General features: G+C 47.3%; 1 protein-coding gene across 3 annotated transcripts; it reads left to right on the top strand.

The window, feature by feature from the left end:
• The first annotated feature begins 12,073 nt into the window (after window positions 1-12,073).
• On the top strand, window positions 12,074-43,658 carry Abhd5 (abhydrolase domain containing 5, lysophosphatidic acid acyltransferase). 3 transcript variants are annotated; one of them, XM_075964069.1, is made up of 7 exons: window positions 12,123-12,274; window positions 23,889-23,974; window positions 26,747-27,119; window positions 33,087-33,241; window positions 36,153-36,264; window positions 40,953-41,139; window positions 41,614-43,658. In XM_075964069.1, the coding sequence occupies exons 1-7, from the start codon at window positions 12,231-12,233 to the stop codon at window positions 41,701-41,703; spliced, it is 1,047 nt and encodes a 348-aa protein (XP_075820184.1). In that variant the 5' UTR covers window positions 12,123-12,230; the 3' UTR covers window positions 41,704-43,658. The 3 variants fall into 3 exon arrangements, with proteins under 3 accessions (XP_075820186.1, XP_075820184.1, XP_075820185.1); XM_075964070.1 differs by lacking the exon at window positions 12,123-12,274 and adding an exon at window positions 23,497-23,515; XM_075964071.1 differs by lacking the exon at window positions 23,889-23,974 and having other exon boundaries at window positions 12,074-12,274.
• The last annotated feature ends 27,341 nt before the right edge of the window (window positions 43,659-70,999 follow it).

The raw sequence follows: 70,999 nt of genomic DNA, 5'->3' as shown, positions 1-70,999 counted from the left end.
CAGATCCTCAGGCGTGTGCAACAAGCTCCTTTATGAGCCGGACCATCTCATGCACCCCAGCTCCAGCTTTGGAGGATTAGGACAAAGGCTCCTCCGATACTGTGCTTCCCTTTCCTTCTTCCTTCCTTCCTCTTCCATTTTCTAACTATACTTTTAGTGGTATTTTGACCATATCTTATTCTTTGAAGTTTTCATGGTTTTATTATTTATCCCCACTCGCACATTTACCTAAGGCTGTGTATTTCATCATTATTGGGGAACTGTTTTTTTTTCTTTTTGGGTAATGTCTTTATCACTTGATTGTCCCTTTTCTTTTTATTATACTTTAAATGGTATTTTTTTTACTTCATCTTATTTTTTTTAAAGCTCCTGTGTTTTAGATTTTTTTTCCTCTTGTTATATTTACCTAACTTTGTCTAAGCACCTTTTTGTTCCCCCATTCCTTCCTTTGCATTCTTCTCTATGCCCCTTCTTCCCTTCCCTTTTATTTATTTAACTTTGCTCTTGCTACTTCCCTACCCTTTCAGCGTATGGATCAGATGTAAGCTCTCAGTTATTACTCTAACTCCATATTCACCAGCCTATTCCCATGTTTCCAGCCATGATGGTCCTGACTCACTCTCTGGATCCATAAGCCCAAAGAAACGCTTTCTTTTGTAAGTGACCACTGTCTTTGCTACAGTAGCAGAGAAGTAACTAAGACACAGAGTATACTTCTACATGGTATTTGGCTCAGTGTTGCTACTGTTACTCTCTCTCCTGTCTGAGCATTCTTAGGGGCTGAGCCCTGAAGAGCTGATTGCTATCTGAGAAAAATTCCCAAATAAACACAGAATGGATATCCAAGACAACATATGCACAGACACATAAAAAAAATGAAAAATCACTGAGTGTGGTGGTATGCGCCTCTAATGCCAGCACTTCGGAGGAGGAGCAGACAGATACCAGTGAGTTCAAGCTCAGCATGGTCCACAGAGCAAGCTCCAGGACAGTCAGGACTACACAGAGAGATCCTATCTCTAAAAACCAACAAGAAAAAAAGGAAGGAAGGAAGGGAGGGAGGGAGGGGGGGAGGGAGAAAGAAATGAAATATCAAGGAATTTTAGCTATACTGCTAACATCTAAATTTCTAAGTTCAAAGATACTGAAATGGGTGAGATATCAGATGAGGAATTTAAATTTTTACTTGTAAACTATCAATGTCGTCAAAGAGAATACAAATAAGAACACAAATGAGGTAAGTAAATCAATTCAGGACATGAAGAAAGCCTGCAACGTGAATAAGGAAGTCAGTAAGGAAATTAAAATTTTGAAGGTGAAAAAAGTACTGTTTGGGATAAAAAAATCAGTGAAACTTTCTAAGAAATGGGGGACTCATCATTAGATAAACAGAAAAAAGAATATCAGGAATGAAGAACGAGGTCAAGGGAAAAGCAAGCAGCAACAGCAAACACCAGCATGATCACAATTCCAGGAACTCTGGGACATGATCACAAATCTAAACCTAAGAATCCATGTCAAATACGTAACTGAATGATAAAGAACACAAGAACCAGTCAAACCTCCAAACAACAGACAGGAAGAAATAATAAAGATATTAGCAAACTAGAGTCAAGAATAAAATACAAATAAAATAAAAATAAAATCCTGCTTTAGGGGAAAAAAAGACCGAAAAATTCTTAGCAAAAAGAGACCCCAAGAATGAGAAAAAAAAAAAAGGACTCAATTGAAAAAAATAAACATGAATAAAAAAGCATCAATAAATTCAAATGAAATCAAAAAGTCATTTGGGAATATTTTGAAAACTTACATTTAAAAAAAATCTGGAAAATCTAGAAAAACAGAAAAAGCCTTAGATAATCCGTCCTACTAAAATGAAGGCAAAATGATATAAAAGCTTCAACAGATGTATTCCAAGCAGCAAAACCAGGACCGAATGATTCTGCCACACTCTACCGAATCTTTAAAGAAGACCCAAACGCCACTCTCAGCCTGTGCCACAAAGCATAAAGTGCCACAGATGTCCATCCACGTGGTGCAGTCCAGCACGCAGACGAGAACATGGAAAGCTGGTTTCAGGACGAGGAAGGACCGAATGCAGGTGACAGGCGGGACTTATGGAAGAGGACACAAAGCTAATTGTTTTCCTACTTCTAACCCTGTCACGGATTTTCTAGCTTTGGTGGTGGATAAGTGCACAAACACAGATCAGATAGTGAAAGCGCAAAACCCAACAAGAAGCTCTACAGCGTCAGAACGGCTGTTCTAACTACACAAGGTTATCAAGTTATATAGGCTTCGGGTCTGGTTATTTTCAGTGTGCGATATTTTATGTTTGCAAGTTCTTTAAAATAAACTTTATTAAAAATAAGTACTTGAGCTGGGTAGTAGTAGCACACATCTTAGGTCCCAGCACTCGGGAGGCAGAGGCAGGTGGATCTCTGTGAGTCTGAGGCCAGCCTGGTCTACAAGAGCTAGTTCCAGGACAGGCTCCAGAGCTACAGAGAAACCCTGTCTCAAAAAACCCCCAAATAATAATAATAATAATAATAATAATAATAATAAAATACTTGAAAAATTCTGACACCAGGAAATGCTTATTAAAATTACATGGAGAGTCTATCTCACCAGCCAAGACAATAAAAACCAATTTCTGGCCAGGATTGGGTGTGGTAGCGGAGGAAATCCTTATTGAAAACTCGACTACCACGTGACCAAGCTGTCCACTCCTGAGGAGTCTAAGTCAGTCCGTATAGCACAGAGACCCTTGCAATTCGGTCTTGTAATTGTTTGCCATCTGGAGATCTTTTCTAGTAAGACACCTTTTGCCCATTTTCAGTTGGATTGTTCATTTTCTTATTGTTATAGCTTAAAAGATTTTTTTAAAAAATTGAATACACATAGTTTCTCTCAAATTTTTAACATTTATTAAATCGATGTATGTGTGTGTGTGTCTTAACATGTTTATGCTATGGGGCACATGGGGAGGACAGAGGTTAACATCAAGGAGTTGGTTTTCTTTTCCGACCTAATTGATTTGGGTATTGAATCTAGGTCCTCCAGTGTGGCAGCAATAGCCTTTGCCATCTTGCCGCCTCTTAGGAGATGCTTTTGTATCTTGGATAATAGTCCATTTTTCAGAAGTGTCTTTTTAAACATTCAGTCTGTGGTCTGCCTTCTTCTCTTGATACTATCTTTTAAAAATCAGAAAATTCTGTTTTTATGGTAGAATTTACTTTTAACATAAAAACAATTACTTTGGTTTCCTATTCCAAAGAACCCTGTAAATATTTGTATGCTTATTCTCATAACCCCTAAACCTGTCTCAGCATAAGTCAAACACCTCTTCATCCTATTGCCATGCTCATGATCTTAAACAAGGTGGGAATGAGAGACCTGACTCCAAGCTCCACTGTTCAGAGACCTGGGGTGACTTTTAGGCCTCCTGACCTTCCTTTTCTAAACAGAGATCACGCAGTCCTCAGTCCATCTCTCCAGGCTGCTGGGACACGTGACAGTAGAGCCTGGGGCAGTGCAGAGATCAGAGAGAACTTCAGGAGCGTTGGCTTGGGGTGGTGATGTGTGTTTTTCATTTTAAAATAGCTAACTGGCAATTATCTTCATATTCCAGGTACAAGGTGTGACTTGATGCATATATGCCGTGTCATGGTTTATTTACCGCACCCATCGCCGTCCACACTCTCCATTCAGAGGGCATCAGAGCTGACTCAAGTTCAGCTTATGGATTGGTTCATGGATTGTGATTGTTACCGTATCTAAAAGTCAGTGTCATATACAAGGTGATCCAGATTTTTTTGTTATCTTTCAAGAGTTTTAAGGTTTTGCATATCCATATCTAGGTCTATAATCCACTCTTGTGAGTGTGAAGGGTTAATACTATGTGTCACATGCACACACACGCGCGCACACAGCGTGCACACATGCACGCACACGTATGCACACACACACACGCATGCTGTTATTCCCGTACGGTCTTTGCTCGCTGTCATTGTCTGTGACTGAGTTTGTTTCTGAGCCTTCTTCTCTGTCCCTTTGGCCTGCTGTCTATCCCTTTGCCAACACCAACCGCAGCGTAACTGACGAGATGATCGCAATTGAGGTAAAGCAGCGGACGACAGCTACAACTGGCTCAAAATTAGGCTTCCAGCTGGAGCTCAGTGCTTATCTCGCCATGGGGTCAGGGTAAGGGCAGGGACGGCCCTTTCCAGCCACCACCGTCCTCACGTGGGAGACCCACCATCATCACGCTAGGGCACATGATATGCTAAACCAAAGGGACGTACGAGCCGCTCTGCTCTCGCTATCACTTCTCTGTAACGGCTGGAAAGTCACAGAAGCTTCTAGTCACTGATTTCCTTCTTATTTGATGAAAATATTAACTACCACGAATGAGACAAAAATTAATTCCTAGAGCTGGAAAAATGTATTTAGTCCCTAAGGTGTGTGGATCACAATTTTTTCCCCAAGCACTTACAGGAATATTATAAAAGAAAGTAGAAATAATTATTTTTCACACTAGAGGATTAATCCCAGTGACAGCCGGTGAGAGCACTAACAAGTACACCAACAGCAGCGGCCACCAAGGACGTTCATGTCCCCCTAACGGTGGGTCCTCCATGCCCAGATCTAGATGTTGTGAGGTCGATGCTCTGAGGGATTCAAGGAAGACAAATTGTGCTTTAGGGTGGTGTCCTAGCTTCATTTCTGTTGCTGTGATAAAATAACCCAGGAGCTAAAGACATGGCTCAGCAGCCGAGGACACACTGCTCTTGCATAGGCCAAGAGCTCAGTTTCCATGTTGGGCAGCTCACAATCAGCTCTAACTAAAGCTTCCGGGGAACCAGTGTTCTCTTCTGGCATCTGCAGACACCTGCAGTCAAATGTGCATACCTACACAGATATATATGTGTACATAATTAAAAGATAAAAACTTTAAAATACCTTGACAAAAAGCAACTTATAAGGGAAGTGACTTGCTTTGGTTCACGATTCAAGTTTATAGTCCATCCATCATAGCGGACAAGTCAAGGAGCTGGAACTCAAAACACCACCCATAGTCAAGAGCAAGAGAAAAGGATGCAGGCACACTTAGTACTCAGCTAGCTTTCTCCACAGCCTAGGACTGCCCAGGGGAGGTACCACCCACTTTCAGGCTGGGTCTTTCCATAGGCCATCCTGAGCCTGACGATGCCTCTTTGAGACTCTGTCATTATGTCAAGTAAGGAGTTAAAAACTAACTATCACAGATGGGTTCACTACGGAGAGCTTAATTATTTTGGAAAGCTGCTTTGAAATAATTTCATGCTACTGTGCAAAATTGGTTTATGCTAAAAATGAACTTTTATTGCATGTGTTAATTATCACCATAATTGTCATGTTTATTCAACATACGTCCCTCCAGGCAAAGCATGCACATATAAAGAAACAATGTGTAGGCTTAGGAGAGTAAGGAGTTAATATCACAAAAGCAACAGCAAGACATATCCTGTTTATACTTCTGAATATAAAGTTCCTGACAACAGCCGGCTCCTAGCACCTGCAGCAGCAGAAATTACATGAGATCATAGACTACACTAAGAAAAGGGGAAGGTAGCTAAGCAACACCTTCCAGTTTCAATGAAGAAAATGTTTAAAATAAAAGTCCTAAATATAGCTACCAAATGTATATTCATCAGCACAGTTAAAGATGTCTTCATGACTGATTTGCAGCATCTAATAAAGCTGAAAAAAAAAATCTGGTTCTGGGCACATCACACACCTCAATGCCAGAAGGTCGGAGATCTGTTCTTCCACTAGGAGCCATCCTCCTGTTTGCACATCCTCCTGTTTTTGCCTTCGAAACCAGCTCCATATTCTGGATGGTGGGCACGTGGGCATGCTCCCTGGGTGGTGGCCATTATGGTTTGTACTTCATGCTCCAATTAAAAAGGAAACAAGGTTTTATTTGAGTGTGCGGTAATCAAGTCTCAATGTCTTTCAAGTCTGGAAAGATGCTTATCCTCATCTTCATAGAGGGGTGCTCTGCTCGGTCCTCCTCCCTCCCACACCCCACCTCTGTTTGGGGTGCTGAGGATGTAACCCGGGGCCTCGGGCACGCTGAGCCAATGTTCCACAGCTGAGCTGTACTTCCAGCTCCCGCCATTCAGTTTCCCCATAAAATTTTACGTTCTTTGCCAGCCAGGGTCTTGGTAATTTTACATCCATACTGAGCAGACAATGGTATTCAGAAATCAGGCCACAAAGGAAAATCTTAAAGGCAATCCTGGTTTGAAATGATTGACAATTCCTGTGACATACATAACTTCTGATTTGCAAGTTCCAAGGCTCAATAAATAGTTGGTGCTATCACTATTTAACAACCGGTTCTCCCAAAGAGACAATGAAACAGAAAAAACTAACAAAACAACTCTAGCCACACAAACAGTGTGAGTGGTAGACTAAAACCAGCTTAGGACTGCATCTCCAGGACTGCACGTCCACTAACGCTCCTTCTCACTAGCACAAAGCACCTCCAGCGGTGGTAGCAGACAATACTTCAATTGTCTGTTCGATGAATCGATGGCTGGTGACAAGCGCTCCGCGTGCATCCCTGTGGAGCTGAAGCCAAATAAGCCAATTGACAGAATTACTTAGAACCAGGCATTTACGGCACTGACAACAGATTATTTTCCACGTCTCAGGAAATGTAATGGAGTCAAGACAACAGCCTTCACTTGTTTCCCACCAAAGTGAAGACTGAACGCAACGGCTTTTCAATAACCCACATTACACTCTGGGCTTCCGAGATGGTGAGGGGGCAGGTGAGCTGGCAGCACTGACGTCAGGGGGAATGGCAGGTACGAACGTTTTCTTTCTGCTAAAAACTGTCCTGTGGCATACATAACGTCTACATAGATGAGCTTTGCTCTTAAAAGCACAAATACAGGAAAGCAATCGACGTTTTTAATGCTACCGTGTGGAGGGCACTGCTTTTTTTTTTCTGATTTATTAGGATATTCATTATTTCAGCATGGACTTACCAGAAATTAAAAAGTCAGAACAAAAATGAAAGATAACAGATCTAAAATATGGTAGGGAAAAAAATGTAAAAGCATTAATTTTACCGAAAATAAAAATCCAGGCTCTTCTACAGATTCAAACAGGATATAAGGCAGAGGAAAGGAAGACTCAAAGCATTCTGTTAATCAACAGGACTTCAAAATTTCTGGGGCCAGAGGACACTGAAAGCAAGTTAAAGGTTAGGCTCTTATGGGCGTCCACGTGTGACTCAGTTTCCATCTGGAGTCATTTCCGACTTAAGTCATTTGAGTTCAAGCTTGCCTGCTCTGCTTCTTGGAGTAACTCTGAGGGCTGTGAGTAACATCTGTGTTAGCCCATAGAAAAGCATTTTTGCCCAGTTGAAAGAGCACAGTTTTCTATTAAGATTTGGGCTGGTGTGTGCCAACCAGAGGCACGTGTCATTAGAGATTAGAAGCTGCTTAGCTGAATAAGATAACGCACCTGCTTGACCTTTCTCCCGAGGTCAGTGGAGGGAGTTGGTTAGCTGACTGGATGGCTCCTTGTTCTGCCTTTTGCCTGAGAAATAAACTCGGGGCTTTTTAGTGTTGACCTTCAGTCCTCTCGGTCTATCGTGTGTTTTTGTCTTCATTTCTCTTAATCTAACTTTTCCTCAGCCTCGGTGCCCCCCCTTCGCCCCTGGAATCCCAGCTGATTTCTGCCCTCGTGACAGGCCCTCTGGTCTCTTCCTCCTTCTCCCGGCCACACCATCACTACCACAGCCATTGTAGCTTGAAATCAGACAATTTCGTGGCTTCCTTCTCAGGAAAATTAAACCGTGAGACATCAGGATTCGAGCTGAATAAACTTGGGTACTGGGGATTGCATTTTAAACGCTCCCATCAAAGGGCCATGAGCTAAAAAAAAAAGGGGGGGGGCTTGATCATTAGTCTGCTGAAGAATGGTGCAATTGGGAGGTGGAGCCTTAAGGTAGAGCTTTAGAGAAGTGGATACTTGGGGAGGTGGAGCCTTGGGGAGGCGTAGCCTTAAGGAAGTGGACCCTTGGGGAGGTGGACCCTTAGGGAGGTGGAGCCTTAGGGAGGTGAAAATCTGGGAGGCAGACCCTTGAGGAGGTAGACCCTTGGAGAGATGGGGGACCCTTGGGAGGTTAAGCCTAGCAGAGGAGGTGTGGCTTTGTCAGAGTGGGAATGGCCTTGTTGGAGGAAGTGCTTCATTGTGGGGGTGGGCTTTGAGGCGTACTCAAGCTATGCCCAGTGTGGCAGGGGTCACCTCCTGCTGCCTGTGGATCAAGACTAGACCTCTCAGCCCCTTCCCCAGCACCATGTCTGCCTGCCTGCTTCCAGGCTTCTTTCCCACCACTGATAATAACGGACAAAACCTCTGAACCGTAAGCCAGCCCCAATTAAATGTTTTCTGAGTTGCTGTGGTCATGGTATCTCCTCACAGCGATAAGAAACCCTAAGACACGTCCAAGGACTCCCAGATGGCACTCTGTTCACAATGGAGCTTTCACAACGGAGCCCACGGGTTTTGTAGCCCTGCTTGGGCTCAGGGCTTTGTAGCCAATCAAGTACAGTTTCTTTATCAGTAACAAGTAAAGTCAAACTAGGTGTCCCCACAGTTAGGGAAGGTCATCATCGCCCTGGGCACGGCTCCACCAGTTTCTACACAAGGCCCAGCATTAGACAATGAAGTGGCTTTTGTTTCCCGGTGTAGCAACCACACTTAATGAGAAAGTCTTGAGGTCCACAAAGACTTCCAAGGGTGTATGCTTGCAGGCCCAACTTCCTGGTAGTGGCCTGGGAATTGGAGCCTCACTTTGGAGTTTTGTTACTGAACTCAACACCACTAGGCGGTAACTGTGTGGGCAGTAGAAGCCCTGACAGTCAGGCTGGCCTAAAACAGCAGAGGGCCCCTGCCCTGTACATAACCTTCAAGGCAGAGACAGTTTCTGCAGGCACATTACAAGCTGCTGGCAACAACCAAGAGTTTCTATAAAAGTATTTTCTTGTGTAACTGTAGGGGCAGGCTTTGAGGTCTTATATATGCTCAAGCCACACCCAGTGTCTCACTTCACTTCCTGCTGCCTACAGATCAAGATGTAGGACTCTCAGCTCCTTCTCCAGCACCACGTCTGCCTGCATGCCGCCATGCCCCACCATGATAATGGACTGACCCTCTGAACTGTAAGCCAGCCACCCTAATTAAATGTTTCCCTTATAAGAGTTGCTGTGTTCATGGTGTCTCTTCACAGCGATAGAAACCCTAACTATTCCCATCTTCCTAAAACATGTTATCAACTGTACCAGACACAATGAGAACAATTAAAAACTATGTTCAAGAGGTTATGGATGGTCCCCCCTGTCTTTAAACCACAGAAGATAGTAACATCTTTGAAATGCTTCTGCTGTCATTGGAAGTGTGTTTAGTAAGATCAATTAGAAACCTGTAACCATGTGCCAGAAGGATGCCTCCGTGGGTAGAGGTGCCTGCTGCAGTGACTGGCAGCCTGGGAATCAATTCCGGCAAATTGCCCTCTGTCTTCTACAGGCTTGTCATGGCATGTGCACCCCACCCCCCACAAACACGTGTTCACAAAATAAACGGAATATTTCTACAAAGCTGTAGCCATTATAGAATACTGAGAACAAGGAGTGGGATGCAGAGGATAGAGAAGGCTGCCGCGATGGAGGAGCACCAGACGTTTAAGCGTGTCCCCAAAGTTCTCAGTGTAGTAGTGTTGGAAGGCAAGGCCTCACGGGAAGTGTTTGGGTCACAGACACTACCTTCGTGGGTCAATTAATGCCTTCATTTCAGGAATGAGTGTGGGGTTGTGGGTTTCTTATAAAAAGAGAGTTTGGCCCTTTCCTTGCTCTCTCCTTGTCCTTCTGCCATGAGATGAAACTGCAGCAAGACCTTCACCATATACACATTCCCATGGCATTCCTCACGGCCTCCAGCACCATGAGAGATTGTTACAAATGACTAAGTCGAGGTGTTCTTCTACAGCAGCAAACACGGTCTAAGACGGGGAGCGATGAGAGGGGTCTAAATTACACGGCAGAATGATAGTGTGGGCTTCATGAAGGCCAGAGTCCCAGTAACCCAGCCCCAACAACAGAGAAAGGACCCACTGACCGCGAGTCAGCACACAACGTGACTAGTACAACCACAAAAGCAGGTTGGAGCCAAGCTGTGTCGGGTTCCCGTGGAGAGGAGGACAGAGGCACTCTTGAGGTCAATCTCCAGCTACCAAACCCTCTTATCTAAGCTCCCCAAAGAGACAATGCCAAATGCTAATTCTCAGTTAAGAGAGGGCTCAGTTTGCCAGTCCTTCCCCAGCCACGTTTTGCGTAGGCTTTGAACCTTTAGGAAACTCTCAGAGATGATTTACATATTTCAAAGGGAAGGTACAGGAGACAAAAAGTAGTCTTCATAGAAGGCAGGTTAAAGCAGGTGCTAACACTCCAGAATCAAAGCAGTTGCATAACTCTGCAGGAACTCCTCTAGCAGGTAATAAAAAGGTTGATATTTACATAACCCATTTGTCTTAAAAAAAATTAAGAGGGAACATTTCTGATCAAACCTACATTCACATACCTATTTGTTAGCCCCGTGGGAATGAGGAAAGGGTCACTTATGTGTGGCTTTACCACAATAGGGTTTGAAGATTCAACCAATCAGCTTACATCAGGCTACTGAGCAGCCGAGGCGTCAGTACCATCCAGGTGTGCTGTGGTGTGAGCGGACTGCAGAGTTAAGGATCCTTTTTTTTTTTGAAGGGGGGAGTAGCAGAGGGTAATGGGAATTGAACCCAGGGACTGATGCGCAGAAGGTCCACGGAGCCGCAGCCCTAGCGGTACACACAGTTGGTCAAGAACGCAGAGTGAAGCTGCTCCCTATCACTTTCCCCTGACCCTAGGGACCTAGCCAAGGAAAACATCCCTTATGCAACCGCGAGATGCCTCTGTTTAATCACAGTGAGAGTGTCACCGTTTTGAATTCTATTTTTAAAACACAACCTTGGGCTTGGTTGCTGGCTGCTGACTTCTATTTCCCTGTTCTGAGCCTGGCCACTGGTCTGTACCAGCTTCATACATCTGCCTATGTTCCTTGGTCAAACAAACGAACAAAAGTAAAAATCATCCCGCATGTGAGGAAATGCATTAAGGTTTAAAACAAGGATTAATTTTTAAAAATTATGTGTCTGTGTGTGTGCCTATTAGCCTGTATGTGCATCATACGCTTTTGATCCCCTGGAACCTGAGTTACAAGCAGTTGTGGGGCCCTACACGGGTGCTGGAAAACAAACCCGTTCTCCTCCACAAGGAGAGTGTGCACTCATAACCACTCTCTGGCTTCCATTCCCTTTAAGTTTATTTTAAAGATAGGGTCTCACTGTGTAGCTCTGGCTGGCCTGGAACTCCTTAGGTAGATCAGGTTAGTCTTCAACATCCAACTCACACAGATGGACCTGCCTGACTCTCAAATATGTTATGAAGAGCATGTCCCAACATGCCTAGCTACTGAGAATATTTTATGAGTCAGCCATCGTTTCGGAATGAATTCTAGGAAGTTCTCAGCTCTCTAGAGACCATAGTGGTGACAGAGGGGATGGTGGTGCCTGTGTGTCCAATTCTAAAGTACCCACACATAGGCTCTCAGGCAGGGCAGTGCCCACTTAGACTGGGGCTGGACTGGAGGGTCCAGGGAGCAGCCCTCTCCGGTGGCCACCACCGTCACCGTAGCACGCCCACCTCTGCCGCGTGTCGCAGACCCAGGCTCTCTCAGGCTGGGGGGGTTCACTTCAGGCCCCTTGGCTGCCGACTGCTCGCCTAGCGCTCCGCCCGGGACCGTCCATCCAGGAGGAATGACGCATTAATGGTCCTGACGCAGAAGAACGACCACCGAACTCGCCCGGTACGCCTCTCGAAGCGGCAGGTTGACCTTCCCCGTTAGCGAGCCCGCCGCCCCGAGACGGGCGAGCAGCGCATGCGTACGCGGGAGGCCGGGCACCGGGGAAGCGAAGCGAGCCGTGGCGCGGCCGCGCCCTCGAAGAGTCCTAGCCCGTGGACGACGCATGCGCGGGCGGCGCGGTCTTAAGGGCGGCCGCGGCCCGGGGCCGCCCAGTCGGCCTGTCAGCCGGCTTCTAGGTGTGCTCCTGCGCTTGCGCGGCGGCGGTGCCGAAAGCGATGGCGGCGGAGGAGGAGGTGGACTCGGGGGACACCGGTGGAGGGTGAGGATCGCCCGGGACTAGGGGACGACGTGGTTTGGGGGCGCCCCGAGGACGAGTCACCGCTCCGGCTTCCGTCGGACGCGGGCGCCACCCTTCCCGGTCCGTCGGGGCTGAAGGCCGAGGGGCTGCGGGGAGAGCGGCGGTGGGGACGCCCGGCCCCGGCGACCCCGATCGGCGACCCTGCCCGCCTCGAGCGCGCGGAGATCGGAACCCCGCGCTGGCACCCGGCGGCCTCCCCTGGGTGGGGAACCGGGGGTCGCCTGGGTGGGGCGTGGGCATGTGGCCCTGGAAAGCGTCTGGCTTCCGGGAACCTCACCGGGAGGTTGACAGTCAGCTGTGCGAGAGCGCGTCCCTGCGTGGCCGGGCGCTCGCCCGCGTCACGCCTCCCCGGTGCGCCCCTGTGACCAGGCAGGCAGGCAGGCGGTCAGGCTTGGCTAGACAAGCCGGCCCCAGCAAACTTTTCGGCAGCAAACTTTGTGGGAGTTGCGGGGCAGATGCCTGATAGGAAGCCTTTACATGTTTTTGGTTTTGGTTTTGTTTGAAACTGTGTTTATAGCCCTGACTGGCCTGGACATCTATGTAGACAAGGCTAGCTTCAAATCTGCGGAGATCTTATCCTTTTCCCACGGACTGCTCAGTGCTGGAGTCAGGTGTGAGGCACCACACCCCACTTTTTGGTAGACTCATTTTAAGTTATTCTTGTCTTTCATATATGTCACGCCGTGTGAGCAGAGTAGTAATTGTTGGAAAAGTTAAACTACCGTGAAGGTTATTGCATCGATTCTCAGAAGTCTGCTTTTTTGTATGGACAGAACTATACATGTCTCCCTTATGGATATGATGGTAGTTCCACTTCAGGTATTTGGAGACGTTTGCATAGGGAAGATAGGTTATATGGTGCTATGAAAGCAAATATTTTGGAAAGATGTTAGGGAAGGAATATTTAGAGATATGAGGAACCACATTCTCCTAGTTTTGCTCAAGTGATAACAAGTTGGGCTCATGGTTTTTGGTTTGTGGTTGAGCTTCCTAGTTAAGTTGATATGAAACGTGAGTGTCACGTGGTACAGCTAGAACCTGGCAGCTTGAGTTCCTATCAGATCTGTCAGGACATGTTTTGGCTCTGAGACTACCAGCTTGTGGACCTTTTTGGTCCTGATGGCATGAGGCTCAGGAATCCAGAGCACAAAAATGAGAGCGACTTTTGGCTTGGGTGATGGCTGGAGACCAGTGAGGGTAAGACCAGCCACAGTCCTAGGCAGAGGTAGCCCTCTCTGGCATATTCTTGGCAGGACATCTGAGCAGTCCTGAGTATCTACACAGAGGTGGCCTTCTGAACTGTAGCAAGCAAGCACAGAGTAGGCTAAGTTCCTGCTGGGCGTTCCCCCAGTGCGGTCATAATAATCCGAGTACCCCGTGTGTTAGATCTGACTTCTCCCATTTTCGTCTGGAACTGCCCCTGCCAAGTAGTAGAACTAATTGAAACCTACGCCTTTGGGTCTCTGCATTTAGTTTTAAGGCCCTTTCCTTACAGTTCTGCTGCTTCTCGGTTGGAGGAGGGCTCACGGGGTATTTGCCTACTGTTCTGAGTCAAGTTCCTCAAGACATTTGGACTTAGACAGCGCCATAATTTGGCTCTGATCTGAGTGTCCTAAGAGGCTTCCCATGTTGAAGTTAACCTGATGATAGTGCATAGAGGCAAGGCTTTGGGAGGGATTAGGAGGAGATCGTCCTAGGATGGAGTCGCAGTGATCAGATCCTCGTGGTTCATGAAAGAGGAGGTGAGATCAGCATATGTCCCAACTGTGTGTTCTCAGCTCCCTGTGTCTCGCCGTGTGCCTGCCACCCTGGGATTTTGCGAGAAGTCCTGCTCTAGAACTGACCCCTCTATTTCCTACCTCCAGACTGTGACCAAAGCACCTCGTACAGATGGGGAGATGACATTGATAAAGCAAACAGATACAAAGCAGTCGCCTCACGTGGAGACAAGCGTACTGGGAAGCTTTCAAAATCTAGTCCTTTTCAGTCGCAATCCAGTTGAGGAAGCCAAGTATAGTGAGAACAGGGTAGATTTCTGCGTGTTGCTGTAATGATGTCCCAGAGAATTAAGTGCTGGTTGAGTTCAGGGAAAAGCTATCACAGAACTGTGCCGTTGCAGAATAGATCGTAGAACAGGTGGCTTGCAGGGTCTTCTAGCGTGGTGTACTGGCAGACCATTGCCGACGTCAGGAATTCTTATAGCACCAGCATCCTGAAGCCAGCCATTGTGAGAGTGTTAACGCCATGAAGTCATCACATGCTACTAAATAAGACAGAATTTCTCCCTTACTGCCTTGGTTGACTTGTCAGCATCCTGCTGGGTGTATGTTAAAGTCTGTGCATAGTCCTGTGCTTTGGAGATTCAAGAGTGAGCTGCTTTATCTTCCCTCCTAAAGAACTGCCAAGGTCTTCCTACTGCTACTGCTCCGTAATCTTTGCCCATGACTTCTTCAACATCATGAAACTCTGCAGTGCCAGTACTTAACTCAGGTCTAACACACACACACACACACACACACACACACACACACACGCCAGCACACACTGGCCTCAAGACCTCATGTGAGCACTGTCCACTGAGCTACATCCTCCAGCCCTCTTGAGTACTATAGTGAAACTCTTATTAGACAGCTAACTCTCCTAACATTTCGTTTTCTCTCTTAACTGAGACCAGCAGTTACTTTTATTAGGGTCTATTCTTTTAACTGTTTTCTAAATACAATAATTCCCTAAGAGTTTATTACCTATGAACAGTTTTGAACTGTCTTGTCTCTGAAGGACTGAGGCCTCACTCTCTTCTGTACTGTAGTGTTACCGTTGTTTGCCAGCTGTTTGTGCCTAGTTTTTCAAGTGTGCCATGTCTAGACATAGCCTTGTTTGTGTCTCCTTCCTTTAAATGGTGTCAAGTGCACAGTCTCCCCCCTGCTCTCTGATTTTTTAAGACAGTTTCAGTCTTCTGGTTGTCTGCATCTTAACTGACCTCTAAGTATCAAACCTGCCCTTTATTGTCTCTGGATAACAAATCAATTATCAAGTCCCCACAGAGCCTAACAGCCTGCCCATCATTGTCCCACTACTACCCGGGAGCCACCTAGTTCAAAACCTTCACGTTCTTCCCTTGGATTTTTGCAAACTATTCTGTGTGGCTCCCATTTAGGTTTGGAATCTTATTTCCTTTCTCTGCACTCTTCCCATGCTTCCTAAACATGTCTCCTGCTTCCTGTCATTCTTCGTGGTTCGTTTCACACCATTTTCTGTAACCTTTCTCTAAGGTCATGGTACTTCGTGTGTTTGTGTGACGCATGCATGTGGATGTACATGTGTATGTATTGCATGTGAATGTACATGTGTATGTATTGCATGTGAATGTGCATGTGAATGTACATGTGTATGTATTGCATGTGAATGTACATGTGTATGTATTGCATGTGGAAACCAGATGAGGACATCGGGCGTCTGTCACTCTCCACCTTATTCCCGAGAGACAGGGTCTCTCACTGAACCCGAAGCTTGCTGTTTTGGCCAGTCTAGCCCCTGGGGTCTGCTCCCCATGTTGGGTTATAGGCACGCTAGGCGGTGTTTCCTTACATGGGTGCTAGGATCTGGACTTGTGTCCTTTGCTTGCACAGGAAGTAATTTTACCAAACCACCAAACATCTCTGCAGCCCCCATGGTAAGATCTTTAAAGACAAGGTCTTACTATTGTGACCTTCAACTCTTGAGTTTTCTGTCTTTACTTACCAAATGCCAGGATTGCAGGCACATACCCACCACACTCAGCTCTAAAGTTTCTATTGTCTCACTTAAATACTGTTATTAATAGACTTATTTATATACTTATTTTGTCAGCTTAGAGAAAGGCTTTTGTCCTACTCAAATGTTTGGCAGAGTCCAAAAGGGCTTTATAAATTATAATCTTCAATAATTTCTTACTAAGCCTTTAGCTGTTGTAAACTTAGCTGACGCCAACACGGAGCTTACAAACCTGGAAGTTAATTACTCATATTTGTTTATTTTCCTAAGATATTCAGAAATCCATGTATATGAGCAGAACAACAGTTAGAATCACACGTTTCAGTTTTTCCGGGATGCCGGAAATAGGATTCTATTTCTTGACCTTAGATGAACCAACCCAGACCTCTCTGTCCCTGCAGTCCAGAATGCCAGTCACAGACCAGCAAATGCAGATGTCAACCCTGTGACCAAAAAAGATTATAAAATCAGGGTGGGCCACGCATTCAAAACAATGCTCAAGGGTGTGTTTCCGGACTCGGAGGTGTGACCCGTGCTATTCTAACACCTGTTTTCAAACATTGTTGCTTTCTAAAATAGCCTGACTAAGCGTTAAATTTTTAGTTAAACTTAATGATCACCTAATTGTGAGGTACAAAAAAAATGTGCAAAGATAATTTTACTAAAAGTAATTATTAACTTTGAGACCTAGGACTTTTAGTTTTATTGTCTTCACTGTCTGATGGATAGGCTTATTTTAGAACTGACTTGAAGAAACATTTCTCCCACTTGTTAAGTAGCAAGTATGAGCGTTCACATGTAACGGCTTCAAGTGTGTCCGACATGAGGGGTCTGACTCTCCTCCTGAGTGGTTGTTGACTGCATTAGGGAAGGTAGGAAATGCTGTAGGAAGGATGGGCATATGTGCACATGTGTGTGTACATGTGCACGTGGGTGTACATATGTGCATGCTTGTGGGTATGTAAATTCTTGGTTTTACAAGAGAGGATATTTCTGTGTAGACTAGGCTGGTCTCAAAATCTTAATTGTTGGTTCTGCTTCAGCCTCCCGAGCACTTGCATTATAGTTTGGAGTCACACACACCACTCAGCTTTCAAAATATTGCAAATTAACATGTAGGTCTATCAGAGGGCACTGCTCTCGTAGATATGATGGTCAGTGATCACTTGAACTGTTTTAGTATTGTGTATCTAAAAACGTTATGTTTGTCACTGAAGTTGTGCTTGCGTGTGGTGTATTCTCTTTCACAAGAATGGGATTTGAAAATTCTGTTTCCAAGAAAGGAGGCCTTAAGTTGTATTGCAATTCCAATGTGGAAGTTTTAAATTCTTCTTTGAATTATTTCAGAGGAATCTGTTTATTGCCTCAAATTCGTTTATTTGTTGAAGAAAAGGAAAGCTTCATGGTTTATTTAAGGCAGAATTCTGTGCTTGGATTACAGAGAGCAAGAGTGAGCACACTTTCCCCTCCTGATTACACCAGCAGAGGGGTGGAGGCGATTCTGAGCCACACTGTACACAATGAAACCCTGTTTGCTTATGACCTAATTAGAACTGTTACGTTAAGTGACCAGAAGCGTGTGTGGAAATTGGCCAGACATCTGTATGTTTTCTTCAGAATACTTTGAAACCTCTTCCACCATTTCACAATATTTAGATTGTGCAATTCAGGTTTAGTAACACTATAGATAGTCAAATGCTTCAGAGAGCAAAACAGGAACTACCAGGAACTTAAATGTTCATGGCATGAGGTGCAAGTACATTGTTAGTGATAGTTACAAAAGATTAGGTGGAAGGTTCAGGGAAGATTCAGAATACTTAAAATCATATTTTTTTGACAAATATACTTTGTCAATGAAAACCTCCTGGCTTTCCTGAGAGTTAGCACTTGTAGTATGGTCGTTCAAGCCGTTCTAATTGGTTTGTTTGTTTCCACTCCAGTGGTTATAGATCTAGATCAAGAATCTTCTATTTTCTTTTTTAAATCAGATGCTCCAGGGCTTGTACATCCTGCCGTACCAACAAGCTCAGTGCCTAGGTCATAGGGCTTTTGTAGAAAACCTTCTGGCTCAGGCTGGCGTTCCAAGCCTCCCTGTGCTGTCTGTGTTTCCTTTGGAAACGTTAGTCTTTTCAGTGAAGGGCTTTTCTTCCTATTGCAGTTGATTCTTCCACCTCTTCTACAATCAGGCTTGACTGTGGCTAATACGGCTTATTGATTATTGCTTAGACAGTTCATACATTTCTATTTTACGAAACATGTAGACAGCTATCTCTGGTTGCTGGTCTACAGCTGTACTGTGTGCATTCTTGCCTTGAATCTGTGACCTCAGAAGAGTGACTGAGTCTAACAGCCTTAGATCCAGTGTCCACATGCCGCGCCAGACAACCCAGTGGGAAAGCACAGCCTCTTCGGAGATGTGGTTAAGTTACTCTGCAGACAGAAGAGAAGCTTGGCCAGAGAGTAAGAGATAGCAAGAAAGGAACGAGGAGTCCTGAGCAGGACAGGCTGACAGCCAGACCACGGCCTTCACTCTGCAGGTGTCCGCGGGGGCTGCTGTGTGTGAGGTGCTTTATCTACAGGTGCAGTCCCCTTCAGCAAATCCTTACAGGTCTTCTGATTAAAGCGCGTTAGGCTCAGGAAAATGCTGTCTTCACAGTTCTATTAGGGATAAAAATATGTGGAGTTTTCCCACTTCAAATATTACATAGAACAAACTCATTTGTGAAAACTGGCCTTATATTGATGAAAAAATAGCTATGAAAATATGAGAATTGGTGCCCCTTAATTTTTCATATAACCCACCAGGCTTACAAACACTAAATTGAACTAAGAATGACTGAAGCAAATACTGCATTTGTATTTCTTTGTCCCAACATGTGTATGTCATTTGAAGCAAGTAGATTATAGATCACATCGGGTTTTTTGTATTGATCTTTGATTGTCTCTGGCAAAGAACCGTACTATATGATCTGAAGGATATTTGTTTAAGTAATGAGTTGATATTCAATTATAATAAGTTCCTGTTTATAATTTTATGATCAAATAGAAACAAGCAGGCATGAAAGAGTTTCCGTTTAATGGTAGTAAACAAGCAAAACCACATTACCCTCTTTTTGAAAATTAAAAAATTATCGATAAGTTAAAAAACACGTTGCTGAAGTAACTTTCCCTGGTGAGTTTGCAGATACACTCAGCAGTGGACTAGTGTGAACACCTTAGGTTCACACCTCAGCAGTTGGTATGGTGCTAGTGTGAACACCTTAGGTTCACACCTCAGCAGTTGGTATGGTGCTAGTGTGAACACCTTAGGTTCACACCTCAGCAGTTGGTAAGGTGCTAGTGTGGACCCCTTACGTTTACACTTTGGCAGTTGGTATGGTGCTAGTGTGAACACCTTAGGTTCACACCTCAGCAGTTGGTATGGTGCTAGTGTGAACACCTTAGGTTCACACCTCAGCAGTTGGTATGGTGCTAGTGTGAACACCTTAGGTTCACACCTCAGCAGTTGGTATGGTGCTAGTGTGAACACCTTAGGTTCACACCTCAGCAGTTGGTAAGGTGCTAGTGTGAACACCTTAGGTTCACACCTCAGCAGTTGGTAAGGTGCTAGTGTGGACCCCTTACGTTTACACTTTGGCAGTTGGTATGGTGCTAGTGTGAACACCTTAGGTTTACACCTCAGCAGTTGGTAAGGTGCTAGTGTGAACACCTTAGGTTCACACCTCAGCAGTTGGTAAGGTGCTAGTGTGAACACCTTAGGTTCACACCTCAGCAGTTGGTATGGTGCTAGTGTGAACACCTTAGGTTCACACCTCAGCAGTTGGTAAGGTGCTAGTGTGGACCCCTTACGTTTACACTTTGGCAGTTGGTATGGTGCTAGTGTGAACACCTTAGGTTTACACCTCAGCAGTTGGTAAGGTGCTAGTGTGAACACCTTAGGTTCACACCTCAGCAGTTGGTAAGGTGCTAGTGTGAACACCTTAGGTTCACACCTCAGCAGTTGGTATGGTGCTAGTGTGAACACCTTAGGTTCACACCTCAGCAGTTGGTAAGGTGCTAGTGTGGACCCCTTACGTTTACACTTTGGCAGTTGGTATGGTGCTAGTGTGAACACCTTAGGTTCACACCTCAGCAGTTGGTATGGTGCTAGTGTGAACACCTTAGGTTCACACCTCAGCAGTTGGTATGGTGCTAGTGTGAACACCTTAGGTTCACACCTCAGCAGTTGGTAAGGTGCTAGTGTGAACACCTTAGGTTCACACCTCAGCAGTTGGTAAGGTGCTAGTGTGAACACCTTAGGTTCACACCTCAGCAGTTGGTATGGTGCTAGTGTGAACACCTTAGGTTCACACCTCAGCAGTTGGTAAGGTGCTAGTGTGGACCCCTTACGTTTACACTTTGGCAGTTGGTATGGTGCTAGTGTGAACACCTTAGGTTTACACCTCAGCAGTTGGTATGGTGCTAGTGTGAACACCTTAGGTTCACACCTCAGCAGTTGGTATGGTGCTAGTGTGAACACCTTAGGTTCACACCTCAGCAGTTGGTAAGGTGCAGCACGTGTGAGGGCATCCGCACTCTTCCTGTCCTGTCTTGTCAATGCACAGTGTGAGACTGGCGTTTTAGTGAAGACCTTTATATGTCTAACTATCGGCTATGAAAAGCTGGCCAGATGGATCTACTAGTATTTTTGTATTGATTCTTTCTATTTGTGCACACACACACACACACACACACACACACACACACACAGCTACTGAACCTACTAGGAAAGTTGATCTAAAGACTGAGACGAAAAGAAGGTTAACTGAAACTATAAAGGGATAGATAGAGAGCGTAGGTGTTAGGTCGTCGTCCTCCTCCAGTCTCCGCTTGGGTACATGCTGACGACTCTATCTTGGACTTCTCCTTTGCGTCAATTTCCGTTATATTTTGTTTGGAAGCTTCAGGCCCTTGCCCTGCCCACGTACCTTGTTGCTGTAGAACCTGAGGTACACTACGTGCCCATTGCTGATCGAGAGAACCCAATCTATCTTTGCTCATCACACGCTAGTTAGGCTGCTGACATCACAGTTCTCATGGGCTCACGTGACCTCCAGCTGGTGTATTTAGCCTTGGCTATGAAGGTCAGCTGTGAGACAGACTCAACTTTTGGTGTGTTCGCCAGGCAGTAGGTGATAAACGTGTAAACGGACAGCCAGTGACTGCAGCATCTGCCGCAGGGACCACGCCTTTGCACCCTAGCATCTGCAGCAGGGACCACGCCTTTGCGCCCTAGCATCTGCAGCAGGGACCACGCCTTTGTGCCCTAGCATCTGCAGCAGGGACCACGCCTTTGCACCCTAGCATCTGCAGCAGGGACCACGCCTTTGCACCCTAGCATCTGCAGCAGGGACCACGCCTTTGCGCCCTAGCATCTGCAGCAGGGACCACGCCTTTGCACCCTAGCATCTGCAGCAGGGACCACGCCTTTGCGCCCTAGCATCTGCAGCAGGGACCACGCCTTTGCACCCTAGCATCTGCAGCAGGGACCACGCCTTTGCGCCCTAGCATCTGCAGCAGGGACCACGCCTTTGCGCCCTAGCATCTGCAGCAGGGACCACGCCTTTGCGCCCTAGCATCTGCAGCAGGGACCACGCCTTTGCGCCCTAGCATCTGCAGCAGGGACCACGCCTTTGCGCCCTAGCATCTGCAGCAGGGACCACGCCTTTGCGCCCTAGCATCTGCAGCAGGGACCACGCCTTTGCGCCCTAGCATCTGCAGCAGGGACCACGCCTTTGCGCCCTAGCATCTGCAGCAGGGACCACGCCTTTGCGCCCTAGCATCTGCAGCAGGGACCACGCCTTTGCGCCCTAGCATCTGCAGCAGGGACCACGCCTTTGCATCCTAGCATCAGGAACAGTGTTTTCTGGGAAAGTGAGGCGTCAGGACCAAGGGAAGAGCCGGGTAAACCTTAGACATGCAGTAATAGATGAGGCAAAGCAGGAGAAAATCTGAAGGAGCAGACCGGATAGGACTGGAAGAGCGGGCCACCTGTGGACAGTAGCCAATTTCTCAGGCATTTTGAGGGAGGTACCCTCCTGTGGACCACAGGGATTTGGGGGGCCTTTTAGAACTGAACTCAGTGATCTACTTCTGTTACTAGCTGTGTATCCTCTATCCTGGTGTTAACTGAACGTCAGCTTCCACACCTGTGAACTGGGCCTAACTTGGACCAGATTACCCTAGATTGTGAGAGACCTAATCATTCGCCAGACATTAGTTCCTGAATGCCTGTTACATACAAATTATGTTATAGGAAAAGGAAATGTTGTAGGGAAGAGTGTATGAGGTTTAGAAGAAGCTAGAGGCCAAATCTTCCCTCCCTGAATTAGCCTAATTTTCTACTCACACCAGTCTTGTTTCTCTTAATGTTTGTTTTATTCTGTTGAAGGTAAAGGGAGTCAAACCCAGGGCCTCCAGAATGCTAGACTAATGATTATTACAAACTGTGTCCTTGTGTGTGTGTGTGTCCCCGTGTGTATTGTGTCCCTGTGTGTATTGTGTATTGTGTCTCTGTGTGTATTGTGTCCCTGTGTGTATTGTGTCCCTGTGTGTATTGTGTCCCTGTGTGTATTGTGTATTGTGTCTCTGTGTGTATTATGTCCCTGTGTGTATTGTGTCCCTGTGTGTATTGTGTCTCTGTGTGTATTGTGTCCCTGTGTGTATTGTGTCCCTGTGTGTATTGTGTCCCTGTGTGTATTGTGTCCCTGTGTGTATTGTGTCCCTGTGTGTATTGTGTCTCTGTGTGTATTGTGTCCCTGTGTGTATTGTGTATTGTGTCTCTGTGTGTATTGTGTCCCTGTGTGTATTGTGTCCCTGTGTGTATCCAGTGTGTTGGCGGTGGTGATAGTGGTAACTGGAGACAAAGCCCCGGGAATCTTCCTTGCACCTTCTGACCACCGATCAGATTCAGCTTGTTTCCGTTTTAAATATTCTTTGGCTAAATCTTCATGTATTCCTCTTGCCAGTGCTTTGGTTCAGGCCCCTAACTTTCTTCTAGAATTGATCCCTTTCTCAGGTCCATTTTTCTTCCATCAGAAATATCTCACTACCACTACAGAATCCTCGCCTTAGATGGCTGCTAAACTCTGTGTTGCATCAAATTACTGCAGTAAGGTTTTGGTGTACTGCCAGCCCTGCGGTTGAGGTCCTCCCACCTCGTGGTTGGCTCCCAGCAAGGGTCAGTAGCAGCCTCCCTCCGCGGTTGCCTCAGCCCTGCCTGCCTTGTTCTCCTGGTGCCGTGTTCAGTCAGGTGCCGGCTTCTTACCTGCTTATTGGCGGCAAGGCTGCTCCGACATTGTGGTAAACCAACTGCTCCAGGCAGGCTGAGCACAGGCCACCAGCCCTTTGTACTTTCTCGTGATGTCTGAAGCTTTCCTTTTCCTATTTTTAGTTTAATAAGAATTCTTAGTAAGTTTCTTCTTACTTTAAGCTACTGTTGGGGTAGGAGAACCTGTTCATGTGTAGTCTTTAGCTCTTCTACACTTGTGTCCTGTAGAGACTGCCTCACTTCGGGAGTGGGGTCCCCCTCTTCTTCCTGCCCTCCCTCACTCCCTTCATAATTATTGGAATTCGACTATCCTAAGAGATAAGGTAGACTTGGTTACTGCCCTGTAGGTGCCCAGCGCCTATCCCACTGACTTGTGGGACTTAGAGCTTGCCCTCCCCCGGGGGTGGGGGAGGCTGGGGGATGGTGGGATTCCTCTGGGACTCTGTTTTTAAGGATACCGAGGGTGAGAAGAGCATGGCCTCACCTATTTGCATTTTGCTTTTGGTGTTCTAGGTCAGGATGGCTAACAGGGTGGCTTCCTACCTGGTGTCCTACGTCCACATCACACCTTAAAGAAGCTGAAGAGAAAATGTTAAAATGTAAGGTTTTCCTCTCGTAAGTTACATGAACTGTTTACTAAAATAGATATGATATATTGTGTCGTCCTGAATCTGAAGGTGAGATTCTGCGGTGTGTTAACTGCTGACGAAAGAGCCCCTTACTCTTCTGTACCCACAAGTGGCACAGTGTCTTAGGGGGCGGTGATTATCAGGATTTTGGGTCTTAGGTCCCTATTAAACCCTTAAAGTAGTAAGAATCCCAAGGAGCATTATTTATGAATTATAGTTATTAATATTTATTGGTAGAATTAAATTTAAATTGGAGATACTTAATATGTTAATTTTTTAAAAATAATAGTAAAAGCCATTCCATGTTAAAAAATGTTTGAAAAACATTGCCTGCTTGTCAAGAGCTATAGTTAGAGGAGTAACATTGTTTCCATGAGTACAGGTCTCTCCAATGAGCCGGACTCTCTTATCTGTTTTTTTGTGTACTCACTTGTCATGTGACCTGGGGGAAAAAACAACATTGCAATAAAGAATGAGGGTAGGTGGGGTGTGGCAGTGCCATCTTTAATCCCAGCCCGCAGCGGGCAGAGGCAGATGGATCTCTGTGAGTTTGAGGCCAGTCAGGGCTACGCAGAGAAACCCTGTCTTGATGTGGGATTCCCCTCAGTATGGAACAACACACAACAACAACATGACAAAGAACAAGTATAGAAGGGCAGACAGGGTCTAGAGAGCTGGCTCAGCGGTTGAGAGCGTGTGCTGTTTTTACAGAGGGCCAGAGTTCAGTTTCAGCGCTCATGCCCAGTGCTGAGCCACCTGTAACACCAGCTCCAGGGGATCTGATGCCTCTGCGGGCACTGCGCTCACATGCTCCTACTCTTGTGTGAGATTGCGAGTGTGCGCACAGGCATGTGCACGTGTGTGCACACACACACATACACAGTATTAGAAAACAAAATGTTTTTAAAAGAATGGCAAATAAAACTTTAATATTAGTGTTAAAAAGTTCTAAAGTTAAGAAAACCCTCCTGATACACCCAAACTATATACTTGAGAACAGAGTCCTAGCGTTCCAGAGTCTGATCAGTGAAACACTCTAGACTGCAACCAAGAACTTGGCCCAGGCCTGCCGTGACGTGTGCCAGCTCTCGGGCAGCTCACCTTGCTCAGCCTCCCATTCCTTAACTGTGCAGTGAAGGTGGGGTGCTCCTTCGCCTTGCTTTTGCCTATCATTCTTTACATCCACGTTAGTATTGTCGCAGATCCTTTGCTTTTCTTAGAGCACTGGAATTGGTCCAGACTTCTGGTCTTTACTGTACAGTTTTGTACAGAGTGGGTAAAGCTAGGGCTTCCTGATGTGATTTGTTCCATCTCTGCTGCTGCCTGTCTACACCTGATTTTCACCGTCTTTACCATCAGTGAGTTTTCTTGTTTGTACACCTGGCCATTGCAGAGCAAGTGATCATAACTGGCTCACAAAAAATGTTAGATACCTAGATAATGTTGCTCTATACAGGACTAGCAGAATTTTCATTGTGCTTTATCAAAATAAACTTTTGCTTTTTTATTTGTTTGTTTTCTAAGATAGGGTTTCTCTGTGTGGTTCTGACTGTCCTGGAACTTACTTTGTAGACTGGGCTGACCTTGAATTCATAGAGATCCACCTGCCTCTGCCCCAAGTGTTGGGATTAAAGGTGTGCACCACTACTACCCAATAAATAAAAAACTCTTGCTAGGAGATTTATTAAAAATGCTAGACTCTTAACGTACATGTGGATGTCTGACTGAGAATGTAAGTGATTGAACACTGGGACGAGCTCTCTACTTGATGTTACAAACAGTTTTTATGGGAATTCTCCGGCCCATTTCAAAAAGCTGAAGAGATTTGGCTTGCTGTAAATTCTGTAAGTGAGGGCATTTCCCCCAGTTAAGGCAGGGCATCTATTAAATCTCTAACTGCATGCTGCCTTTCTCTTTCCTGCCTCCACGAATACAAACCCTAAAGTTAGTTCTTTGACAAAGGGAGGAAATAAGTGGCTGTCCGTATGTCTGCCTCCCGTGTACATAAACAGATGATGATATTCTTAGAGTGTGGCTATTTAGTTGATAATATCAGCCAACTTTAGTTTTCTCTTTGGTCAAGTTGAGGGGTTTAAAGTACTTAGTTTTATATAACTTAAACACAAGGGTTTTGATCTATAAAACTGTATTATTTTTTATTTTCTGGGCAGTTGCTTGAACCCAGGTTGCCTCATGCTGAGGTGTTCTTGGCATGCCTGCCCTGTGGTCCGTCTTTTCTACTACGCTTTAAGTGACCTAACTCACCGGCTGTGTGTTTAGTGCAGAAATGGTGAGTCCTTCCCCAAGTTTCTGGTGACTTTCCTTGGTCCTTTCCAGCCTGACTTCAGTCTCAAACGCTAATCTTTCAAATGCTCTGCAAATTCAAGCTGGTATTCTTTTGTTACTGTCTGCAGAGCTAGAGACCTTAACATAATGGGTTCAGGGACCACTCAGTTCTTCTCCAGTTCTGGGCATGTAATAAATGCCTTCCTATGCCAGAGTGCAGAGAGGTCAGGAGGTCATATGACTTGCCAGAGACTTTAGCCACAGATACTTGAGGCTTGTCTAGGTGAGTCTTCCCACGTAGGTGCAGACATGGTCATTGGATCGCTTGCTTTAATCAGGTGCCCACTCTTTCAGGGCTGACGCAGTGAAAGCTGACTCGGTGTGACTGCTGTTCCCCGTGTTTGCTCTGGGAGCACGCAGCAGCCGTGGACTGAGCAGAGCACTCTGTTTCTCCAGGTGTCCCCTGCACTTACAAGAAGGAGCCCGTCCGCATATCCAACGGGAACAGGATCTGGACCCTAATGTTCTCTCACGACGTTTCTGACAAGACCCCGCTTGTCCTCCTTCATGGTTTCGGAGGAGGTCTTGGACTTTGGGCCCTGAATTTTGAAGATCTAAGCACTGATAGGCCTGTCTATGCCTTTGACCTGTTGGGCTTTGGCAGAAGTAGCAGGCCTACGTTTGACAGTGACGCAGAAGAAGTGGAGAATCAGTTTGTGGAATCCATTGAAGAGTGGAGATGCGCCCTCGGGTTGGACAAAATGATCTTGCTCGGACACAACCTGGGAGGGTTCTTGGCTGCTGCTTACTCTCTGCAGTACCCATCAAGGTGAGTCCACAGCGGAGCAGGGCCAGTCTCTGGCCCATCCTCCTAGTCTCTGTTAGTCTGACAAGATAGACCCTAGAGATAGATGACCACACCTGAAATCAGAGTGGTAGCCAATGTTGTAGCTAAAAGGATGAAATCAGGGTTTTCTATCACATGTACTATATGTTGTTAAGCTTGACAAAGGACATTATATCTGTTATTCATAATTATACAAAATCTGATCTGTAAGTTCTTTTGAGACAGGGTCTCATTGTGTATATCTGACTGCCCTGGGACTCACTATGTAGACGGGGGTGGCCTCCAGTTCACAGAGATCGACCTGCCTCTTCATCCCTAGTGTTGGGATTAAAGGTGTGTGCCACCACACCTGGTCTGATTACCAAGGTGTTATCGCTTATTTTTACTATAACAATTAAACCTTTGGATCCAGAAGGCTTTTCCAGACCTTTTGCTGAGTTATATTTATGATGGGAAGCAGGCTATATCTGTGCGACTGAGCAAATCATGTGAGCTCTGAACTTGGGTTTCCTTCATAGTGCACCTCTCATGGTTTTTGACTGCATCATTCCCTAAAGCTTGTCATCACAGAGCTTTTAAAGAAATAATAGAGACCGGATCCTGCTGGGTGCTAGGCTGACCTCTAACTTACTGTGTAGTCCACGCTGACCTCAAACTTCAAACTCAAGCCTTTTTCCTGCCTGAGTCGTGGGATTGTAGACTTACCTCACCGTGCTCAGCCAGAACTGTTTTCCGGTCCTTGAATTAGTGGGTGTTTTGCTTTAGAATCTTGCTGCTTTTTACCCCGCTGTTCCCTATAATATTGGTGTTCTAGCAGCAGTCACATTTCAGTCTGAAGAAAATGAGAGGAAAACTTAGCTCCATTTTGAGCCTTCTTTGTACAGAAGAGAATATCCCTGTTTTTGTGTTGCCAGTGGGTTCTTCCACTGGACTGTATTTTAAATCTAGAATCAAAGCGGTTGTGGACACTGAGGGTTGTGGGTGAGGGCATGGGATGGTTGTTTTCAGAGTGTCTGTGCCCATCCATGGGCCATTCAGTTTCACAGCTGTAGGCATGTGGTCTGTACAGTGTTGGGCACGTGGTACAGTAGACTGTGGTTTGCCCTGCCCCAGTTCCTTTTCTCCACAGATTTGGTGTGCCAACTTCAGCCTTTGTTCCTAAATTCTCCATGTGCTTGAAAGAGACAGCCTTGTCAACCAGAAGACCTGTTCATTAAAAAAAAACAAAACCCATCACACTTCCTTTTTTTTTTTTTTTTTTTTTTTTTTTGGTTTTTCGAGACAGGGTTTCTCTGTGGCTTTGGAGCCTGTCCTGGAACTAGCTCTGTAGACCAGGCTGGTCTCGAACTCACAGAGATCCGCCTGCCTCTGCCTCCCGAGTGCTGGGATTAATGGCGTGCGCACACTTCCTTTTCTTAGTGGGCATTTTAAGGCCAGCCAGTATGAATGCATTCTGCTCATGGTAACAGAAACTTAATGATATTTGTGAGGAATAAAGAAAGACATAGTTAAGACAACAGCTGTTTGTGGCATCTCTGGAGCTATGACAAAAGGCTGTGGGCTGGACTGTCACCAATGCTACATTGTAACCCTCAACCCTTCCTAACTGACCGCTGAGTAGCAGAGCTGGTGACATTTCCATTTACAGTCGTGAGCTGCTCTGAAGAAGCAGAACTTGGTGAATGCTGAAAAAAATATCCATGGAGAGAATCACAGCAACTGATCCCCCCTAGAGCTGACTGCGTTTCAGAGAGTGTGTTATGAATGTTTGTGCTGAGCACTGTGGAACCAAAACCACTGAGTAGTGGTCCTAAGTGTAGCCTGTCTGAATTCCTCCTCTTAGTGTCAGAAGATGGCTCTAGGATTGGACAGCCAAGAGTGGATTCCTTCCTTCCTTCCTTCCTTCCTTCCTTCCTTCCTTCCTTCCTTCCTTCCTTCCTTCCTTCCTTTCTTTCAAGATTTATTTTATATTATTTGAGTTTGGTTTTGTTTTGAGATATATAGCCCTGGCTATCCTGAAATTAGCTGCATAAACCAAGACGGCCTTGAACTCAGAGATCTGCCTGCCTCTGCTTCCCGCATGTTGGAATCAAAGTTGTGTGCCACCATGCCTGGCTTAATTGTCTTTTTTTTTTTAACTAATACTTTTGACTTCATAACATTTGTTAGACGTGGGTGAATTTCAAAATAACAGTGGATTTCTAGACATCCCAGCATCATGAGGAAGTCTCATAACAAGTGGGGTTCGCATTTGATGTTTCTAAGATGTGGGGCTGCCTCCCGTGTCATCGCGAGTGTTTCAACACGGAATCTGTGTACACTGTCAACTTTGGTGGTGGTTTTGAGTCACAGCTGCATTTTCCCCGATGCTATTATCATCCCTACCCAAAGAAAGGCTTCAAAATTCATCATACCTTGTTGGAATGTCGGCTATATGCCCAGCTACGTGTACATGAGTTTTATTGGAACGGCATTTTAAACACCCGTACAGTGGCTCAACCCCAGGGGTGAGTGCTGCAGGCAAGAGGCAGACCGTGCTCTGAGAACCCGGTCTGGTCTCCTGTCCAGTGATGGTCTAAAGAAATATTTTTTGAGCTGAGGTCTGAAAGAGGCATGCTGGGTGGCAGGAGACAGCTCCAGATGAGGGGCACAGCCATCTCGGTTCATCTCAATCTTTCAACTATAGCGCGATGAGTGGAGATGCCGCCGGGAATTTCACTAGTAGATTAATGTGATAGGTCACAAATAGAGCTACTTGCTGCTTGAAGAGTCTTGGGCTGTCTTCCCTTAGGAAGAGTGAAGCTCGCCAGTGCTGGTAACCAAGATATTTGCCTCTTCCTCTCAACTGTTCAGATCTCCCTTTGCAAAGAAGTATCTGTGTTACAGGTATTTGCTGCACACTAAGAAAGGCTGTGATGGACGCTTAGAAGGATGTACTGTAGTGCAAACTGCAGGAACGCAGAATTTGGAGGCCACTCTGGAGCACACAATGAGATCTCGTCTGAGAAAAGAAGCGGATAGGCACAAACTGGTAGAGAGCCGTCCCAGGTCACAACAGCACGCTAGAACTGTCTCCACCGGTGACAGATTGTGGACAATATTATCTTGAGCTCCTGCTGCTCTTGCCTGACTGCTTCCTGACAATGCAGACCTGGGCTGAGCAACTTCCTGGTTCCTCCTAAGAAGAAAATTTCTTGCACTTGACCTGGAGCTGAATGTGCTGAAATGTTTTCAGGTCCTCCCTTTCTCCCAGTGGTGTGGTGTCAACAGGAAATACCCTGGGCTCACCTCTGGTCTGAGAATGCTCCTTTGTGTAGACTGGAGTTCTTTCTGGTTATCTCGCTTGCTCCTTTCCTTGTTTCAAGGAAGCCCTGCAGATTTCCTGGTGCATCTTAGTTCTGGACTGCTTGTTCTGGTTGTGTCGTTCTAGCTGGGCGCTGACGGCATCTGTAAGACTCAGGTGTATAGAGTCATGTGCTCATTAGACAGATACCACTCCGCCCAGTGAGCTAGTGCAGGTGTGACCCATTGCTTTGCCCTTAGAGGTGTAAGCTGTTTATGGGCTGCAGACCGAAACTCTGCTGACCACCATCGAGAAGTGTGTCCTTTTGTTTCAGAACGGATGAGCTGTCCCTTTCTTCTCGCTCTTCCCATTCCTTGTTTTCCTGTAGTTGTTGAGGGAGGTATCTGCTAGGATGGCTCAGGTGTGCCATCTTTTCAGACTCATTCCTTACCCTACCTGTGAGCTGACAGACCTCTCAGGGTGGGGCCCATACTGTGGCTCATGTCTGTAATTTTGGCTCTCAGGAGTCAGAGAGGGAGGAGGAGCTTTACAAATCCGAGGCTGGTCCAGGCTACATAGCGTCTCCAAAAGGTAATACATAAAACAGAAATGTAAAAATCCTCCAGTTTATCCTCTGTGGGATACACTTTGCTAAGACAGCTTCTCTACTGGATACTTACCACAGCAGCCACCAAGGGCGATGCTTTGTGTGGTCTGTTGTATTCAAATGAAAAGCAAGGAAATTATTTTATGAGATCTTTTACATATAACTAAAGTGGATGCATCAAACTACATTTCTGATGTTGGAGGCTTTAAAACTTTATTTTTAAACTTTTTTTTTTTTGCTATAAGTGTTGTAAAGAATTTATGTGTGTGTGTGGGAGGGATAATGCTCATGCTGGTTGTATTTTTTAATTCCAAATAATACATCTTATCAAAAATAAAACAACACTTCTGGCCCTCTGTAATATCATAACCAGCAGCGGTATAATCCAGGGCCATCTGGGGACCACAACAGTCCACACCATGGAACAAAACAAAACGCGCAGGCCTTACTGAGAACTGCCACCTTTGCCACACTGGTCCTGAAGACAGGTCAATTTTACTGCCTTTCAGAAACAAGCAAATAAAGATTCTTCACCCTGGTTTATATACTTCGCACAATGTATTAAGCTGACATTTTCCAGAGGATATTTTGAAAAATATATTAAACAAGGCAAGCAGAGACAAATTCTTACCTAGAGCAAGGTGAGACTTTCCTCCTTGGAGCACAGTGGGGTGTTTGGATGAAGAGCTCATTTCTTTGTTTAGGAAGTTTGCCAGTAGTGAATACTGCCAGCTGCTTCCTGCCATGAATGCTTGCTGTTTTCATTAAGGTGGCCATTCCTTTAATTTTGCTCTCAATGCTGGCATGTCTCTCCCACTCTCTGAATTTAAAGGACCCTGCCATTTTGTTTTCAGAAAAAAATCTATTTTCAATCTTTTTCTCATACACTATTAAAAACTTAGACTTGAAAACACACTAGGTGTGCACAGCTGTCTGCGGCACATAGCTCCCTCCACATAGTTCCACCCACAAATAGATGCAGGGCTCTACAGTCGGGAGACAGTGTTTGCACTGACTGAAGGTTGGTAAATTACAATGCACTGTTCCACTGCTGTGGATGCTTCTGGAATGAAAGCCTGAAGGGGAGGGGCTGTCCTTGTGAGCACACTGGAGTGGGAAATGAGGTTCAGCCTTACTCTGCGCTAACAACCATTGCGTGCTGGTGCGTGCCCACTCTGCGTCTCCGCTTCCTTCCATCCGTGATGAGAGGTGAGACTGAGTTCTCTCTGTTCTCGGCGACTGCCCTCACACGTGCTGACAGAACACTAAAGCAGATTTCTATGTAAGAGATAAAACCACGTGGACAGTTTTCAGTGGCTCTGCCGCTGTTTGAGGTGTGGCTGGGGAGGCCGTCAGACACTGTCATCTGCTGGGGGTGGTCTGGCCACGGGGGACTGGTGGGTACAGTTGGAAACGTTCCTGTGTTGGGGGCTGTGCTTCAGGAAGTCTTTATGATAAAGAGAAGAAATCACACCTCTCACATGGTGGCAGTTCACAGTTCTCTTTCTTTATCAGGATAAGTTTCATAAGACAGAATTATACCTATTAATGTTGTAATGAGTCTATTTGTATGAAATTAAATGAAAAAGTTGTCTAGTAAAGAAGTTGTTTGGGGGAGAATTACAGCTAGTTTATTGTGTTGCCGTGGGTGGAGTGGACAGACGTGTTTCTTTTGCCACACTCGGATTCCCAAACGGGAATGTCTTTTGTGAGCCCAGGATGTATTATTGCCATGTTTGTGAGGAAATCCTGACTTGCCTTAAAATTTTAGAATTATTGTCCCATAAGAGATTAACCATTTCATGGGTGTAAAGCTGATCTCCCATCAGTTCTGCAGTGTCCTCTCCTTTTTCTCACCCCCCCCTTCTCCTTTCTTTTTAGGAGCGCAGTTATATGTTCTACTTTGGTATATATTTTGTTCAATATAAGCAAAGCCTTCCTTTTACCATGAGCTCCTCAAATCCTTCCCGTTTTAAGAGCTGACACAGTGGGTTAGCAGTCAGTCCTCCCTTTAGGGGATCACAAAATGAACTTTAACTTGTTTTTCTTTCCTCATCAGGGTTAGTCACCTCATTTTAGTAGAGCCGTGGGGTTTTCCTGAGCGACCAGACCTTGCTGATCAAGAGAGACCAATTCCAGTCTGGATCAGAGCCCTGGGAGCAGCCTTGACTCCCTTTAACCCCTTGGCCGGCCTCAGGATTGCAGGACCTTTTGGTGAGTGTTCCTGTCCTGGGAAACAGCCGTGTTTACAGATGGACAGTCGAGAGCGCCTGCTCCCCACTTAGGATTGGACGGGCCTCCTCCCATTAAAGCCGTTGTCAGCTCAGAGTGCCCCTAACGCTACAGAGCCCTTGTGTGCAGCTGGTCACGTGAGTCACTGTCCCTTCCTGTCATCATATGGTCTGGTTGCACACATCAGCTCAAAAAACTATCAAAATTCACACTATGATTTTTGTGAAGACCCGTTGCATCTCTCACAAACGGGGGACCGTCTGTGTTCCCTGGTTACCTTTGCTAGTCACAGTCACGGATAAATCAGGGCTCTCGCTTTTCCTGATTCTTCTGTAGTAAGGGTCAGGCTGGATAATGATGAGATGAAGCCCATCACTTTCCTTTTATATTGTAACACATTACAAGTAGGTAGCAAAGCAGAGACAGGGAAACACTGGAGATAAGGTAGGTCGGTCTCAGCACCCTAAAACCCGAGCAGATGCTGTGTGGGGTACGGGCAGGAGTGAAGCACGATCACCTCTGTGGTCATTTGAGAGGCCGTGGCTGCCCGTGAGAAGCCAGCAGTAGAGGCCGTGGCTTCTCCCTCTGTGGTCATTTGAGAGGCTGTGGCTGCCAGTGAGGAGCCAGCAGTAGAGGCCGTGGAGCTGATCGGTCACCACAACTCAGGTCTCTCCTTCCCCCCCTCCTGTCCATGTGATGAAAGGTGACATGATCCTTTGCGTGAACGTTCTGGGGACTCCTGATTATTTACTTTGAGTATTGGTGTTTAGACTCTCCCTCCAACATCTTAGGCGATAGCCACAAAAACGTCCTTCCCTTATTGACTCAGATGATGGCGATCTGAGCCCCTACTCTGCCCCCTTACAATTTGTGTAAGTTGGGAGTGCTTTTAGCAATAAATAACTGAATATCTGATAAATGGCTTAAACCATGAGCCCTTTTATGAATTTTTCCCAACGCTCAGTCTGGGTTGAGTGGCTCTAGCACTTTCTAGCTTCTGTGATGCTGTGCTTGTTCCCGTGCCTCCGATGATGACATCAACCCGAGACAGGGTTCCACTGTGTAGCCCACCTGGCCTGGAACCGAAAATGCAGATCAAGCCGACCTCAAATTCACAGAGATCACCTGTCTCTGTCTCCCAAGTGGGGGGACTAAAGGTGTGCCCTACCATCCTAGCCTGTGTCTGTGATCCTTTTAACAATCTTCTATGTTTCTGTGTGCATGGTGCACTTATGTACACCATGTGTATACCTGGTGTCCTAGGAGGCCTGGAGACTGCATCAGATCCCCCGGAACTGGAGTTGCAGATGGTTGTGAGCCACCACGTGGGTGCTGGGAGCTGAACTCTGTGCTGCCTACTGCTGAGCCATATCATAGTCTCATATCTGTGTCTGGGGTTCTCTCCCCTCCCCCATTGTTATCCAGTGACCCCATGACACAAAGCCTCACTCATAGAGCAGCTCCTGGAACAGTGAAGGGGGCTCCCAGGTCGCCCCTTCGCTCTCTGCGCACAGAGCAGGGAAGGCAGCCTTCCTTAGCCATCACTACCTAAATCAGTACTAGGAAAGGAAGCCGCATTCTATTAGCAGGAAAGGGAGGGAGACATGGGAAGGTAGATACAGGTATGGAGTGACCACTGTCTGGCTGCTAGGTTCTGCCCCCTTCTTTCCAGTCCTGGAAACCTCCTTGCCCGTTGGGTGAGAATGGTTGAGTAAAGGAGTCGTAAGAGGCCACAGGGTTGAGCTGGCGAGCACGGCACACTTATCACACTTCTCTGGGGCTCATTCACTCAGGGTCACCCTTGTCCAGGGCTTGCTCAGGTGTGATTTGTTCTCCCTCCAGTCCTCAGTCTCTCTTGAAAAATGCCTTTCTGGCTATCTGGCCATCCTTTGATAAGCTCCTTGGGTTCTCATGAAATGTTAGCAGATTGCAGGGCATCACAGGCATAAAATAACAATTATGGGGAAAGAAAAGTGGGAAAAGTAATTAAAAGACTTCTTAGTGAATTTCCACATCACCAACCAAATACTTGAGCAAAACAGAGGGCGGAAAATTTACATTAATCCAGTTTCAGGGGCATTCGGATCCTCATAACTGGGAAGGAATACACATCGTGGTGGAGGCTGTTCATAGCCTTCATACCAGGAAGCATCCATCCCAGTGGCTGGTTTCCACCAGCTCAGCCCCACCTCCTCAGTACTCTGTCGCCTCCCAAAACAAGGCCACCAGGGCCTGTGAGGAATGTTCAAGGTTCAAACCCCAGCAGGCAGTGAAGGGTGAGGGAAGACGGGAGGCGGGGAGTGAGGAGCCAGTTCTGTCTTCTGCTCCTGCCTGTGCTCGGGCATGGCCGAGGTGGCACAGAAGAGGGAGAGAAGAGCCGTGTTGCTAGTATAAAGAGCAGCGAGGAATTCAGCAGAGAACAACCACAGCTATGCCAATGAGAGGCCTCTGCTCTGCCTTCTGTTCTCCTGGAGGCCTTGTGCTGTCAGCACGACCGGGATCCTGGTGTCCCAGAATTATATACAATAGTTTGCTTGTTTAGACTCTAACATAGTCTTATTATGTTATTGTGGAGGGAAAGAATACAAGCCAATAATGTGATTTTACATGTCGGTTACTCTGCTCAGTGGCCTCACTTGGAAATACATTCTGCAGAAAGAAGTCCTAGGAGCCCAGTGTATTTGGAGCTCCTACAGCGCAGCTGCGGTCAGTCTCCAGGTCCTCGGGGACTTAGCGTCTTCCAGGATGTATGCTTTGTTCCAACCTAAGGTGTATATTTAAGAACATGAGTAGATGTGTGTACATTAGCACTTACATTATAAACAAACACACTTTTATGCTGTGAGTAAGTTAATAACGTAGTAGATGTGTGTTTCTATTTTCTGTCGAATAGGGTTAAGTCTAGTGCAGCGCTTAAGGCCCGATTTCAAGCGGAAGTACGCGTCCATGTTTGAGGACGACACCGTGACCGAGTACATCTATCACTGTAACGTGCAGACCCCGAGGTAAGGCTCAGACTCTGACTGTTCCCTCATCTTCATTCCTTCCTTGAAAATTCTATACTGTCATAGTTACCTCTCCCACACTCGTCTCAGAATTATCCCCGTTCCCTGCTTAACCAGCTTTGTGTCCTCTTTTTTTCTTAAACCCACCAAATAAAGTTGGTGCTGCTCGTATATTCTTGGGTGAGTGACCCTCTGCTAGAGGGTGGCTGGCCTATGGGGAACACACCTTAAAGAAAACAGGTCTCCCCTCCCAGTAGCCGTCAGTTGCCAATAGCTCCTACCCCAGAGGTAGATCTCCCTCCTCCCGCTCCAAGCTGGAATTTTTGTGTTGTTTGAGCTTGTGTAGGTCTTGTAAATTCTGTTACAGCTGCCGTCAGTTCCTGTGTGTGTGTGTGTGTGTGTGTGTGTGTGTGTGTGTGCTGTCACAGCTGCCGTCAGCTCCTGTGTGTGTGTGTGTGTGTGTGTGTGTGTGTGTGCTGTCACAGCGGCCGTCAGCTCCTGTGTGTGTGTGTGTCTGTGTGTGTGTGCTGTCACAGCTGCCGTCAGCTCCTGTGTGTGTGTGTGTGTGTGTGTGTGTGTGTGTGCTGTCAGCTCCTGTGTGTGTGTGTGTGTGTGCTGTCACAGCTGCCGTCAGCTCCTGTGTGTGTGTGTGTGTGTGTGTGTGCTGTCACAGCTGCCGTCAGCTCCTGTGTGTGTGTGTGTGTGTGTGTGTGTGTGCTGTCACAGCTGCCGTCAGCTCCTGTGTGTGTGTGTGTGTGTGTGTGTGTGTGCTGTCACAGCTGCCGTCAGCTCCTGTGTGTGTGTGTGTGTGTGTGTGCTGTCACAGCTGCCGTCAGCTCCTGTGTGTGTGTGTGTGTGTGTGCTGTCACAGCTGCCGTCAGCTCCTGTGTGTGTGTGTGTGTGTGTGTGTGTGCTGTCACAGCTGCCGTCAGCTCCTGTGTGTGTGTGTGTGTGTGTGTGTGTGTGCTGTCACAGCTGCCGTCAGCTCCTGTGTGTGTGTGTGTGTGTGTGTGTGTGTGTGTGTGCTGTCACAGCTGCCGTCAGCTCCTGTGTGTGTGTGTGTGTGTGTGTGTGTGCTGTCACAGCTGCCGTCAGCTCCTGTGTGTGTGTGTGTGTGTGTGCTGTCACAGCTGCCGTCAGCTCCTGTGTGTGTGTGTGTGTGTGTGTGTGTGTGCTGTCACAGCTGCCGTCAGCTCCTGTGTGTGTGTGTGTGTGTGTGTGTGTGTGCTGTCACAGCTGCCGTCAGCTCCTGTGTGTGTGTGTGTGTGTGTGTGTGTGTGTGTGTGCTGTCACAGCTGCCGTCAGCTCCTGTGTGTGTGTGTGTGTGTGTGTGTGTGTGCTGTCACAGCTGCCGTCAGCTCCTGTGTGTGTGTGTGTGTGTGTGTGTGTGTGCTGTCACAGCTGCCGTCAGCTCCTGTGTGTGTGTGTGTGTGTGTGTGTGCTGTCACAGCTGCCGTCAGCTCCTGTGTGTGTGTGTGTGTGTGTGTGTGTGTGTGTGTGCTGTCACAGCTGCCGTCAGCTCCTGTGTGTGTGTGTGTGTGTGTGTGTGTGTGCTGTCACAGCTGCCGTCAGCTCCTGTGTGTGTGTGTGTGTGTGTGTGTGTGTGTGCTGTCACAGCTGCCGTCAGCTCCTGTGTGTGTGTGTGTGTGTGTGTGTGCTGTCACAGCTGCCGTCAGCTCCTGTGTGTGTGTGTGTGTGTGTGTGTGTGTGTGTGTGTGCTGTCACAGCTGCCGTCAGCTCCTGTGTGTGTGTGTGTGTGTGTGTGTGTGTGTGTGTGTGCTGTCACAGCTGCCGTCAGCTCCTGTGTGTGTGTGTGTGTGTGTGTGTGTGTGTGTGTGTGCTGTCACAGCTGCCGTCAGCTCCTGTGTGTGTGTGTGTGTGTGTGTGTGTGTGCTGTCACAGCTGCCGTCAGCTCCTGTGTGTGTGTGTGTGTGTGTGCTGTCACAGCTGCCGTCAGCTCCTGTGTGTGTGTGTGTGTGTGTGTGTGTGCTGTCACAGCTGCCGTCAGCTCCTGTGTGTGTGTGTGTGTGTGTGTGTGTGTGCTGTCACAGCTGCCGTCAGCTCCTGTGTGTGTGTGTGTGTGTGTGTGTGCTGTCACAGCTGCCGTCAGCTCCTGTGTGTGTGTGTGTGTGTGTGTGTGTGCTGTCACAGCTGCCGTCAGCTCCTGTGTGTGTGTGTGTGTGTGTGTGTGTGTGTGCTGTCACAGCTGCCGTCAGCTCCTGTGTGTGTGTGTGTGTGTGTGTGTGTGTGCTGTCACAGCTGCCGTCAGCTCCTGTGTGTGTGTGTGTGTGTGTGTGTGTGTGTGTGCTGTCACAGCTGCCGTCAGCTCCTGTGTGCAGCTCTTCTGCCGTGTCTAGAAAACTGTTATTCTAAACTTACTGTTCGTGCTTCAAAGTTTTGTTTTTATAAATATGTGTTTATTGGCAGTTAAGTCAAATATATTTTAAAAGACATATTTCTGACACATAATTCTCCGTCTATTCATGAAGTGGCTATAGTGTAAGCATTGTGTATTGTAAATAAATGGGCATTGCAAATAAAATACACTTCCTTCCCCTCAAAGAGTATGGCCAATTCTAGGATGGCTTAGGTTTAGGAATCTCAAAGAAGAGGTCTAGGTTGACAGACAAAAGAATTTCACTTCAAGCTTATTTCCCAAACTGAATGTGAAGGCTCCATACACAGGAGGTGCCCAGTTTAACAGAGGCAGTGGCCTGCAGAGGTCAGAGGCCGTGGCCCGCAGAGGTCAGAGGCCGTGGTCTGCAGAGGTCAGAGGCATGGTCTGCAGAGGTCAGAGGCCGTGGCCTGCAGAGGTCAGAGGCCGTGGTCTGCAGAGGTCAGAGGCCGTGGTCTGCAGAGGTCAGAGGCCGTGGTCTGCAGAGGTCAGAGGCCGTGGTCTGCAGAGGTCAGAGGCCTGGTCTGCAGAGGTCAGAGGCCGTGACCTGCAGAGGTCAGAGGCCGTGGTCTGCAGAGGTCAGAGGCCGTGACCTGCAGATGTCAGAGGCTGTGGTCTGCAGAGGTCAGAGGCCGTGGTCTGCAGAGGTCAGAGGCCGTGCTCTGCAGAGGTCAGAGGCCGTGGTCTGCAGAGGTCAGAGGCCGTGCTCTGCAGAGGTCAGAGGCCGTGGTCTGCAGAGGTCAGAGGCCGTGGTCTGCAGAGGTCAGAGGCATGGTCTGCAGAGGTCAGAGGCATGGTCTGCAGAGGTCAGAGGCCGTGGTCTGCAGAGGTCAGAGGCCGTGGTCTGCAGAGGTCAGAGGCCGTGGTCTGCAGAGGTCAGAGGCATGGTCTGCAGAGGTCAGAGGCTGTGGCCTGCAGAGGTCAGAGGCATGGTCTGCAGAGGTCAGAGGCATGGTCTGCAGAGGTCAGAGGCCGTGGTCTGCAGAGGTCAGAGGCCGTGGTCTGCAGAGGCCAGAGGCCGTGGTCTGCAGAGGTCAGAGGCATGGTCTGCAGAGGCCAGAGGCCGTGGTCTGCAGAGGTCAGAGGCATGGTCTGCAGAGGTCAGAGGCCGTGGTCTGCAGAGGTCAGAGGCCGTGGTCTGCAGAGGTCAGAGGCCGTGGTCTGCAGAGGTCAGAGGCCGTGGCCTGCAGAGGTCAGAGGCATGGTCTGCAGAGGCACTTCTAGAGTCTGGCAGGCTTGTACAGGTGACAGACTGGGCAGCACTTTTCGGTTCACTTGGCAGTTCCCACGCCCTTATTGGGCATCTCCTGATGTCTGCACATCAGTGTGAGCAGCCCAGCTCCACTGGGTGAGGACAGAAAGGGTGAGTGGGGCAGCCTTCTGCTTGCTAACTTAGGACTAGAGGGGAAGACAATACTCAAACAAGCACAGGGAAGCCAGAAAAAGCAAGGGGAACAAACACGTGATTTTCTAAAACAGGGCTTTTGAGCACCAGGTGCAAGGTATCTGTAGAAAGCAAACTCTGAAGATGTGGAGTACTGGGAGGAGCCTCCAGAAGGGGCTTCCAGTTCTGAGGGTCCTGGTACATCAGCAGTGTGGTCCCTGCTGGGCATAGGGCAGGGCGTGGAGTTCAAGACATTTTGGCTTCACAGCCTGGGGTACAAGCAAACACAATGGCTCCAGAGCTCAGGTGAAGGCTCTGACCTGACTCTCCAGTTCTGGGCTGCATCAGTGACAAAGGCTGGAGACAATCCTAGTCTGCTGCATAGGCCAGGGCTGGATGCTGTAAGGCAGGGCTGGACGCTGTAAGGCAGGGCTGGACGCTGTAAGGCAGGGCTGGCAGACCTGAGGCCAGGCCAAGAGGCCCACACAGCACCACTCCCCATGGAAACCTTTGGTGGGCGGGGCTGCATCAGTGTGGGTTAAAGCAGTTAGATTCTCAGTCAGTAGAGGAGCTGGAGGCTGCTGAGTCTAAGACATGGGCAGTTTTGTGACTGGCTGGCCTGTCTGTCCCTAGGTCTCTGTTGTCTCCGACTTGCTCAGCAGTCCAGGGACTTCTCCAGAGCATCTGTTACTCCAGCTTCAGCTTCTTATTTTGAATTAGCTACGTCATACAGCAGCTTCGTTTATCTAATAGCAGTAATGAAGGATGTCCCCTTACATTATCTAGTAAATTGTTCAAAAGTTTAAGTAAACATTTCTCTTAAATGCTGGGAGGCCAAGCGTAAGTGTGTTTTAACTGGTGGGACTGTAGTGCAGACTCACTCCCAAGGTCATGCTTCTCTCTCCACAGTGGTGAGACCGCTTTCAAAAACATGACAATTCCCTATGGGTGGGCGAAACGGCCAATGCTTCAGCGGATAGGAGACTTGCATCCTGACATTCCAGTTTCTGTGATCTTTGGCGCCCGATCCTGCATAGATGGCAACTCTGGTACCAGCATCCAGTCCCTGCGACCGAAGTCCTATGTGAAGACAATAGTGAGTATGGAGCCATTGTTTCCTTTCAGAGTGAAGTGTGACTCATTAACTCCATGCGTCTGGGCTCCACTCACAGCCCCGTTCAGAGACCTGATGTCGCAGGGATGCGGGCGGCTTTCAGTCATGCACACTTTTATGTCCCATAGAGAATCACCTTTCTGAGGACCTTCCCAGGCTCTGCGGAGACACTGAACGACTGGTTCATAGGCTCCCACCCATCTCCCAACGCAGTACACACAGCTGAATCGTTTAGCCCGGCAGCTGAGAGTGTCTTTGTGTTAGCACTTGTGTGGTGGAGTTACTAAGATTCAGGAGATTTTCCTGTTTATCCCAAAGCCTCCAGATGGAAATCCTCAGTACTTCGTGGGGGAGTCTCTCTTATCTTTTTAAGACTCAAGGCTCTTGTTTCTGAGCAATGTTGCTTACCCCCTGCTGTGCCTCACTTCCCTGGTCACACCTCTCTTCCTTTCCCAGGCTATCCTGGGGGCGGGCCATTACGTGTATGCAGATCAACCAGAAGAGTTCAACCAGAAAGTCAAGGAGATCTGCCACTTGGTAGACTGAGCCCACGGAGCTGTGGGAGTCCCTGCGACTGACGCCCCTCTTGAGCAATACCCTACACCCACGGAAGAGCAGAACTCAAGAACCAGGCCGCCCCTCGGCTGGACTCTGCACTGTTGTCTTATGAAGTCACTTCCACGTTTAAGCCAATTAGTGCCTTCTAGAAGGACGGCTTTCCTTTCCCCTACACAAAATGGAAGTACACAAAAGTCTTCCACTTTAATCGTAGCCTTAAATAAAGGTTATTTGTCCTTCTGATGTACTGAAAAATTGTGGTTTTTCAGCTGAGACTTTTCTCATTTTTACCTAACTTTGCTAATTAGGTGCTTGTCATATTGCAGCCTATATGCCAATGTAGGTCACTTCTGCGTCTGTTACGTTAAATACTGTGACATGCACTTTATTTTGTTTGCATGTATTTACCGTCTCTAAGAACTAGCATCGTTAATCCAAGTGTTTTTAAGTAAAAACTTTTCAATTTAGAATACTTCATTTTTGAAATGGAGTTTAGAATATTTCATTTTGAAATGGAATAAAAAGATAAGTTTTGATTAAAAAGATGGAAGTGGATTGCTAGCGTTAACTCTTCTGTTTTTCTGTTGGATGCTTAAGGCTGCAAAGCTGTGGTCGGCGTTTTCTGTGTGCTCCATGGAGACACAGGCTGCAGCAGCACAGTTCCTTAGAGCCTTCTGTGTGTGATCTAGGCTTACGGTTCTATGAAAATATTACATACACACTCAGTAATTCAAGTACTGAGAAGCCTGAACCCAAAGCCTTCCCCCTTTCTTCCCGGGCATGCTGTTCTTTTCCAGGATCCAGGATATAGCGAATGAACAGGTTTCCTCAGTTACAGGGATATTAGGGCTGTGACCTCCCAGTAAACCAAGGCATACTGTGTTTTCACGAACAGCTAACTTAGACGGTGCTTAAACTGAATTACAATTTTACCACTGACATCTAAAAATAGGTGGTGCTGTTATGTCTCATGGCACCAGAAATGAGCTAGAACTTGTGTTTATTTTTTATTGAATATTATGTTAATCTAATTTATATACTTGAATCAGGATTATAAAAATCTATAATGTTGTTTGAACTGTTTGGCAGAAATCACCGTTGCATTTATAACTTCCTCACAGTTTTAAAGCAACAGAAACCATGAAAAGCTCCGCGTGGTCGCTGGGCGCTAGGAAAGCCCCGTGTGCAGAGGACACTGAGGATTGTCACCAGCCTCCTTTGTCCAGAGAAACGCAGGTCCCAAACTGAGGACCGGACAAGCACAAATTATAGCTTCGTGGTTTGGGCTACTGCATTTTTAGTAGCTAATTAGGAGATTTTTTGGAAAATATAAGATCATATCACAGTTAATTAACTGCCCAAAAGATAAACTGTCCTTTGCCATCTCCCGTACCTGGAGGAGAACACGTCAATCATACTAGAGCAGGGGAAGCAGCTCCCTCTTTTTCTGACTGGTTAAAGGAACTAGTTAGTACAAGAAGCTAACATGAGACCAGAAGTCTCTCCACCATGAGAGTAAACATAGCCTTTCCTTTGTAGTTCGTGATTTGGATGGCCAAGTTCAACCTCGAGGGTGGTACAAAATCAGGGCAGTACTTTTGTCTGATGCCCCCCAGTCTCAGTCTCTGCCAGCTGACGGAGAAAGTTTCTACACGAGAAACAGGTCCACCCAAACGTCAAGGGAAGCTGACCTTCCTACTGACTGCTTTGCTTTATTGGAAACATGTCATGATACTTCTTAAAAGCTAAACTTCTCTTGGTAAATGTAATTTTGTAAAGATTAAAAGCAGAGACATTTATAAATAGTTGAGAGTTCTTGAGAATACAGTGGTTGCTAAATGTTTTTCTTATAAAAGGCCTCTTAACTCTGTTTGATCTTTGCTGAGTTATTTGTACCTTTGCCTTATTTTACAGAATAAACCTGACAGTTTGAGCACCTTGGGGGAGCTGTGTGTTTTTTTGACTCTTTGCCGTGGGCCCGTCTGTTAAGAGTGGTTACGATAGGACCATGATCCAGCGAGTGTCCCATCAGCCCTGTGGTTCCCAGGACTGGCTGCCCTGTGCCGTGCCGGTTCTGTGACCGCCATACACAGCTCACTCATGTTCATGCAGGTCCTCGAAATACGTCCCCACTCCCTTCATTGTAGAGGTCACTGTGCAGCATAGAACTCTGATTAAACAGACATGCCAGGTCCCAACCGTGTACTTGTAGCAAGTACAGGAAATAAGAGCCCCGGAGGGGAGCAGTGGGGAAGGTAGGGTCACAGCTGCAAACAGTGGGCCCGCATCTCACTGGTGTGGACAGTCATGCGAAAATTACAACAGAATCCGTTCTTCTTGTGCACAGGGATAAAGTCGCAATGGATCGATGACCCAATTAGAGGAGTAATAGCTTCTGAGCACTGTAAAATTAAAAGCCTGGGACCAAACGCGGTCAGTTCAGCCATAACATGACTATTGTATTAATTTCCCCATTGCTGAGACAAAATATGGGACGGAAGTGGTTGGGAGAAGAAGAAATTATTTCATCTCAGCTTTGTAGAGGGCAAGGCGTGTCAGAATTCAGGGTGGTGGGGCGGCAGGCTGCTTGTTCTTACCTCACTGACCAACCAGGAAGCTCAGGCAGGGCTCAGAGCCGGCTCTCATCCATCTGCCCCTACAGCCAAAAGCTTGCGTGACCTAAACCAGCTACCAGCTGAGAACCAAGCCATATCTGTATCAGTAACAGTCATGCACAGGACTGTTATACAGTCTTATGAATGAGGTTGATGTATAAGTGGCTATATAGAAAATTCTAAAACATTAAACTTTGAAAGCCAGAAAAAAAATGCAGAATATTCATTCCATGTATATGTATGCAGGCCCACAAAAATATGTGCCTGCACAGAAAAGCGTGTGTCTGAAGTTTCTGAAAGTTATGCTCAACACACATATGCTCATAGATATGTATGGACAGTTTTTGGGAGAGGAATGTGTACTTGAGTTTGTTAACAGTGGTTAGCTTTGAAGAGGGATGCTTCTGTTTATGAAGATATATAAACTCTGGAGCCTTGTACATCCATTATGTTTTAATAAAAGCCACATAAAAATACAGGGAAGAAATCTTGGTTGCTATAAATCACCTAAGAAAGTAACTCCAGGGTTTTACTGGCTGTGCTCATTTCTGTATGGCCATGTAGATCCATATTTGGGCCAAGGGTCAGATTCAATGTGTGGAAGGCTGTATGCCAGTTGTTAAAACTTGAGCTGTGAAGTCATAACTTGTAAGCACAGAAAACTTTGTGGTTTTGAAACAGGATCTTGCTGTGTCCCCCAGGCTAGCCTCAAACTCATGAGTCCTCTGCCTCCCAACTGTTGGAACTGCAAGCTTGTGCTAACACACCTGACCCACTTTCCTGGCTTATTTGTTGAGAGGTTCCTGGCACTGGGATGCACATTTATTTATTCAGCGGGATGTAGTTCACTTTAAGTAGAGTGTTTGCCCAACGAGGGCTTCATCTCCAGCATTAATGGCACCTGCCAATAATCCCGCACTCAGAAGCTGGTGCAAGGAGGGTCAGAAATTCAAGGTCGTTCTTAGCCACAGAGTAAGTCTGAGATCAGCCGTGGCTGTGTGAGACTGTGTCTCAGAAAAACAAAAAGCCTCATTTCTCTACTCATTCCGTGTTTGCTATCATCTCTCTCATGCTTTTTTCCCTAAAAATTATCCTTAAAAGTTTTTTAAAATGTTATATTAATTCAGAACTGGCTGAATTTATTTGCCTGGTTACAGGCAATGGTCTGGCTTTATGATCACTTTGAATTTTAAATTTGAGAGCTAAGCTAATTAAGGACTTCCTTATCAATTTTTTTCTAAGTGATTTAGGTAAGTTTTATTACAACACATTTTTAATCCTTAAAGACTCGTGCATTCACTCAGGGCTTAAAATGATTCCATGAAGCCAGACAGTGGTGGCACAGGCCTTTAATCCCAACACTTGAGAGGCAGGTGGATCTCTGTGATTTCAGGGCCAACCTGGTCTACAAAGAGAGTTCCTGGATAGCCAGGGCTACACAGAGAAACCCTGTGTCAAAAAAACAACAAAAAATGTTTCCCCGAAGTGCCTGTTAATTAAAGATTTGGAATAAATCAGGCCTTCCTTTTCCTTTATACTGCATTCAGTTAAGAAGGAAGAATCCCTTGGCTGACATTGTCTGATCCTGGACTTTGTGGAGATGGGTGTGAAAAGCCAATGAAGAAACCTGTTTTCTTCCACGGCAGAGTTAGGAAGGCGTTAGTCATGGCAGGGTAGGGATTGTGCCCTACACAGAGCACCACAGTTTACAGCGTATCGTTAGCTTGTTTGCCAGTTTAGAAAATACAGCAACAAAAACAACTGGGTGTAGAGTCTAGGATGCCAGATGCAGTTGGACGCCAGCGATGATGGGTCTCTCTTTTCCCTGAGTTGCAGGAAGGGACACAAAAGGAGATTACCCAGGCACCACCCAGGAACAGACCATCCAAAGGAAATGCCTAACGTTCCAACCATTGTAGATTGGATCACCTGCCAGCACACATCCACCAGGACACCTCTAGACAAATGTCAGCCAATCAGGGGTCCTGAATCTTAGAAATCCCTCACCCCCACCTTTACTACTATAAAAACCCAACCCCAACTGAGCTCAGGGTCTCCGATCATTCTAATAGGTTGGACACACAGAGAGTCCGAGTTTGCAAACTCATGTAGAATAAAAGCTCTTTGTTTTTATGTATGGGACTTGGTCTCCTTGTTGGTTTTGGGGGAACTTCACAGACACCAATGACTAAAGGTATTTCCCTCCCTGGTACTAACCTGCTTAATGCATTTCTGCTAACTATAAAATCCCAGCAGATCTTCCACAGATAACTGTTCAAATGATGGTGCTGGGTTTTTGTTGTTGTTGTTTTGGTGGGGTGCGGGGCATTGAGGCTAGGGCATGTGGAGAGTGAAGAGAAGCCAGGACAACGTGGAAGGGCTGCATTCCGGTGAGATAACCAGGGGTGGGGGAGGGGAGGCACGGATGACAAGACTGTCTTCCCTCTGTGGGGCCCCTCCCTGATGGAGGAGGGTCATTAGTCTATCTGTTGCTTTCATTGGTTAATTAATAAAGAAAGCTGCTTGGACTGATAGGGCAGAATTTAGATAGGTGGAGTAGACCAAACAGAATGCTGGGAAGAAGGGAAGTGAGGCAGTCGCTATAGCTCTCCTCTTCAAGATGGACGCAGGTTAAGATCCTTCCTGGGAAGCCACCATCTCGTGGTGCTACACAGATTAATAGAAATGGGTTAATCAAGATGTGAGAGTTAGCCAGTAAGAGGCTAGAGCTAATGGGCCAGGCAGTGTTTAAAAGAATACAGTTTCCGTGTAATTATTTTGGGTAAAGCTAGCCGGTGACCAGGAGCTGGGAGGCGGGAAGCGGCCCTCTGCTCCTTCTACACCTCCCATTTCACAGTGTTTCAGTGGCTGTTGATACCAGAGTCTCTCGTTCTCACATAAGCCTGCCTCGGGAAATCTGAGCACGACATGGGACTATGCCTACCCTCAGAGCAACCTAAGTGCAAACTCGGGCACCTAAGAGTCCTCACGGCTCTCTGGTACAGATGCAGTGCCAAGGGCTAGCTACTTATAAAAGGAATATCACTCTGAAGGTAGTGGACAAGGCCTGCATTTTCACAGGCCCCTTCCCCAGGTCACCGGACATGGGGATGCTCAAATGTCTCTCAGACAGTTCATTTGATCAAACTCAAAAACTACGGATGCTGAGACAGCATCTCCTCGTTAGCCCAGTGCCCCACGGAGTCAGGGAGAAATCACATTGAGATTCCAGGACATCCCTCTTGTTCTCCTCTCATGACGCCCCCCTTCATTTTACAAGGGTCGTGAGATGCCCTTTGGCTCTCGAAGTCAGAGGGTTGCTGGTGTATTTCCCAGAGAGTGGGTTTCCTCCTCACTTCCTGGAGCAGTGGATAAAAGACGTAATATTTCCCGTTTCTAGTCCAAGTGTTGGCCCTTTCCTAAAGCTCCTTGCTTTGTTCGCTCCTCCTCCAGTTGTTATAGATGAGTGGTTTGGCCCCAATAGGCTCTCACTTTACTGTGTTGGAGGATGAACTCCTGAGTCACCCTTCCCTGTGTCCCAGAAGGACAGACAGGCTTGCACTGCTTCCGCCCTCCCCTCTGCCAGCCCGCTAGGACACATCTGGCAAGCTCTGGCTACTCCAACCATGCTCTGGGTTTGGAATCAAGAACTAGCCATGCAGAGGGAGCAGCATGGTTTTATTGCTGCTTTGGAGAACAGGCTTCTTTCTGTCAAAGGGTGGCTTGCAGTCCACATCTGTCTAGAAGCCTTCGTTTCTGCTTCATTCGTTCATTTGGGCCTGTTGGCTTGACTAGTTGGGCAGGCCTCCGGAGGATGGCATACTGCTGGGCTTTTGCCTCTGGGGTTCTGCTCACCTTAGCATGGTGCTGCTGAGGTCAGAGCTAGCTCTGTGTCTCGTCGCTGTCTGACAGTTCTTTGCTGTGCATTGAGCTGTACAAACCAAAGCAAATGGTTAAGATTTGGGGAATGCCAAATTCTTACCAATGGGGGAAATTTGGAAGCTTCTGGACAACTTTGGATCCCAAAGCACCTCAATGTGCTGCTTCACAAAAGCCCAGAGGGTCAACTAGAATCGGTGTTCAAGCCAGAAAGTCAGAAATGTTGACGGATTAATGTTTTTCAAACTTCTGCATTGCTGATGGAAAAAAAAATTAAGACATCAAATTAAAGGGATGTGGAGAAAGGATAAAGGTAACTCACCCCAGAATCTGGAATGTGGTCTACATTTCCAATTGAACCAGAATTTCTACACAGTTGACGAATCAAGACTGGCAGAGACCTCAGAATTGTGTTAAGCCAGCCGGTCATGTTTGGCTGGAACAGATGTAACCTTTGAGTTTATCAGGATCAATAGCCTCTCTGCCCCCACCCCTGAACAATGTGCCTCACAGTTCGTTTACAAGAGAAAATTCTTTGAGAGAAATAGTAAGCCAGCTCATATATTTTTTATTTAATATTTAAACTTTGCTCAGTCTTTGAACGGAGTGTAAACTGTGCACCCTCTGAGCCCTGTGCCTTTATAAGACATAAATCTTATGGCTATTACTGTTTACTCCTGTAAGATCCCTTCCCCCGTGCTCTGCTGGATGAACTGTCTCGTTTTTATTCTGCTTTGTGAGCCCAGGTCTGCTTCACACTGAGTCCTCCCGAAATTCTTTTCTGTAGTAAAACCAAGCTCCCACTTAGATGTGAGTGTACGTCTCTGAGGGGGAGAGTCCTCCGGCTACAGGTAGCTGCCATTCTACCTGGGGGCCCCCTGTGCCCTCCCTTCATGCCCAAGAGGTGGTGCTCATAGAAAGATTCCTCCACACTTGAACCAGACACTCATGAGATGACACCAACAGGGCCTGGAGCCAGGTTTCCTGGGGTGAAATGGGCCCTGTAATCTGAGAGTCAACATCACTTGACCTACTGACTGCTAACCGCCTCATTACTGCCTTCTGACTAAGTCAGCCAAGTCAGAGCAGTTTTGGCTGACAGGCATACCTGGAAACCCAGGAAGAACAAAGGCCTTCGCAGGGCTCAGTGTGGGCTCAACACCTCTCCAGTGAGAACCTGCTCTTCACAATGGGCCAGGAGACCCTCTCCCAGCTGGTGAGGACCTGTGTTCTCCTTGCATTTCTGGACCGCTTCCCAATCTGCTTGGTGGGTTAGAATTCCTTTGCTAAGTACAGGAGCTCCTTTACTGGGAAACAGGGAAGAGCAAGCTGGTTGCTTTTCAGAGGTCTTGTTCAAGTTTGCAGGGCAAGTGCCACCACGGGGTACTGACTGGGCATACACAACAGCAGTGACCAGAATTCAGGCTGGAATGTGGAGAATGATCTCAGGCGATGGGGACCACCGCATCCTGACAGTGAAGATGGGCTGTACCAGGCTTCTTTCTTTTGGGCCACCAATCAGCTCCCACATCATGGCGTGAAGATATAGTATTAGTTATAAATGTTTGGCCTGGCTTAGGTTTATTTCTGGCTACTCTTTTAAGTTAACCTGTTCCTATCTACCCTTTGCCTTGGGGACTTTTACTTTCTGTATATCTTATTCTCACTACTTCTTGTGTCTCTCTGACTTCTTGCCCCAGGTGTGTCCCTCTCTCTCTTCGTTCTCCTTCATTCCTCCTCTCTCTCTTGAACCTAGATTTCTCCTATTCTCTCTGCCCGCCAGCCCCACCCACCCTTTGGGTGGATAAAATAAGACGGGGACTAGGTACAGTCACAAAGGGCAATGAAGCCCACAACCTACAACCAAAATTCTTCTCACCCCCTTTTTAATTTTTTTTTTTTTTGTGTAGTGTTGCAAGGGATTACAAATAACAGGGTCAGGCTGGCATGCTGTGGGCCACAGTGGTGGGAAAATGATAGACATGGCAAAGGGGATGGCTTCATTATTCAGCCAAGGTTTGATCAAGATCTCACAAAGCTGCCAGTGCCCTGGCAAGGTGGGGCAGCTGTGTTGAGAATGATTAAAGCTGTTCTGCATTCAAAAGGGTAACAACAGCACAGCCAGGGCTGTGGTCCCTGCCACAGACCTCACTTGAGAACACGCGCACGGTGTGCGAAAGGTGTGGATGCCTTCCTGCCGGGTCACTGCCTCTACACAAGCAAACATCTGTCCCTAATTCCCTTGTGCGCTTCCTGTTCAACTCGGCCACAAGACAAAGCCTGTTGTCGAGGTGCAGAGACTGAATCTGACCTGGAGATTGGCAAAGCTTAGGCAAGAGGTGGCATCAACCAGAAGAGCTGGCGGTCACCCCCTACTCACGGGAAGTAAGACACTCAATCACCAAGCCTTCAAACCTTTCATTATTTCACGGTGGAGGATCCAGAGAGGATCCTTTGCTGGAGGCAGATGCTGATGGAGAGGGGAGGGGGCAAGGAGCCAGCTCCTGCTGCTGGTGGCTGCCGCTTGACCTCCACCCACTTTCCCCCCAAAGGGGGCCCTTGGAGTATTCCGAAGGGAAGTCTTGCCTGGAGACATAATGTGGAGGACAAGATCAAGGAGACCTCCTCCCTGACAGAGACAAGAGGTGAGAAGCAGCTGAAAAGACATTTAATCACAAATAGGAATGAACCTAGTCTGTCTTTACTCTAAGATGGCTTTCAAGCCTAAAACGGAGGCAGGCTGGTTCGTCAACAAAAGACATGAATACTAGGTAAAATCACCTGACGTGAGTGAGAAGGAACCACAAAACACGTGACAAACCCACTTAGGAGTTTATTAGCGGAGGGGGGGGGGCATGTACAGGCCTGGAAAATCGGTGGAGGAAGAAGACGCTTCCGGCTTTTAAAACCTGCCTAGCGCATGCGCACAGGGGGCTGATGTGGCTTAGCTGAGTCATAGTGGCTATAACCACGCAAATGTGCACATGGGTCATGTAGGGCCCTTTAACATTCAGGCACTTCTGCCTGAGGGCTTGTCTGCACAGCACAGCTCTAGAACCTGTAAGTGCAGCCTTATTTGTGGCTGAATAACTACACTAGGCTTCCTGGTTTTCACTTTATAGACATTGCAAATAGAGAGAGCAAACCTACCCATTTATAAAAACAGATAACTTGAGATGCTCTCAAGGTGTAAGCAGTAATAGTGGAGGAGGGGCCAATAGACATCACACAGGGAGACTACAACCCAGTATGGGTGCCAGGGATCCTTGGCTAGCACTAACGGAATGACCCAGGCATTTCCAGAGAGAGGCCATACACACTCTTTCAGTAGTCAGGATGGGAGCCTGATGGTTCATCTTTAAAGCAGGGATCATCTAAAAAGTCTGAAGTTCTTTTTAAGGATGATGTTTTGACCTTACAATCCCACACTGCGTTTTCTATATGTTATAGTTTGAATCTGAACTGTCCACCACAGGTTTATGTCTTGAAAGCTTGGTCTCCAGTGGGTGGGGTTACTTGGGGATGTTGTGGAACCATTGAGAGGTGGGTGGGGCCTAGCTAGCAGGAGTGGGTCACAGCTGTAGCCAGGACCCTAATCTAGGGTCCTCTTTGTTTCCTGGTCACTATGTCAACAGTCTGTCCCATACTCATGCTGGCATGGACGAAGTGTTTAATAAATAAAGCTTGCCTGAGATCAGAGGGCAAAGCAGCCATACTAGTCAGCCGTACAGACCAGGGAGTAGGGGCACACACCTTTAACCCTAGGACTCAGGAGACAGAGGCAGACAGATCTCTGTGAGTTCAAGGTTACCCTGGGTTGCACAAGATTGAATCCATCTGGAAGAGAAATAGAGCTCACCTAATAGTGATCCCAGTACTTGTAATCAACACACCTTTAATCCCAGAACTTGGGAGGTGGAGACAGGAGCGATGTGGCTGGGCAGAGAGAAGAATATAAGGAAGAAGAGACAGGAGCTCAGTGGAGTGTGGAATCTTCAGGATTCATGGAGATAGGATCTTGCCCATTTTCAGTCTGAGGTAGAGGTAAGAGCCAGTGGTTGGCCGCCTTTATTTTCTGATCTTCAGGTGGAACCCCAATATCTATTCCTGGATTTTTATTATTCATGCTGTCCCTCTGCGGTGGGTTGAAGTTGCCAAAATAAGACTTTCCTCCCATAAACCGTCTGCGTGGGTGTTTGCTCACAGAAAATGCGAAATAACTAATATGTAAGAGGAGAACAAAGATGGGCATTCTTGGGCATACAGAAGCCCAGCGTGGCATGTGAGTGCTGGATCCCAGGGCAAAATGAAGATGAGACTCCTGTTCAAAAGTGTAAGGAGGGTCAAGACAGCCACCATAGAGCACGGTAGTGTGGGACCCTCCTGAAAATGGTTCAGTTGTCCAGGCCTACACAGGTCACATGGCTGGGAAGATGACCCAAAACCAAGAGCGCTCCACACCCGTAAATTCCTGCATAAAAGGCATTGTATCACAGTTCATCTCTGGCTGTGCGAATGAAGGTCTTCAGACTACCGTGACAAAAAAAAAATGACTTACAATCTAGAATGTTCTATCTGGGGATGGTTGACTCTGGGGCTCAGAAAGGACCCTGCTCTGTGGTGGGGTGACATGGTAGACAAGCCTCGGAAAAGGAAGTGGGAGGACAGTCAGGCTCCTGTGGCCATCAGAAGGGTCTGGTGATGTCCACCTTCCCAGAAGTGGAGGGAGGTGGACCCACTACCTGGTGATTTGACTTCATGGCACTTAGCCACCTTATCTCATAGCACTCAGCCACGTTGGCATTACATCACAAGCCCTCATGGGGCAAAGACAGAGGAATGGCTTGTCTAAGAAAAAAACCTGGCAAATGACAGGTCTTACTTCTTTGGAACTCTGTTCCTGGATCCCCTGATCTGTTGGAGGTGCAATTCCTTGATAAAATCAATTACCTTTGGCCACTACCTCACCACAGTTGCGTCCACAGATCAAGGGCTGAACAAAGTGTAGGTGAGAGCTGACCATGTGTGTTATCGACATTAGATAAGACCGAAAACTCACTTACCAGATGTGTTCCAAACCATTGGCAGAGACCACCCACGGACAGCCTGCTTTAGTCAGGGGATCTTGGTCAGCAAAGGCTCACGAGCAGGGTGCCCTGGGGTTCAGGAGCTGGGAGGAGGCGAAGGGGACAATGCTGGACAAAGACTTGGAGACAGGAAGGCACAGGCCAGGGAGAGCTCCGGGAGGTGCCAACCAGAGACAGAAAAGGCATTTCTGGGGCTGGAGAGGTGGTTTGGTAAAGTACTTGCCAGACATGTATGAGGGCATGAGTTCAACCCCCTGCGCCCACATAGCCAGGCTCTGAGAGGGCAGTCAGAGACGCTAGCCTGTCTCAAGCTCGTTGGCCAGCTCGTCTAGCTTATTTAGTGAGCTTACATTCAGTGAGAGACTCTGTCTCAAAATAATGAGGTGGCCAGGAGCTGGAGCGATGGCTCAGAGGCTAAGAGCACTCACTGTTGTAGAAGACTCAGGCTTAGTTCCCAGCATGCACATGATGGCTCACAGTCATCTGTAACACCAGTTCTAGGGGCTCCCATGCCCTCTTCTGGCCTCCCAGGGGTGCATGCATGTAGTGTACAGACATACATGTGGGCAAGTAGTTATACAAATAAATCTTTATTAAAAATAGGGCAGAGAACAACATGGGAAATACCTAATATCAACCACTGATATCTATGTGCATTCCACATGTTTACATGTGTACAAACGGGTACACACACACACACACACACACACAACTTTTTTGAAATAGAAAAAATTGCTTTGTGAGGGTCTAGCCTGCTGTTCTGGGAGGTGCCAGTGTCAGTTCCAGGGAGAAATAGCAGCTGCTCTTCCTGTCTTCCAAGCTCCTCGTCTTGGTTGTGGACAGAGCTGAGGATCCCAATGCTCATCAGGAGATAGCAATAGAGATAAACTCTTGTTTCTTGTTTTTCAGGAACGGGCAATGAGAGAGAAAGTTCTACAAAAACATCCAGAAGAAGCCTTCCTGTGGTCCCCAAGGTTGTCTTAGGCCTGCCCTGGGAGACCAAGAGATGCCCAGAGTACAGGTTCCATGCAGTAGCATGACCTGGCCCCAAACTCAGGAATTAGTCTCCTGGTATCAGGAGAACATTCCCTGGGTGGAGCAGATGCACAGCCTGAGCCTTGGGATCCACCAGAGATGTCTACTGTGCTAGAACGGAGCTGCTATGTCTGCCCTGCCTTGCTCTGCTATGATTGGGAGGAAGAGGAGGAGTTCAGGAATAAAGTCCATGACCCCACTATGCAATGTTAGTGCCTTCTCCAGCCACATAGGGACCCTTGGTGGGGGTAAAGATGACCAATGACAAACCCACAACCTGCGTGATTGAAGGGGAGAGCTGACCCCCACAACTTGTCCTCTGACTTCCACCTGTGCCCTGTGGCACCCACGCCCACAAACACCACCAATCACTAGATGAAAGTTTAATACAAAGTTTTAAAAGTTGTCCTGCATCTCTTTTCTTTCATATTAGGGAAAATCAGATTCGCCATCTCAGACAATCCTGGAACTCACCGTGTCTCACGAGCTGGCCTTGAACTCCTCACCCTCCTGCCTCTACCTCTTCTATGCTAGGATCGAAAAGTTTGCCACCCAAACCACCTCTACCTGCCTGCTCTACTGTCTGGGTTTCTCTTCTCTCTCTCTCTCTCTCTCTCTCTCTCTCTCTCTCTCTCTCTCTCTCTCTCTCTCTCTCCCCCTCCCTCCCTCCCTCCCTCCCTCCCTCCCTCCCTCTGTTGGCAGAAATACGACACACTGTACCATGCTTCTCTCAAAGGCAATTGGTACAGAGGACCGTCTGTTTCTGTCTCCGTGCTTCAAATTCCATCCACAAAGCCACTGTGGGGAGAAAGGGAGGGGGAGGGAGATAACATCCAAGCAGAACAGTAGGAAAATGAGCTGAAATGTGAAGTGAACCCTGTAGCTGTTTCAGGAGCATGCAAACCTAGAATATTCTAATGTTTCACCCTGAGGACAAAACTATACAGATGCTCGAAGTGGGAGCACATTTTAGGCTACAGTGATAAAGAGAGGATTACATCTTGAAGTCATTCAGATGGAGCGTTTAACAAATGTCAAAGCTTCAGGACTATTCAGTGTTTGGTAGAATCCTCAGGTGAACCTACCTGGGCCCAGAGCTTTCGTTTCTGAGAGCCTTTAACTACAAATCCAACCTCCTTGATGGTTGGTAATCCTGTAACCATTAAGCAATCTGAATGCAGAACTTTTTAAACATAAGTTTTTATTGATTCTTTGGGAATTTCACATTATGCACCCCAATCCCACCTATTTACCAGTCCTTCCATATCTGCCCTCCACCCTTGTAACACCCCCCCCCCAAAAAAAAGAAAGTTAAAAAACATAAAATCAAACAAACAACAAAAATATCTCGCTGACTCGTCTGGACCCAACCTGCCCTTCTATCGGCCGGAGCCTTTCCTCTCTCCTGTCTCAGCAGCCTCGCCTGCAGCTCCGCTGTGCAGGTACCGTTCTGCTCCTCCATCTTGCATGCCTCTCCATCCCATACTCATTTGTTGCAGTGGCACTGCAATCTGCGGGGTGCTGTGCAGACAGCTTTACTTGCAAATGTTCATCGCAATGAGCTGTTGGTCTGGCTCAAGGCTTCTGGCTTCTGCTAGTATGGATGCAATGTGACCAGCCAGCTTCCTGCTCCTGCCACCATGCCTTCCCTACCTGTGGCCATATCCTCCCAGGCATGATGGACTATGTCCCTCTAAAACCGTAAGTCTGAAAAGCCCTTTCTCCCTTAAGTTGCTCTTGGGTGCTCTGTCAATCACGGAGACGGGAAAGAAATCCAGGCACTTGCTGTGGGTAGACAGCTTTGACAGACACCAGAACGTAACCTATGCAACACTCAGCACATCAGTGAAGAATATTAACTGCTGGGATATATTTTTAAAAGCCATTGGGTAGGAAAATATCCATGAAGAGCTGTGTGTTCGTCTGGATTTGCAGATGCATTTCAGAAAAAGCAAACTTAAACACTCATGTGCACCTTCCTGAACTTTCTATTCTTTACCGGAAGCTTTGGTGTATGTTTTTATACTATTCTTTATTGCTTGGCTCATTTCAAAAGAAAAGATTGATAAACTACTGTCCACTCACCAAAAACTTCATAAAGAGGCAAAGGTGTTTGTCTAAGATGTGGCAGCAGACAGGGTCTGGAGAGATGGTGCTGCGGTTAAGAGCACTTGCTGCTCTTGCCGAGGATACAGGTTCAATTCCCAGCACCTACGTGTGCACACGTGTGGAGCACTTAAATCTGCTCTCACACTCATAAACACTATAATTAAATAAATAAAAAACTGGAAGATGTAAGATATGAAAGGATGCCTAGCAACTTACCACCATGGGCAGGATTTTACACCAAAATTCACGGAGAGTATGGGGACAAACCATCACATAAAACAGCAGGGAAGGATGCTCAGATCACCAAGAGAGACAGAAGAAACCAGTGAGTTCTCAAAGCTCTCACCCAGCAGAGCCATGTGCAGACACCATGGTGGCCACTCAACTCTTCCACCCCTTTTGGAAGGCAATTTAGCAACTGGTATCGAGAAACTCCAAAACATGAGCCTGTGCCCTTTCACCCAGGAACTTGGATTCTAAGAAGCTGCTGGAGAAAACAGACATATTGGGGTCAGAGGTTCACACAGGCATGTTTGTCTCTGCACCCCAATAAGGAAGAGCATGCTAAATCTTGGTAATTTAGGGTTGCCTAAGGAATTCACGCAACACGAAGATGAATGCTAAGGAGCCATTGAAACTACACTTCTGTTTTCTAATTATGTTGTAAAATATTCATGGTGTCAAGGGATGCTAATGTGCATAAATCACACACTTTCACTTATATTTTTAAAACAAAATACACAAACTATTAGGAGATGGACATGTGGGTGGTGGCTGGTGCCCTGACTGGAAAATGCAGATTTATCTTTTTTTTTTTACAGCTCAAACTTCAATAGCAAACACACTCATTTTGTATTATTGACTCTTAAAAAACCATCTTTCTTGAGCTTAAAAACCCTTTGTGACTACAAAATTAAATCAACTCTGAAAAGTTAATTAACTTGAACAATGTGCTGAAATAATTAAATTGATAAGGAAAGTCATTGAATTTTTTAACGGTGCTAAGACTGCTGTGAGTGTGGAAGTTCTGTATACAGAGAAAATTATTAATTTTAATGAGAGGAAGAGCAAGGGGATGGACAATTAGCCCAAGTAGAACCAGTGTGACTGTGGGGGCTGGGGAGAGAAAGGAGAGGGGGAGGAAGAGGAGCTGGCTGAGACAGAGACAAAAACAGAGATAGATTTTTTTGGGGGGGGGACTAGGTTTCTTTGTGTATCTTCAGCTGTCCTGGAACTCACTCTGTAAACCAGGCTGTCCTTCAATTTACAGAGATCCACTTGCCTCTGCCTCCCAAGTGTTGGGATTAAAGGTGTGTGTCACCAAACCCAACTACTTTCCTTCCTTTTTAAATGACTTTATATTTTTTCTTTCCTCTCCCAAGCCTACACATATTTTTAAACACATTGTCAATCATTTGGAGGTTCTCTTCATCTCCATCTATTTTTACTGTATCTCTCTCTTTTTTTGACCACACGAGTCTTTAATTAGCTAAGCAATATAGCTAGGATTAGAGCTGTGGCTTTGGCAGCTGGATTCACCCCATTCCTTAGCTTTCTGAGAGTCCAGCCTCATGGCAGAGGTACCAGCCGGAGCCATGTTTATTACCACAACTCTATGGAGATTTAAGGTCTGTGCCACCACCACCAAGAAGAATGCTGTCAGCTATTCATAAACACCATTTAAGTGTTTTGTGGCAGGGCCTCTTAAAAGAGCTGCAAGGTTTTTGCAGCTACAGCTGAGTCTTAAGTGAGACACCCTTGCCTCTAGCAAACAGAGCAGACCTGAGAAAATGCTCCTACCAAGAAGCCCTGCTTAACTCTGCTCCTTTTGTCTAGAATTACTTCCCAGGCTCCCCCAGGTTTTATGTAAAAGCAGTTGCCCCACATTGGGCGCCATTTGTAGACTTTTATCAGTGAGGCATTCCCATCTTGCTTCTTCTCTGTCTGGCTTCCTCTGTCAACTGCAGACTGACTCTTCCCTCTTCCCAGAATTCTCCTGTTCTCGTCACCCCACCTCTACTTCCTGCCTGGTAGCCCCACCTACACTTCCTGCCTGGCTACTGGTCAATCAGTGTTTTATTGGAATAATACAAGTGACAGGATACAAGACCACTGTCCCACAGCATTTGTGTGTTCATGCCTGGGACCTAACCCTGTGGGAAGAGATTAGTGGTGAGTGAGAAATGACAGTTTATCCAGGATGGAGGATGGCTGAATGCCTGAAGTACCATCTGTGGTCTGGGAGTCAGAAGAAAGAGAAGGACCAAGGAGACTTGGCAGTGGAGACCAAGCTAGATGCTGGGAAGACCACAAGTCACAGTGGGATGTGAAGTTAAGAGAGGTGAGTACTTTGTTTACCCTTCTAGATGGCCAGAGACATAGTGAAGGGTGTCTCTCTATTAGCCACTGTCTCCCTCTCTGTCCATTTCCTCTTTCTCTTCCACATCAAGTTAACAGCAAACCTGATTTCTGAGCTGATGTAGGGATGAAGGCAGAGGGTGGGGCATCCCATCTGCAGACTCAGGATTCCCAAGAAATGAGAAGCATCTGGCCCAATCTGGAATACACAGAATCTGAGCTGAGGAGTGTGTAAGGAACCCAGATTGGTGCTCCAGGGTATGAGTGGGCTGAACAAAGTTCCTTGCATCTGAATAACTCAGAATTAACTCTGACATTGCAGGGAGACCGCTTGGAAACTGAAACTCCATCAGCGATTGGAGATGTCACCTCTTGTCAGAGCCCGTGTTGTCTGTGGAAAGCTCCAGCTTCCAGGCTAACAAGCACAACCCAGCCCAAGCTCAGAGAAAGAAAACTTACCCAGATAAAACAAGGACTGTTTCAAACCGCTATCCTCGTTAGCCAGGCTTGTTGTCCCCTAACCCTGGATCCCTGGTCCTCCTCATCTACAACCCAGGACAAACTCAAATCCTCACCCACAGACCTTCTCCAGCTGTGTGTGGGGTTGTGCGATGGAGAAGCTGGGCTGGGGAGGTTGGAGGCTGGGGAAGAGTGGGGTGGGGCCATTGCAGTGTTCAGCCTCGCAGGGGAACATAGAATAGTGTGCCGCTTCTGTCTCCAAGAGACCGCACATTAATTAGCAAGCTATTTTGCCTTACCTGGGATGAATTCCCCAAAATAGTAGAAGAGGAAGAGAGCTCTCCAGCCCTCCTCCCACCCTGGCCTGCACCCCCAGGCAGTTTTTACAGCTGTAAGTGCCTTGGCAGTTCTTTATCCTCTGCTCAGGGTGAGAGAGAAGATCTGGAGGGAGGGGCTGAGGAAGGTGTTAATCCACACACATCAAAGATGCGAGCTTCCATCCAGTTGCAGAAAAGAGAACAAGGGACTCACACAGCTTTAGTTTGATCAATTAACTTACATCCTTCGCAGAGAGGTTTGAAAAGAAGAAGAAAAATTACCAGACTAAAAAAAGCCTCCCCAGTGGGCTTCTACAATTCAAAGGACCTTCTCCGCCATAGTGCCTGACTTAAGGGGCCACACACTGATTTTGGCTGGACTTCAGGAGGGGTCCTGGAACCCCTGGTGGGCAGCCAGCAGGTCTCACAGTCAGACCACAATTGGGCCTGAGTTTCTGAGCCCTGGGAGGGGTGGGAGTTGGAGGTTGAGGAGCAGGAGAGGTCAATTCCAGGTCAGAACTCCTGTCTATCCTTAAATTTTTATTGCTGGAGTGCAGAGACTCTACCTCTGGAGGATACCGACTCAGCGACACAGTGCATAGTTGAATATGATCGTGAATCCAGGCCCTGCTGCTGACAAGGATGACCCTGTGGTGTGACTCCCCTGCCTATGAGGATGAGCCCTGTGGTGTGACTCCCTGCCTATGAGGATGAGCCCTCTGGTGTGACTCCCTGCCTACAAGGATGAGCCCTGTGGTGTGACTCCCCTGCCTACAAGGATGAGCCCTCTGGTGTGACTCCCTGCCTACAAGGGCAAGCCCTGTGGTGTGACTCCCCTGCCTACAAGGATGAGCCCTCTGATGTGATTCCCTGCCTACAAGGATGAGCCCTGTGGTGTGACTCCCCTACCTACAAGGGCAAGCCCTGTGGTGTGACTCCCCTACCTACCAGGGTGCCTCTCTCTGGATGCTCTATGCTCAGAGACCAGCTGCTTGCTTTGAAGATGTGGACACTGCTCAAACATTTTTGGGCTGGGCGAAGTGACCTACATCTGCCCAGCACCTCAGAGGCAGAGGTAGCTGTATCTCTGTGAGTTCAAAGCCAGCCAGGACTCCTCAGTGAGACCCTGTCTTCAAACAAATAACTATTTTTGACACTTTTCTCCTTGTTTTCCTTCAGAGCCCACCAAGCTCATGGAATGCGCAGAGCAGGATCATTGCTTAGCAAGCGCGGACTATCTGCCACATTCTGCTAGAGGCTTGAGCCGTATTAACTCACAGTAATTGACGTTCACAGTAGTATGTTCACAGGCACCATTATCACCATTTAGACATTCTGGCACAGTGAGAACCTGTTTGAAAAACCAAAATATTTTTAGCATGTACCACTGTCTTAGTAACCATCCCGAGCCTCGTGAAGACAAAGGAAACACAGATCTTGCCCATCCATCTTTGCTGCCAAGGCCTGACTCCCCAGCGATGACCATGGACTCCTCTGGGTCTGTCCTGCTGCTGGATACTCACAAAGGTTCTCCCTTTGGAGCCAGCACTGACACTGTGTGAGATCACCCTGTGCCCTCTGGCTTACACTGCTCTAGTGTAGCTTTATCTGCCCTGCCCCTCCCAGGTGGAAGCTGGTTTCGATTTGCCCGTCCGTGTACGCTCTGCTGTTGTTAAGGTGCTGCCAAGACCCGGGTGCAGCGTGAGAGGGCAATGGCTTGCTTGACTGAAGCTGCAAGAGCAGAGGAGACAAAGATACTACAGGGGACGGTGCAGTCAGAGAGATGGCTGAGGAGATGGTGTGATCATGTGCTCCAACCTGGGCGCCTCTCACTGGTGTGGTGAGCTGGGAGTATTGGCAGGTCGACTGCGTTGGCCCTTTTAGATCTTGACAGACAGAAGAGGTTTTGAAAGTTTTCTGGTGAAAAAAAAATAAATAAATGTGGCACCTGGCGGGAAATATGGAGGACCAGAGCACCTAGGTTTGCTGACTTGTCTCGGCCACTTCTAATGAAGCCACCTCACCCACTGAAACAGTAGGCCAGTCGGTATTGATTTCTCAAGACTGGGTCAAGGACACAGGGAGAGAGAGGCCTGTGTGAAGGGAAGGAGGATCAGGCCAGCCTGCAGAGCAGGCAGGCAGAGCGGGAGGGAGCTGGCTGGCTCCCTGAGCCGCCTCCCTAGACCTTGGTGCTGGAGCACCCCGCACCCCACACCTTCCCTGCTGGCAGCTCTAGGACACAGGTGAGCCAGGTCAGGACACATCACTCCACCTGTGACTCAGATGCTGCCACCTGAGCAGAGTCCAGCAAAGTCCCGCCCTCCTGACATCCTGAGCAATCTGGTATCAGTCCACTGTATGGTGTAATGCAGTCTTAGCTCTGGCGTGCGTGCGTGTGTGCGTGCGTGCTTGTGTGTGTGTGTGTGTGTGTTTGTATGGTGTGTAGGGAGCATTATGTGGTATGTGAGTGTGTGGGGTGTGTATGTGGTCTGTGGCGTGTGGATCATGACACCGGCTGTCTTTTAAAGCCCGTAAGAGCCTCCTGTTGTCCACAAATGCAGAGCTCATGATGACTGCACAAATCATAAAACCCGCCCCCTCCCCATGTGTAACATCTGGGCCAGAGATCACTGGAAACATGAGGGGTGTGGGCCCAGAACTGCAGGACTGCCCAAGTTCAGAGAGAAGAACAACATAGGCGACCCTGCCTACACCACAGAGCAATGCACTGAAGGTGCTGGGCCTCCGCCTCCCCACTGGGGTTCTTTCAGAGACACCTCTGCCTTTTATGCAAATTCTCAGGGTTCTGGGTGGTTTCCATAAGGAGACAGGCGTTGGGACAGAAGCCTATTGTTCCAGCACTCGAGAGAAGGAGGATCAGGAGTACTAGGCTGTCCTGGGCTGTTCCGTGAGTTCAAGGTCAACTTGGGCTACGTGAGCTGCAGCCCTTCCCTCCTCCCTCCCCCAACACACACAGAGGCACACACTACAGAAAGGGAGGAAGGAGTTGGCCTGAGAGATGCCCGCAGGAAGCCCAGAATGTGAGCCAGGCTTCCCATCCCATTAGGAAGGCCTTTCGACGTCAGCAAGGTTCAGTTTCTTTATCTGCAAAATAAGGGTAACAGCACCTAACCTGGGGTCCTTCTGTGGATTAAGGGGCCAGGTCTCTCTCTACCACAGAGGAGCTGCTGTTGTTTTCACAACTTTAACACATTTACATTAACATTTGCTGCCTGCTTACGGCTTGTTAAAAAAACGATTGCGGTTGTGAACCGCACCTGTTATCACCGACAACCAGGAAACTGAAGGTCAGCGCCCTCTGGGAACTTGGACACCAGAGCAAAGCATGACTCACAGCGACCAATGAAGGCCTGTGCGGACCCACGGCCAGTTACGGTTTTCATTTTCACTCTGCTGCTAATCTCTCCACGTGACCAGTCTTCAGTGCCTGGCCTCTGCAGGCCCTCCTCGAATAGTCAATGGGATTCAGAGACCATACATTTTTATTTATGTAACCTTTCAAGGGTTTCCCAAGTGTCTGGCTTATCTTTTCATTTTTACATTGTTTTTTATTTTCAAGTGTTTTAAGTTCTGATATCAGATTAGTGAGTCTTTTCCTTTAAGATGTGTGCTTCATGTGTGTTTTTTATCATTATTAAAGATATTGTGTATTGTATTGTATGGTTACTTTATAATATCTGAATGAATTTACAATTTGGGATTCCCGACCCCTGACACGATGGAATTTGAATCCAGGGCTTTGCAAGTCAGATAGGCACTCTGTTCCTGAGCAACACCCCTGCCCTACATTGCAAGGGTTAGTTGACATCTTTCCCACCCTGCAGTCCTTTTCTCCTGCCAATCACCCTTTCTGATCTGCTCTGAGCTCCCTCGTAGCAGGCCTGGCAGAATGAAGATATTCTAAAGACACCATCAGACCATGGAAACCACTACCCCGAAGTAAGGAGAATTTCTTCAGGAATTTCCTACTGAGAGAAGGACACTGCGGCAGCCAGAGAGGGACCTTGTCTCCTGGAAAGACCGAGTTCTAACCGCCCCAGGCCATCTGACAGGGAAGAGTCAGAGCGATGGCAGGACCCCATCTTGACCAGGACTTCTCTCATGTGCATCTCCTTGGCTTCGATTTAAACTGCGATCTCACTCCAGGATCCTGAAGATGAACTCTGAGGTTGGCTAGATCTTTCCCCCTTCTCAGTATTATTGAAATGTATATTGAATGTCTCCTTCCCCGCTATCAAAAATTACACTCTTTTCACCGGCTTATGGAGGACAGGTGACCAGACCTGATTGGGGACACAGGCTGTGATTCCCTCAAGTTCTATAACACCCTCCCACTCCACTGCCCACAGCTCTTTCAAATCTGTTTGCTCTACATCCTTATACACACTCTGCCTTGTGTCTGTTTTTACTTTACATAATGGGATTTTTCTGTAAATCTCATTCTGGTTCCAGCTCCTGTTTTTCTCCCTCCGCCTCTTGTGCCATGGACTCTGTTTTATTCCCTGGTGCTGTGTGTTATTCGGACGGCACTATCTCAGCTTCCAAATCCACCTTCCAGGGGAACACACCAAGGTAGCTTCCTGGGATAAAAGCACAGTGAGAACCCCTGGTGCTTTGTGAGCATTGTGTGGGCAGACGGAGACTTTGATTGTGGCTTAATGCCACCGGGAAGTTTCCCAGGGGACTGACTCCAGCTTACACCCCACCACAGTGCACCACCCCCACCCTGTGTTTCTCCTTGTGTCCACCGACTGGCTGGTCTCTTCAACACTGCCTCATGACCACTTGTCTCCTGTTGAAAACGGAACTGGCTGCTTTGGGAGACTTTGCACACTTGAGAGCAGAGACAGTCATCCTTATCCTTAGAGTCTTAGTGCACAGATGTCTTCTCAAAGGGAGCTAGTATTTTTCTCTGTGGCCCTCACCAAGGTAAGCGCACACACACACACACACAGTCTAAGTGTTAGCTGAACACGTGCTGCATGCCAGTGCTGCGGTGAATATTTGTCTTAGTTTGGTTCCCCTGAAGCTCGTCCTGACACAAGGATATTGGCCTGAGCAGTTTATCTGGTCAGTGAAGGTGGCATGTTAGGGTCACGGGAAATGACCTGTGGAATGGTGGCCAAGCTAATAAATGACATACGATCAATCAAGCAAGTTAACCATGCTAGGTACACAAACCTTACTCCTGTAACCCTGCAGGGAATTCTGGGAGTCATTGTGGTGCTTGAGATACATTTTCTGGGAAGCAAGGGAGTGGGGAGGGTTAAATACCCAGAACTTCCTGTTTATGCCAAGGCAGAGAAAGTTCTCCAGGGGAGGGATGTGGTTACAGGCAATCTCGAGCACTCTAGCCTTCAGGCAGGCTCTGAAACAGTGTGGTGGAAGAGGCCACTAGGGGGGGAAGCGGTGTATGCTTTATTGCTCTATGCATATCATCCTAAACCCAGAAGTCAAATAAAACAAAACCCTCACAAGAAGGCGGAAAGTGATGACATCGTACTCATCAATGGGACTGGATGTGGAGGCTCCTAGGAGACACACCTCTGGGCATGGACATTTCCAGAAAGGTTTCTCTGAGGAGAGAACCCTCCCTGGATGCGGATGGCACCACTACATGGGCTGGGGTCCCAGACTGAACAAAAAGAGAAAGACAAGTAAGGAGGCCAAGTGCCAGCGTTTATTTCTCTCTGCTTCCTGGTCCTGCCCAGATGTGAGGTCCCAGCACAGGCTTCTGCTGCTGTGAATCTTGGGTAGTTTTTCATCAACCTGACGTAAGCTAGAGCTATCTGAGAAGAACCTCAGTTGAGAAAATGCCGCCATCAAAACACTTGTGAGCAAGCCTGTGGGACAGTTTCTTGATTAGCAACTCACGCAGAAGGGCCCAGCTCACTATGGTGAGCCGCCAGGGTGCTCGTGTTTCTTGGTGGTAGACAAAAGCAGGCTGAGCAAAGCAAGCCAGTGAGCAGCTTCCTCCAGGACTTCTGTTCCAGTTCCTGCATTGGTTTCTGACTGTGGCCCTGGGGTGTGTAAGACAAAGGCATCCTTTCCTTTCCAAGTTGTTTTTGGTCATGGTATTTACCACAGCAATGGAAACTAAGACGTAGGTGTTCGTCATAGTGATAGACTGTAACCACTTAGGCCACGAGCTAAAATGAGTTCTTTCCCTTAGGGTTCTTTTGTCCAGTATTGGTCACAGAGGTGAGAAATTCAATGAACCATATGGCTACACCCATTTTGAAGGGCCAGCAGGGCTAGTCGAGTAAAGTAAGCTGCCATGTCTGTGGTCAAGCCGGGATTAAAAATAAAATATGCAGGGCCGAGCTGCCTGGGCGAACATAAACAGCACAACAGTATAAATGTTGCTCTGAGATCTGCTATCTTTTTATATTTGTGCCTGTGCTCTACGTGTCCTGTGTGCCCCGTGTGCCTGTGCCTGTTCCTGTGTGTGCTGCTATCCTCAGAAACCAGAAGAGGTTTGCCCCTTCCCAGGAGCTGGAGTTGACGGGCAGCACCTGACCTGGGTGCTGAGAACCACATTCAGATTAATGCAAAGAGCAGAAACACTCCTAACCACTGAGCTGTCTTTGCAAACCAGATAGCTGCACTGTTTTTTTTTTTTTTAATCAAAGATCTGAGAGAAGCACAGCTTGAACACCCCAAATCTGAAAATCCAAAAAGACTCCAAACCTTCTGAGCGCTAACGTGGTGTGGAAGATTCCACCCCTGTTCTCGAGCAAGGTCTGAATCAAAAGGCCAGCACACTCAGAATGTAAAGCAAAACTGTACTTAGGCTCCACACACGTTTATCTGCACACAAATAAGCGGATGGACCCGAGTGTCACCCCTACAGTGCCGGGCTGGGACAAACAACTCAGCTGTTAAGAGCACTGGCTGCTCTTGGAAAGGACCGGCTTTTGATTCCCAGAGATCAGACGGTGGCGCAGAACGCTCTGTAACTCCAGTTCCTGGAGATCTGATGCCCTCCTCTGGCCTCTGTGGGTACTGCATGCACATGGTTTATTTAGACACATGAAAGCAAAACACTCAACATTAAAAAAAAATCAGGGACCTGGGAGATAGCTCAGCAGCAAAGGATACTGGCTGCTCTTCCAGAAGACTGGGGTTCAATTCCCAGAACCCACATGGCAGCTCACAACCATCTGTAACTCCGTCCACTACTCTGCTGGCTTCCACCTGGCACAAAGCACACACGTGATCCACAGACATACTTTCAGGCAAAACACTAACACAGAAAAAATTACAAATAAAATATATCGATACATATTGGCTTAAAACAAAAATCAATATTTCCTATAGTGTGTGAGGGTCAGGAATTCCATGGTTTAATCACACAGTTGTCCAGCCCATTTTCAGGTTCATGTGTAAGTTCCTCCCTTGTGGTTGTTGATGAAACTGTTGTGTGGTTGGCTGCAGTGGGCGGTGTGACCACGTTATAGGTGACAGAAAGAACAGAATTCAGCACACATGTCGTGGAAAGGAAATCTGAGGGCACTCGTGGTTCATACCCACCGGGTCTCTTGGTGTAATATTTTACTATAGTTTTATAAGATGTTGTAATTAAGGAGATTCTGTGTGTGTGTGTGTGTGCGCGCGCACACACACACACACACACACACACGGAGCATATCTCTGCTGGTCCATACAATCACGGAAACACCTACAACTATCTCAAAGTTAAAAGTTTTAAAACGGACTGAAGCATGACTTCTCACGACGGCTTTATTTATAATTACTTTATTAAACCCACCCTGGGCCCATAAAACATAAGCCTGGATAAGAAAGCTCGATACGCTTGCACAGAGGCTCAGTTAAAACTGTGAGCAGCCATGAGAGAGCCCAGCTACACGCACCGTGAACAAATCTCGCGTGAGTGATGCTGGGAGAAAGCCAGGCACGAGCGTGTACTCCTGAAACACCAAGCAGGAAAAAGCAGAGTAGTGGTGGCAGGTGCCCAGGCACTTTGGGGACCTGATTAAGTCCCCCCTAGTCCTGGGCAGGGAGTGTATCAAGTACCCTGTGATGGTGTGAACACTTTTGTGCACAGGTACTCAGTAAAAGCTTTGTGCACGTGTATTCATGTGTGTGCACTACTGAGTACATATTTATGTGTGGCCAATGTTGAAGGTCTTCACCCAGTTATTTATTTTATATTGATGTCTGTGTGTATACGTGTCTTATGTGTGCAGTGCCTCTGGAGGCCAGAAGAGGGCATCAGATTCCCCGGGTCTGAGCTCCAGGATGTTGTGTGTGCCCATGGGTGCTAGGAGCCAAACCCTGGTCCTCTTCAAGAACAACACCTGCTCTTGCCACTGAACCATTTCTCCAGCCCTCTACCTTATTTTTTGAGACAGGGTCTCTCACTGAACCAAAGATCATCCACTTGGCTAGTCTGGCTGAGCAGCAAACTCCAGAAATCCTTTTGCCTAGAACTGGAACTGCTTCACTGCATCCGCTTTGTATGGGTATGTGTTTATTTTTTTATGTGGATCTGGGTTATTAAACTCAGGTCCTCATGCTGACTGGCAAGCATCTTGCTGACTGAGCCTTCACCCCAGCTCAGTAAGGCTTTCTCAACATGTTTAGCCCAGGGATAATAGTACTGAGTGCCCCAGGCTGGGGTTCCCCAGGCACCTCACACCCGGTGTGTCCTATATTATTTCCGTTGTGCAGGTGAGAAAGTTGAGGGTAAGGGATGTTTTTAGGGTGACACCTGGAAACCACTGGCAAAAGGTCTTTATCACCTCGAGACTGGGGCTAAGCCATTATTAGCATCCACGGAAAGAGACCTGTCTGTCCAGCAACAGGCAGAGCACGGGTGCTGCAGAACAAACCTTCAGATCGAATCCTGTGTTGTCAAGAGAGTGTAGGAGCACTCCTGCACTATGCAAGAGAGATGTGATGACCTCATTCCTCTACTGACAACGAATAAGATCCTCTTGTTCACGCCACGCTCTCTGCCTAAACTAAAGACCCCTGCCAAGCCCTTTGTCTTTCAGGGAAGCCAGGGAAGGGCTGGGGCAGTTGATGAACTGTTAATTGCTAAACACTGTAAAATTAAGTGGGGAGACCCCCCCCCCAAACCACCAGGATTGTAGCGGACTGTGGAAGTGTGAAAGGGACCGTGGTTAATAACTGACAATGTTCAGATAATGGTCTCCTTTTATGCCTTGGGTGGGGACACACGCAATGATTACAAACTGGTGGAGGGAGAGTCCACGGAACCACAGAACCTTTCTGTCCCAGAGTCCCTCTCTGCCTGATGGTCCAGGCCTCAGTGGCGCTCAGCAGAGCTTCTGGTTCCTGTCGCCTCTGCTCATAATGGCCTTCCGATGTGGCAGGCTTTGCTGTCACTCTGCCCCGCTTCTGCCCCTTCTGGTATGCCAACCTGCATGCACTGTTCTCTTCCAGGCAACAGGCTCTTGTCACTTCCTTCATTGCCTTGTTAGAGGGGTAAAAAGCATTGATTCATTGGCCCCCCCCATACCCTTACTTTGGGGCTCTGTTTGTAACTTTCCCTGTCAACAGCAGTTCTGGTCAATGGGAGACGCCAGCTTTCCGTGGGAGGAAGGTGAGTCGATCTTCCTCCCTAGGGTTGCCCATGGCTAACAACTGATTAGGTAGTATAGAAAAGTATAAAAAAGTCACTTCCTTGCTTTACAGTGAGTGACCTTGGAAGGCTTAGACGCTCCAGTGGGAACCACATCATCATTTACCTCTTTCTTCTTTCTTTTTTTTTCTTTCTCTCTCTCTCTCTCTCTCTCTCTCTCTCTCTCTCTCTCTCTCTCTCTCCCTTCCTTCTTTTCCTCTTAATCTTTTAGAACTTTTTTTACTCCTGTATTTTTGTAGGTGTAGGGAGGTTCTTACAGAGCACACCCTGGAAACGTGTTCTAGCCCATGAGGCAGGGCACACCAGGATGTGCCTGAGGCTGTGAGCCCTCATGGCAAAGATGTGTGGAGCCCTCCCTCCTCAGCTGTCTCCTCCCTGTCTCTCCCTCCCCAGGTGTGTGTGAGTATTCATATGTCTGGGGTAAGAGGGCAAAGTTAATCTCCTCTATGCTTGCCACCTTCCACCTTCCTTTTGGGGAGAGATGCCATCACCTTTTGCTGTGGTTGGGGTGTGGAATGTTCCTCACAGGCTCATGTGTTTGGACACTTAATCTCCAGCTGATGATATGATCATGGAAGGTTATGGAACAGTTAGGAAATAAGGATCTAGTGGCCTAGGGTTGGGAGGAGTGGATCTCTGCAAAGGGGAGACAAGTTGAGGTTTATAACTTGTCCCACTTCCTGTCCCACCTCTGCTTCCTGCTCCACAGGGACATAGACAAGAGACAACCCTGCCTTTCCCTGTTATCTTGCTTCTACCCCAAGCTCCTTGCTTGCCCCCATGCCTTCCCACCATGAAGGACTGTGTACCTTAAAACTGTAAGCCAAAATGAACCCCTTCCTCTCTCAAGTTGCTTCTTATTAGATACATGGTCACAGACATGAGAAAAGAAAGTACGATAGCCCTCAAATCCCAATTTCTGTTACGGTTGGGGATTTTGTCAGGAGTAGAGTGCTTGCCTAGTGTGCAAGAAGTCCTGGGTCCGATCTCTAGGACTGAAGAGGAGAAAAGAAATAAAAAGGTCAGGGTTCTGTTGGTTCTGATACCTTGGCCCAAAAGTAAAAAATAAACCACCTCAAATCACTCTAGGTGACTCAAATGGAAGACCAAGTGTTAGGTGACTCTGGGGCCAAGTTTGATGACAGCCATGCTCTGCTTCCTCAGCATGAACTCTACTTTATCCTCTTCCAGAGTCAGCACTGTCTTCTGCCAACACAGATGAAGCTTAGGTGTTGCCCCATCCCAGATGCAGCTCTGTCTCAAGGGAAGGAAGATGGGGCTCACGTCTTATATGAATTCACAATCACGGCAGAGTGGAAACTCCACATAGAATTTACTTTCTTTGTGGCAAAAGGAAGTCACTGGGCATGAAAATCCCTTGCCTTGACTGCTGACAGTATGCTGTCCTAATTGGACAAGGAGGACACAAAAGAAAGTGACTGCCAAACATTGTCAAGACAAGGAAGGACAGCCTTTCAGAAAATCCTGCTTCATAGAAAAGTCTGCTGAATTTTCTTGGCCTGTTGGCCAAAGATGGATGCCCCAATGTTGCAGAGGAACTTTGGGTTCCTGTTTCTGTCATTTCTCACAATTTTTGGAAGTCACTTGCTTGCACTTTCTGCCTACTTAGTTAATATTATTTCCTTCTCTGGTCTCTGAGGGAGTTGAAGACTAGATAGTTATAGTTTTCCTTGTTTACCTGGTGCAGAAAGCAAGTTATGATAGAAAGTAAAGTAGGTACAAGAATTTGGACTCACCAATATGTGTGGAATA

The sequence above is a fragment of the Microtus pennsylvanicus genome, chromosome 3 (assembly GCF_037038515.1).
Source record: "Microtus pennsylvanicus isolate mMicPen1 chromosome 3, mMicPen1.hap1, whole genome shotgun sequence".
In the NCBI taxonomy this organism is placed as follows: Eukaryota; Metazoa; Chordata; class Mammalia; order Rodentia; family Cricetidae; genus Microtus; species Microtus pennsylvanicus.
This window is presented reverse-complemented; position numbering and strand designations above follow the sequence as displayed.

Bases quoted from the DNA above. Each gene is read 5' to 3' on its own strand.
- Abhd5 (XM_075964069.1), top strand. From the start codon at position 12,231: ATGGCGGCGGAGGAGGAGGTGGACTCGGGGGACACCGGTGGAGG. The intron at 23,975-26,746 runs GTAAGGTTTTCC...CTGTTTCTCCAG, and splicing joins TGAAGAGAAAATGTTAAAAT to GTGTCCCCTGCACTTACAAG. The intron at 36,265-40,952 runs GTAAGGCTCAGA...CTCTCTCCACAG, and splicing joins TGTAACGTGCAGACCCCGAG to TGGTGAGACCGCTTTCAAAA.